The 66221-nt window shown below is 44.9% G+C and overlaps 1 protein-coding gene across 1 annotated transcript; it reads right to left on the bottom strand.

Annotated features, from left to right (window-relative positions):
• Positions 1-11167: 11167 nt before the first annotated feature.
• On the bottom strand, positions 11168-60164 carry VAPB (VAMP associated protein B and C). The gene is made up of 6 exons (XM_082857583.1): positions 59989-60164; positions 33729-33881; positions 20875-20978; positions 17238-17318; positions 15110-15286; positions 11168-12885 (listed from the first exon to the last, which is right to left on the bottom strand). Exons 1-6 carry the CDS (start codon positions 60044-60046, stop codon positions 12727-12729), a joined length of 732 nt encoding a protein of 243 aa, XP_082713709.1. The 5' UTR covers positions 60047-60164; the 3' UTR covers positions 11168-12726.
• Between the last annotated feature and the right edge of the window lie 6057 nt (positions 60165-66221).

Here is a 66221-nt window from a genome sequence, read left to right as displayed (position 1 = left end):
GTCACCCACAGCCCCCATCAGATGGATGTGCGCATGGAGTCCATTGCCTGCCAATACTCCTGAGGACTCACCTTCTCAGCTTCCAGGCCAGCCCTCCTGTGACCCCCGGATTCCCCGGGTCCCCCTTCTGCCACCTCCATCCTCCCTCAGCCCAGCCAGGTGGTCTCCCTGCTCTCTGGAACTCGGTCCCCCTCAGGCTCGTTGCCTCAGCTCCCCCCTCTCCCTGGAGTGCTCTGCCCACCAGGGCACCCTTTCTATTCCACCACAGCAATTTTCAGGGTCTCTAATACCCTATTTGCTCGTTTCCTTCTGCCTGGTCAGCCTCCCTCATCGACAGCACGAGCTCCTTGACAGCCAGCCCTTGTCTGCCTGGCTCCCCGCTGTGCCCCCACGTGTGGAACGGAGCCTGGCACAGAGTAAGGGGCTCAATAAACACTGATGACTTGAAGAAATGCTCTGAGACCTGGCTGGAAGTACTCTGAATTCAAGCATCAAGATGATAACCACATACTTTAAATAACAGCTTGGAATTTTTTTTTTTTTTTCTTTTTAATAAGATGGGCAGAGCACAAGTCTGTGATCCTGAGGACACCTGTTTTCTGCTAGCCAGGCTCTCTCTAGGAAGGACGTTAGGGACTGCTGTCCCGACAGAGGGGGAAACACGGCCTGACACGGGGTCCCCCAAGAGTCCAGGTTTCTCATACTTAACAGAGGTCAGGGAGACTGGGGCCCCTCAACCTCACAGACGCACCTAAGACTTTCCTTCTCGCTGCTTCAGTTTCCCCACCAGCAAGATGAGTTGAAACCTGGTAATTCCTGGAGCCACCCAGCCTCAACACCCAGAAAACCCATAGCTGGCAAGTGAATCCGGAGGAATCAATGATATATTCGAGGAGAAATGGCTTTAAACCAGGAAACTCTCAGTGAGGATGGGTCTTTTCTCAGTGATGTCATATTTACTTCCTAAGGGCTATTAATTAACAACTTATTACTCTTCCGCTTACATCTGGTGTTTTTTTAATCCTTCAGGAGAAAAAAAGTTAACACAAAACTTAGGTGGTTATTGCTTCTGTTAAAATCAGCCATGCCAGTTTAATAAGACCTACATATATTGACTTAGCACCTACCATGAGCCAAAGACTACACTGGGTGCCTTGGAAGGACGGTCTTCCAAACTTCTGGCTAAAGTGGTCAGGGAGAACACATGCTTTCCCCTCCAATTCCTTCTGAAGTCCCAATAAATTACAGGAAAAGAATTAAAAGGCGCAAAATCACACAGATAAACAACAAAAAAGGAAAAGACAAAACAGCCAACAAGAGATGTCAGCAAAATTCTGGAATCTGGAAACCTGATGGGCCACTTATCATGGACAGCAGGCTACGGAAAGCAAAAGAAAAGGGCTGGCAGGTTGATCAGAGGGGTAGAGCTCAGAAGCATGTCTACTCGTGCTCTGAGGCTTAGGAGTTGGTGGCCCAAGGCGCCTCAGAGGCGGGAGAGCAGTGGGGCTGAAAACAGGAGGACCATTTGCAAGTCTATAAAAGGAGTTTTGCCCCCAGATTCCCTCCCTAACCCCTCTAACAACCAGCAGTTTAAACAGGGGATCTTCGTACGTGGAGACCACCCAGGGCAAGGTCAGGTATGAAACCGAAAATAGAGGGAGTAAAGGCAACTCTACACATGAAGCGGTGAGGTCGCACAGTCTCTCCCTTCTTAAGAGATGACGGCCGGACTAATGCTGCCAGGAAGGAGGCTGTAAGATTCCTCTGTAGAGAGATGAGCCCAGGGTAAACCAACTACAGATACTGACGGCTGGACATTCCCCAAAAAGGTGTCTGTTAGGCCCCTACCCACTTAGCTTTCACACAAACCCACCATTCAACAAATCCCACCTTCACCCATGCAGCTTCCCATCAGCTTTTTAGTGCTTCACTAATAAACACCTAAGGATGGTCAAGGATAACCAGGCATTTGAGAAAACCTCCAAAATGACAGAGACACAAACCTAGTCCAAAGTGAGTCGTAAGCAGTAGATAATGCAGGAGATAGAACAACAGAAACTATACTTTCCTCGGTGAAAAGAATGTTAACCTTTTAAAGACCACAACCACTGTATAGTCCCTCATGTAGAACATCAAAATGAAAGCTTCTAGAACAACAACAAAAGAACGATAATATCCACGGTGAAAAGAAAATTATATATATCTAGCAAGTAAGACAATAGTAAGTGGAAAAGATAGAATTCTTGAAAATGATAAATACGTTAGCAGAAAAAAAAAATCAAAAGAAAGTTGGAAATCAGAGCTGAAGAATTTCCCCAGAAACAGAAAAAGGATCAGGAATTAAAATGGCCTTAGACTTCTTACGGGCAATACTGGAAACTGGCAATCAGTGAACAATGCTTCAAAATCCTCTGAATGATGGCCAGCCTTGATTTTTATAACCAGTACAGCTATCAACCAAGTGTGAGGGCAGAATGGAACACTTCCAGAAACGCAAAGTTCTCAGAAAAATGATCTCCCACATACTCCTCCGTCAGAAACCTGCTAAAGGATGTGCTCCACCAAAGGGAGGTAGTGAAAGAAGAGAAGGCTAGAGATGCAGAAAACAAGAAATCCAAAACCCAGAAGAGAACAAAGGGAGTTCCCAAGATGAAAGCCAGGGAGGAGCCCTCCTGGGCTGAGAACCGTGCAGCAAGCCTAGGAAGCCGTCAGTCCAGAGAGTAGCAAGAGAACGCAGAGCTCCAAGGGGGGACCTTTCTAAGACGAAAATCACAGACTACCCGATGTGCAAATGTACTCAAGAGACTCATACTTCTGTCAGAGTCTGGGGCTGAATTTATCATAGAAACTAAGCAAACAGAGCACTGAGATTTAGTTACTCCGAGGGGAAAAGGACTGTGGATAAAAGGGAAATATAATCATAGAACACACAAGGCAGAGCTGTGAACAATATTTCAAGTAGTCTTAATCATGCAAAAGCATGCCGACACAGCCAGAAATGACGACATAACACTCTGAGAGGGGCAGGGATGGAGAGAAAGGTTATTGGAGCTAAATCCTCATCCTCCTTAGGAGGAAATCAGTAGACAGTATCTACACATGAAAAACCAAGAAAAAGTAATACAGGCATATTATTCAGAAATATGGAGGTTGATACCCAGAAGAAATTAGTGCTAAAACGGCTGCCTCTAGGCAATGGAAGCTGGGAGTGATGGGGGTCTGCTGGGTTTCATTATGAGCCTATGAGAACTGTTTGGCTTTTTATACCATGTACACGAAATGCTTCGGTTAAAAAACAAAATTAAAAATACCACACGACCAAATCCAATGACAAAACCTAGAACGTCCCTTCAAATTGCTCTTAATCCAGTAAAGGGACAGAGAGTTGGGGGGACAGGGGTGGTGGGGTAGGGACGGTGCCGTAGAGCAGGCAGTGCCAGACGATGAGAGAAGATAACATCTTCACTCTGCAAAGTGGGCTTATCCTCCATGTCTGAGACTGAAGGGAATTACCCAAAGTATGACAGGGCCGCAGGGCCTGGATAGCTATTCTTTGATGGTTTCATCTTTACTAATGGAAGATACTTCTATGTTTTGGAATCACGTTTAGGACTGGCAATGTGACCACAAGGAGGGGCTTAAAATATAACGGTCGGTCTTGGTTTGTCTTTAAAAATAGAGTCCTGCCTTGCATACACATTTTCCTAACATTTTTGAAATAGCATAAAAGTACATTTTTGCAAAAGTCCATAACACTAATTTTGTATTTCTCCAAAGTTTTGCTGTTTCTCTGCTTCTTTGACGTGACCTTAGCAGTCAAACGTCGCTAAGAAACAGAAGTTCTACTTGAAAAAAAAAAGGAAGTCTAGACTCCGAGTACAATTTCCGAGGGTATTCTCAGTTTCTGACGGGGCATGTCACTCCCGTTACAGGACCCTGGCAGATTCTCAGGGAGGTTTGTCTTCTAATGCACTAACGAAAGCTAATGGCAAATTGGTGTGGTTATTTCCTCAGAACGGCACCTTTTGTTGTTTGAAAAGGCCTCTGTTTCACAGCTTGGATTTTAACCCTTTAAGGATTACCACCATTTTCAGTCCCTCTTACAGAAGCTCCCTGGACTGGGAGGCTGAAACATCCCACCCCATTCGCATCCTCTGTGGACTCCATAGTCAAAGGACCCCAGGAATGTGACAAAAGATGTTCGGAGTGGTGCAGTAGCGAGGCTGCTAGTGCAGGTCAACAGTCCAAGCTCAATTCGTTGGCCACAAAGGGCGATTTCCCCCCCCCTGCCCAATCCACTTCTGTACCCTTTGCTGCACGTGATTTTCCTATTAGTAAAATCATGTCTAGATTCCTATTTGCACATTCATAAGTGTGTGTCCTCAGAATCTTCATCTTTGCTCTCCGTCATCAGCCCTTTGTGTGGCCTTTTAATGTCCCTGCAGATCCTTTACCGTATGAAAAGCTGCTCAACCTCATGTAAAGGAACCCCAAATTAAAGCTGGGAAACCAAGTGCGCTTTTCAGATGAGCAAAGATCAAAAAGGTGGACGATGCAACATGCTGGTGAAGGAACAGGGAAGGAGGCAGTGCTGGGACCACGTGCTGCCACGTCCTCTGGAAGCCGATGTGGAGTCACATGACCAATTTTACATGCAGGCGCCCTTTCCTGTTTCTCTTCCAGGAACTGTCTCATTTACAGGGGAGTCTGCTGTGGCTGTGTTTGCAGCAGCGAGACCAGAAATGACTTAAGTGCACCTCACAGAGGGCTGGTTAAGGAAATGATGGGCACATCACCCAGAGGAGAACTACAGAACCATTCAGACGTGTTGAGGCCATGAAACGATCTCCAAGATGCATCACAAAGTCCACATGCAGCACTCAGGATGGGGCAGGGCGTGTGGGCTGCCGCTTGTGCGCAAGGACACACGAGGGCTCTGCGTACACCGGTGCACAGGGAGAGGCTCTCTGGAGAGAGTCCAACAAGAATGGGGCACAGGAGCCCCTGGAGAGGGGAGCGGGCCTGGGCCTGGGGGGGCACTGACTTGGAGCTGTCTATCCTTTGGTCTTGTATGAAGTCTTACTGTTGGCATGTGTAACTTTCCCAAAGAGGTTAAAATGTTTTCAGGAATGTTTTAAAAAGATAACATCAGAAGATGGAGCCTATCAGCCACCGCTTAAACACCATCACCACCCCACCTTGCAGGCTTGGAGGCAACTGGACACCAGTGAGCGATCAGTAAATCAATGACAAACGCCTCCCCCAGTAGGAAAACACGGGGATGCAGGTCTGGCCCCCATGCGAAGCTCTCTGGGCAAAAGGTTCCCCATCAGTAAAATGAGAAGGTTGACCTAAGTCATCCCGTAAGTCTGTTTTGGGGCACAAAATATCTGATTGTTCTCTTAAACCAATTTCATGTTCCTAAGAAGTGGTGAGAGAGGGCTGCACCGTCTTCTCTAAAGCACAGCTAAACTGCTCATAGGCCATCTGTTCAAAATAATCGTACACTGAAGCATCCTTTAAACACATTCAGAGCGCAGAATTTATTGAACATAATATGGAGATGGCTAGTACAGAAGTTCATGCCTCAGCAGGGCAGGTTTCATCAGGCTGACACGGAACATGTGAGAACATGCTGTGAACGGCTCTCTCGAGCTGGCCGCTGCAGAAACACACCTCCTTCCCTCCGGAGAACAGAAAATCAGCCATAAAACCGTGAATTCATTACACATCAGATAACCAACACGTACGATGGTAAAGAGTCCTTTCCTACACCAGCTTTTTAAAGGAATTCCATGTCAAAACAGGGCATACAACTTAAAATATATAAAAGAAACATTATGAAAACGAAAGCATTCTAAGACATCTCTTAAAATGCTCAATTCCCAAAACGTTAACACATACTGAAGGCAGAATAAAAATCCTGATCACAAACCACAGAGATCTCTTTCCAGGACAGGGAGTGACAGCGAGTGAGACACACAGCATGGAAAGAACAGCACGTGCGACTGAAACTACTTCTTTACTCAAAACTGTTGAGAGGAGGTGAAGGGAGCATTTAAATAAAAATAGATCGTTTTGAGTTTCCTAAAGAAGTTCCAAATGGCAGCAGTTTACAAACTGTCTTTAAAAAAAAATGAAACACTAGCAAGAGAAAGGAGAACCAAATGTATTTTGCGTTTGTCTAGGTAGGAGCGTGAGGCACCTTACGGAGGCTGCTTACGAATGAAAAACACAAAAACACACTCTTTCCCACTGAGTAATTTCCCAGCATCTCATTCGGGATCAGACACAGAGAAGGTAAATTGATCAACGTCTGCTGAATGAGGGAGTGGTGAAAAGCAAGAAGCAGTTCTTGTACATACACATGGTCTCAGTAGGACAGACAGTAAACTCTGACCTTTGAATCCAAAGAAAATTATCAAGGGGAAAAAAGTATTTTTAAATGAATGCTGCACTAGAGGTTAACAGCTGAATTTAAGTTACTTCTAAAATACAAAAGACAGGGCTTCCCTGGTGGCGCAGTGGTTGAGAGTCCGCCTGCCGATGCAGGGGACACGGGTTCGTGCCCAGGTCCGGCAGGATCCCACATGCTGTGGAGCGGCTGGGCCCGTGAGCCATGGCCGCTGAGCCTGTGCTCCGCAACAGGAGAGGCCGCAACAGTGAGAGGCCCGCGTACCGCAAAAAAAAAAAAAAAAAAAATTAAAAAATAAATAAAATACAAAAGACAGATGGGAATGCAGGCAGCCAGTTCATAAAAAGAACCAGACCTCTTCGTATTACATGGAAAACCGTCGAGCTGATGTGAGAAACATGCATGCTAATTCATCATCCTCAATCACAAAAAGCTACGCATTCTTGTTAGCACTAAGCCTTAATGAAATCAGGTTAAGGTGTCTGATTTGTCTCCCCTAGTTGGCAGTTGCTGAAGGAAACAAACAAAAAGTAACCTGTTCTGTTTCGGCCAGACTCGGTGCTGGCTATCAGTGAGACGAAACCCTCCGGGGCCGCAGCTGCACCTGCGGGAGCCGGGCGGAGCTCCTGCCGTTCAGGATGCAGAGGTGAGCAGGACGGGGGAGTGAGCATCAGCCCTGCACCCACCCACCCTGAGCCAGATGATTAAATACACATCAACCCTGCGGTATAAGAAAGTAACTGTAATACGGTATTGTCACAGGATCAATGTTTCCTGGTTTAAAAACAAACATTAGCATTTACTTAGCAGCAGAAAACTATTATCCCACAGTACTGTTTTATTCAACTGACATCTTTTAATCAAAGCAATCCATATTGTGGCAACATTCCAAGGTATCATAATTGCAAATATATATGGCATGTTAGATAACAGCTGTATCCTTGTTGCTAGTTCTTTTTTCCTTCCCTACTGATTGGATGCAGGCATTTTCTGATGATTATTTGCACTAAGAAGAAAACCTGAAGTAATTATACTGAGACAACTTCTCATCCACCTCTACTGGTTTCACTTTTAACTCTTACACACAACTGTTTGTGTGTGCTCACGTCTTCTAAATGTTTCAGAATACCTCTGTGATGACAATAAGAAGGACACCTCGCTTTTCAGTGGCGGGGCCGTAGCTAACAAGAGTGGGGTCTGTGTCGTCGGCACGGGGGTGTAGGGCCTTGTGTACCCCAACTCCCGGTCCTGGAGGCCAAGCCTTGCGTGCTGAGTACACGGCTGGTGAGATTCAGACGCAGGAGGAAAAGGGTCTGTGCATCTCGCTGGAGATCCACGTTCACAGCCTGTCCAGTCTGCCTGTCCGCCGATGTGCCTCGTCGGGGTCTGCTGTTGCCCCCTCCAGTGATTTCCCGGAGAAGCACAGCGCTAACTCGGGGGAGAGGTCTGAGACCAGCGGCTCGGCTGCTGTGAACCTCAGCAGGCCACTTCTGTGACACCAATTTTAATGAACTGCCTTCGCTTCCCATTTAATTCACAAGTTTCGTAAAGCCTCCCTGGAAAGCCTTCTCATTATCACCTCGCTGAGACAAGCTAGTAATTTTCTTTCTCAAGCCCCCAAATTCATTCCCCAGGAGCATCATGCAGAGATCTTCAGGCAGTGAGAAAATGGAAAACACATTTCTTCACTGCCTGAAGTGTGCTTAGTTTCAAAAAGCAAAATACAAAGCATCTGAAGGAGAGTCCTGATTCTGTCTACTTTATCTTTAAAATCACTGCAGAAGGGACGAAGGCAAACACCTGGAAGGTGGCCGAAGATCAGTGCTGCTGAGATCAGCCCCTGTGAATTCACCGAGGCCTTTCTCGCCGCTCCTCTGACTGGTTTTTGTGGTTGAAACAGCGTCCTGGCGATTTAGGCCCTCGCAGCAGGCTTGCCAGAGACTGACTTCATTCCAAATGAGAGGTACTAACAAGCCGCCCCGTTTAACCTCCCAGAGGCTTCATTTCCTCACGTGCAAAACTAGAGCCCTCACGCCCTCATCCCCATCACAGTCGTCGTGAGCATTAAGCCAGTGAGTGAACCTATCGGATGCTCTGCACGGGGTGGGAGGGCGTCCTAACAACAGCGACTTTCTCTAAGAGGTTACTGTCAAAGCAGCTCTGGCTGAGGAAGGCTTTTAAAAAGACTAATAAGTTTTCTCCAAACCCAATCGGGCCAGGAACCCTGAGGGACCCCGCTTCTCGTGGGGCACACGTGGTCCCAAGCCGCCCTTTCGGGTCTTATCGGATCTGCGTGCCCTGAGCTGGAGTCTTCCGTCTACCGTGCAGGGGACTTTCTAAATACAACCCCATTCCCGCTCATCTCTCGGCAGCAGCAACCTCGGCCCAAGCTTCACTGAGCCAGGCCTCCTCAGAGTGGGAACTCTGATAATTCCATGTATTATTTAAAGCTCCTCCTCCTCTAGCCCGACTGTCTCAACAGGAAGAGGCCGCTCCCGCCCCAGGGCCCCAGCGAGACGCGAGTCAGTGAACGGCCATCACCAGCAGGGGGAGCAGCGGCCTCTCCACCTGCCAAGGTCTCGGAGGTTAAACGTTGCTCAAGTGTTCAAGGTGACTTCCGAGCCCAAGTCCCACCTTGCTCGTTTTTCTTTTCTCTTTTTCTTTTAATCAAGAATTTCACAAACAACCCACAACCAGAAACTTGTAATTGGGCCAGTTCTTTGAAGAAGGAGCTGAAGATGACAAAAGGCATTCTATTTTGGTGTGGATTCTGAGTTTGCAAATATAAAGATTTTTGTGTGCAAAAAATATAGGCACCATTTGAAAAATGTTAAGCTACTTACATATGGTACATATGCTATATATATACACACACACACAGCTTGTTTTCAAATTAATTTGAACGGCTCTTTAGCTCTGGGCTATCACCTCATTCAGTTGTATCTGACTCAACACAGCCTGCAAGTCCAGTACTGGTATCTTCCAACAGCAATTCTGTTCCTGGGATTTCTTTGAAAGCTTTTAGGTTTTCACGGATCACTGGAGGTTCTTCATTTTTCCCCCTTCTGTGTTATGTAGGTATAAGCCGTCTCTCTAGGCATAAACTGTCCACTGGTAAAAATCAATTTTGATTTTATCAGTATTTATTAGCACTGGTGCCAGCAGTTTAGAAGACTAGAGAAGGAAAACATGCAAACTAGGAGGAGAAAAAAAATGAAAGCCGGGTCCTCATACCTACAAATAACATAGCCTGCTGGTCTTTCAGGTATTTTGTAAAGTGCCGAGGGAGCTTAAATTACCAATTTTTAAATTCAATCAATAAAAATTTACAGGACTCTGTTACTGCTTGCATCTCTCCCGTATCTGCGAGCCCGGTGGCGGGTATTTCTAAAACAAGGGCACCGCTCTCAGAGGTGCCGTGAGCCAGTAACCAGGGCAGCAGGCACCGGAGCAGCCTGACTGCGCCCGCCCAGGCTCCCTTCCCGGCCAGCACCCTAACCAGCTTCAGCCTGGGCTCGCTCTAAGCCAGTTTATTCCAGTGACTTGACTCTCACCCTCTCAGGACAGAACAGACCACGGGGCAGGACCGCACACCCAATCTACCTGCTTTACTCTCATTTTCCAGAAAAGACACCCAAAATGTGCATGCTTGGGACTTCCCTGGTGACGCAGTGATTAAGAATCCGCCTGCCAATGCAGGGGACACGGGTTCGAGCCCTGGTCCAGGAAGATCCCACATGCCACGGAGCAACTAAACCCCTGCGCCACAACTACTGAGCCCACGAGCCATTAACTACTGAAGCCTGCGTGCCTAGAGCCCATGCTCTGCAACTAGAGAAGCCACAGCAATGAGAAGCAGCACACACACCACAACGAAGAGTAGCCCCTGCTCTCCGCAACTAAAAAAAGCCCGCGCGCAGCAACGAAAACCCAAAACGTTCAAAAATAAATAAAATTAAAAAAAAAAAAAAGTGCGTGCTTCTCCAGGTTCGAGATCTTGAGTGTCTGTGGCTCTTAATATCGTCCCTGAACCAGAGCAGTGCCTGCTCCACACACGTTCTCCTCCCTGACACACACTTCACTGACCAGGGTCACTGGCATGGTGTCCGCTCTGCCCATCACCACCCTCCTCCTCTCCCTGGGGCGGGGGGGGTAGATATTCCCTTTTTCCACTCAGTCAAAAAGCTCAACAGTGCTCACCAAATCCTAGCCCCGAAAACAGAAAGAGGTTTCACAGGATGATTAGTTTTAAGAGACAACTTTGGATTTTAGATTTTGATTTTTAGCTACACACAAAATGCCACCATCCTCGGAGAAGCTGAATTCCTTCTAGATGCACACGAAACACTTAGTCACTTCCAAAGACCTAAGACACAAGTGTCCCAGGTACGCTTTTTGAGAACCTGGTCACTCGACCACAGGTGCCAGCAAACTCCAGCCTCACGGGCCAAATCCCAGCAGCTGTTCTTGTGAATAAAGTTTCAATGGCACACACGGCAACATCCTTTAAGAAAATGTCTACCAACTCCTGCTCTAGAGGAACGGGACTGTACTGCACCCCCAGGCACTATTTGAGGCACCCCCCCCCCATCACTCTCCTTTCAAGGTCATGAGGTGTTAGAAGCCACATGAAGAGCAATTCGTTGCAACTCCTACACTCAGATAGGTTTTACTCCACTTGGAGAAAACAGCAGGAAGCACATGCCTCCCAGCTCAGTCTTCTCACTCCTTTTCCTAAGTACCTGGGTCCACACGGAATAGAGACTGGAGAGTAAGTTATAACCGGGCAGCCGGCCTTCCATAGCTTGACGCCATGGGTGTGTGGTTGAGAACGAGGTCTAGTCAACGTTTACCGCGAGTTCTCAGGATGTACAGTAAACATGTTATATTTCTCATCGATAGGGTTCATTTTTAAATCAACCTTCCAATGACAAAATAATAATGATAAAAATAATGTCTCCCTCCCCCCGCCATTTAGCACAAGTGACAAAATGACAAAAGAACTCTTAATTTGGGGGCTTTATTTTAATTTTTTTTTTCTTTTAAAGATGCTACATAGTCGAACAGAATTGGATTGGTCTTTTATGGCATAAAATTAATTCACAAACTCTCGATCACTACTTGATGGATTATCTGACGTTTCTCTCCCACCCCCTCCCAACCCCACCAAGCCGGTTTCCTCTCTGCTCACCCCTCTGCTGCCTGACTCACATGCCCTGATCCCCAGCTAGGGCCACACGGGGAAGGTCAGGGCCACACTGGGGCACGTGTGCTGAAGCGTGAGTGGTGGCTGAGGAGTGGAGAAAGAAAGAACAGTACAGAGATCGGCTGCCTTTCCCCACAGAGAGCGTGACCTAGAGCTGACTGCCACTACTAAGCACTCCCCTCCCTACGAGAGTCGTTACTTATTTGCACAGAAAACCACTTCCCGGCAGCCGTTTTCCAGCGTTCCAATGAGCCGCACCTCCATCTGTGTGTACAGCCCAGAACCTCCAGCAGCAATGCCAGCTTCACCCAGCAGAGTTAGGTAGCACAGGTGATTTTAGGCCACAGAGTTAATTATAATCTTGTGACAAGAAAACATGAGATGAAATACATTAAATAAGTTAAATATGCATTAAACATCTCTGAATAACAATTCAATCTCATGACATGAACCAATGGTTATCTAGCTTGGTCCCTTTAAGAGAACAAAGCCTTCACTGACTTCTATTTCCAGAGTATTGGGTCACTCGGGCAACATACACCTCCCAGCGTAGCCGATGCCGCCACAGCGCCGTTCTTCTCGGCCTCAGACTCTGTCCATCAGTCCCAGGGAACTGATGGCCGGGGCAGACATGGAGGAGCAGCCCGGAGGGAGCGAGCAGTGCGGGGAGGACACCTTGGGGGGGATGCACTCTCCACCGCGCTGGGCTCCAGCTCCCCGAGGGCCAGCACCAACAGGCAAGGAAGAGTGTCGTGTTGGAAGAGAGGTGATTAGCAACATGGACCAAGGCTACAAGTGTTTAAAATGACATGTACAACATGCCAGTCTCGTTTAATCATGGTTTCCCTTGTCATTAATAAGGATCATTCTTTTCCCCCGATCATTTACTATACGTGTTAAACTTTCTAAAAGATTGTTATTTTATGTTCTATGTGTGTGTGTGCACGCGTGCGGCAGCACACACGCGCAGGGAGGGGTAATTTAAAGGCAAGACCTGTGAGATGTCATCATACATTAACTTCTTTTTACACGCGGTTATGATACACTTAAATCCCATGACATGGCGGAGCCATCAATCCAATTTACCATCCTTTGCCTGCTGCCTCTACAAGGCGATCTTCCCTATGATTACACCGACGATAAAGAACAAAACCACCAGCGCGAGTAGCCGGGTGCTGAGGCCCTCCTCCTTCCCAGCTGCAGCTAACACGGGAACGGGGCTGTTGCTCTGCGCTGCCTTCCTCATCCGAAGTCCGTCTTCTTCCTACGGGAGCAAACACACGTTTCAAAGACAGGCCAAGGCACCAGAGCAGCAGTCAACTGTACAGCTTGGGGGACGCGGCGGGGGGGCGGTGATGCCCAGACTCGATCACATGCTGAGGTCCAACCTCCTCGTTTTGCAAATGGAGAAACAAGCCTACACAGAAGAAGAGACTGGCTTGAGGCCACCACAAAAATACTGCCGGGAGCCCCTCTTTTCTCCCATCCATCCTACACAGTGCTGCTGGGTACCTTTTTATACCACACATCTAAGCAGGGGACTCCCTGGTTCCCCATGATTTGCAGAAAAAAACTCTTCAGAGAAAAGAATGACAAGAAACGACCAAGTGGGGGACCTGGAAGCTTTCAAAGGTAGAGCTCTGTATATAGTTGATATCTGATGAGTTACAGGTAGACTGCTGGATCAAAACTGTGATGTGTGTAATATTAAAATGAGCTTGATACATGCATCTCAAATATTTTCTACTTAATGCATGGAATTCCCACCAAGGAAATGACTCTCCTTCTCATGCACATGAAGATAACATGGCCATCCCCCCGCACACACAGACCTGTATGGACAGAACCTTTTGCTTTCTCCACGTCCCCAAACGGGGCGCACACCAAGGCTTTCCTACCCCGGCTAGTTACCCCTCGACTCATCCCTGACGCCCACACAGCAGCTGCACCTTCTCTTCTTCTGCTTCAGTCCATTCACATTCAGCAAGTACCTAGCAGGTCTTGAAGACAAGAGGCATCAACCCACCGAGCAGACTTTCCGTGACACTCATGGCCACCTCGGTGGCACCGCTCATCACACTCGGTATCAGTATTCGCGTCGGGGCCTCCCCGGCTACCCTGGTTAACAGGGAGCTTATCTTAAGGGCAGGGACTGCCCGTGTCTGTAACCACAGAGGGGGTACAAGGTAAGGCCTTAGGAAATGTGCTGGCCAAGTGACAGGATGAAACACCACAAAACAAGAAATCAGTGTTTGGCAAGATAAAGAATCTTCTAATGTCAAGATTCACCCGATAATATTTTAAAAGACACTCTGCTCACGGGGCATGGCCAATACGACTGCACAGTGATAAATGACTGGTGCTATTTGATTAACTTTAAAAAAAAATGGGCACAGCAATACAGCATTTATTTTATTGGGTTTATATAGAAGCTATTTCTACCTATTTATCACTTTAAATGGCACAGAAGTCTGTTTCTGAAGAGCAATACATTCAAGGAGAACCTCTAGGCGTATCTTAGATTTTTAGCCAAAAAGTAGCGTGTCAGCTTCATAATTTACTCCTTACTAAAGGAAGTCAAATCAAGATTACTGCCAAGAAAGAAGATGATGCCATTTCCCAAACTCTGTCAGCCCTCCTGTATCTACTACCTTGCTAGAATAAGAGAAGGGAAAGTCAACTGCCACGAATTTATGACGTGCACCTGGCGCTACGCAGTGAAAAAGCCTATCATGTGGTTGGGGGACATGATCACGATGCAGAGAACAGATCGGCCTCGAGATTTAAGCTGCAACGAAAGACCCTATGACCAGACGTTCAGAAATGCTCTCTTTAATACTGCGTATGAAACAGACATACTTTTAACACTGGAAGGGGCCTTAAAGGGGTTTTGCAAACAGAGGCCTGGGAGCCGCCGTGACTAAAAAAGATTCACAGCGAGCCCAAGTTTGGCTGGTCATTTCCACAACACCGCAGGCCTCCAAGACCAAGCGAAGTGCACCTGCTTCCCTCCAATGCCAACCGCCGGGTCAACGGCCACAAGCTGGAGACTCTGGTTCCCTGTAATTTCCACCCATGTACGGCGACAGCTTCCCACCTCCAGTCTCCTCACCGCGTTAACAGCAGGATGAGACCCTACTGCCTAGACCTATTTAGGATCCTCATGAAACAGAATTATGCTGTGTTAAAACAGAATACAGGTCAGTATTTACCCACTTAAAAAAGATTCTCATCCAGTGGGGATGGAGTGGGGTTTGAACATGTGAATTCAAGACAGCCATTGCTGTTTTATTTTTAGTCTCAGAACTGAATTTCAATTTACTCTAATGGATTGTTTGTTTGTTGCTTTTATACGAGGTGACAAGAGTTTATATTGTGCAAATATAAAACAACTCTACAAATGCAGGGGTCCATCAACTTCCCCACCCAAGATCACAGCGAAAAAGCCCCTGTTCCCTGCAGATGATCAGAAAATAAAACGCTGTTACCTTGAACTGCTTGTTCTCTTCCCGCAGCCTCTGAACTTCACTCTGCAGCCGCTTACATTCTTCCATCACCTTCTTAACTTCAGTGTCATCCAAAGAAGAACTCAGAGCTTTAGACACTGTTGGTGTTTCTGTCTTTGATGCAGTTGTGGATATAATTTTATTTATTTCTACATCATGCTGTTCAGAAATAAATGAAAGCCCGAGTGTCACCAACTATGTAATAATGGACTTTTTAATGCAAAGTAAAAAGTAGTTCTCAGCAAACACCACACGTGGTAGCGTTTCATCCACACTGTAAAATGTCACATTTACTTTTAATATGGATCACTTTATCTAGTATCTTAATAATCTAAAGCAACTGCGCTCCAGAAATTATGGATAAGGGCAAACAATGAAGTTCGGCTGAGACGAACACTTCAAAGAAAGAGAGGAGGGGCCGTGCATACTGCACTATCAAAGTCCTGCCATGCAGAAATTAGCACACTGTAACTGTGCAAGCTCAGGAATTACCATCCACAAATTACTGTCACCACGAAGGTCTGAACACCCCCAGGGCTGGCTGAGTGGGGGTCTCGGAAGAAGGCCAGAGGGGACGTAACACAGAGGGCGATTTATTTCATGAAGATGGAAGGAAGGTGCAGTAAACTCAGTGTCTACAATATTTCAGTCTGGGGAAGCACCACATTCCTCCATTTCCTCGGCCAAGACTGTGCTGTGACACACTCTGGAGACCGGTTGGGGATGAATCAGTAAGTGGGGGGAGGGCATGGAAGCACTCAGGTGTGTCGGGAAAATAAAATAACTGGGGATCGTTGCCCTGGGGGTTCCATGCAGCAAACTGAAAACTAGGAGCTCTACCCTTCGTCTCTCCCAAGTGAGAAGAGTGAGGCCCTGAAAGGCAAGGCCCCAGCTTACAGAGCTAATCACCTAGCACAGAGCTAGGGCCAGAACACAGATCTCACAGCGTCCATAACTGACCTTCCCAGGACTGTAATGGGAATGGGAAGGAAAAAAAGAAAAAAGGACCAGTGCCATTCAAACCAACAGGATAACGATAGTGGTCAATTATTGAGCAGAAAAAAAATGCTACGTGGTTTTGACACAAAGCATCAGCATTCCTGGAGACGGCTAAGGGTAATGTTGAGGAGGTGAGCATTTCTATCTCCCACCTCCAGCTGTTAACAGCCAGGGTGGTTGAATGTTCTACATGTGTTTTAAACTGTGTTTTTAATACAATTTATTATAAGTTTTTTGACTAGGTTGAAGGGAGGTCCACATTAGCATTACTGATACAATCTTCTCTCTCCAACTGTTCACAAGCCAGGGCCACGACAGGCTTATCCCTTGGGTTTCACACAGAGAAGAGAGAGCTGACAGCTTGGAGGAAGTCGCTCCTTGCCCTCACCCGCTCGGAAAGCAAAGGGGGCGATTCTCAACAGGGAATCATTCCGCCCCAGCAAGGGCACATTTGGCAATATCCGGAGACATTTTTGGTTGTCACAACTAGGGGGTGCTACTGGTATCTAGTGGGCAGAGGTCAAGGATACCGCTACACATCCTACAAGACACAGGACTGCCCCCACGGCAAAGAATTATCCAGCCCAAGTGTTAATAGTGCTGAGGTTGAGAAATCCTAATCTAAAAGCATATTTTGACTGAAGAGGTGGGTGGGGTTCAAGGGGTAGAGAGGTGGTGCTGAGGGAAAGTGTAGACGGGGAAGCCTACAGGCGGCACTCTGTAGAACAACAGAACCTCAGAGCTCACCACCACCTGTCCACCAAGCACCACGATAAGCGGCAAATTATTCCGTTTTGGTCTTACCCACCGTTAAATAGCAACCTATAACTTTGCCAAGTCACAGAAGCTCTTTAGAATTTATGACATTTCAACAGCCAACAGGTTGCACTTTTCAAAGGGAAAAAATGTTTCAATTAGCTGTCTTTCTGCAAGTCTCTCAAAGGCAGATTTCATGAAGGCCCACTTACTTGTTAACTTCAGCTTATTTTTTTCTTCATACATCAGAAGAAGGAAAATAATTTGCCAACTTAAATCTTGGTTTTGCAGGAGACGGTATGCAAATAAGCATCAGCTTGCAACATCAATTACTGTTAACTAGAAACATACTTACTGGTTTATCATTTTCTGCTGGCAATTCAAACACACATCTAAGTTTTGAATCCATAAGGTCTTCTGGTTTTGCCTCCTTCCACTAAAACAATTTAAATTTAATAATCAGGATATTATAAAGCTGCTGGAAGAATAATTTTCTTCCTATAACTGACAATTTCAGAAAAATACTCTTAATGAGAAAGCCCTGATGTATATCAAATAAAGAACTTAAGTCTGCTGAGATTTCAATACTTTTAACATGACAAGATTAAACGCACTAGCTCTCCTGAATATATACTCTTCTTCACAGACCCCAGTCTTGCTGCCGGACCCCTCAGAGCCCACCAGTGCTCCTCCTGTCGCCAGTCTGCGGGAAGCACACGGGAGAGAGAAGACCACTGCTGACCCAAGAGGAATCTTCTAAACTGCAACTGGATGGCCTAAGGACATCTGGGCTCTCCTTAAGAAAACACAACTTACTTCACAGGGCACGTCCTTCTTAAGAGACAGTAAGCATGTGCTATCTGGGAGTGGTTTTAGAACCCTGCCAACTACCAACAGGGCACAAGAACTGGCAGGCCACTCCCTGTGATTGCCACTGTCTGGGCTGACCCCCACTGCCTCAGTGTGCTGGCAGTAACATCTTCCTGACTAAATCCATGTCCTGGGAGGATGCACTTCTGGCTTACTCCTCCTCCTTTTGGCAGTGGAGGACAGGAATCCCAGGTGTTCTGATCATTACAGACCAGCATAGCAGGAAGGCTGCAATACAGAAAAAGGAACGAACTCCCCCACCCTCACCCCAGAACCATGCAGGAGGCAGCGAGAGCAACACAGTACCAAGAGCCAAAAATGGGAAATAATCTTTGTGTTGAACAATAGGGAACCACCAAATAAACCATGGCAGGTACAGTCAGTGGAATAGCATGCCATTCAAGGGATACTGAGGAGTGTTTAATTGCATGGGGAAAATCCGCAGGATGTTAAGTGAAGAAACTACAAGCAATATTTTAAGTCTGTTCCTCTGCACGCGCGCGCGCACACACACACAGAGTGTACGTGTGCCTGCGTGCATGTGTCAAAAGAACATCGGGCAAGGATCATCTCTGGGTGCCAAAAATCACCGAGTGAAAGACTGCTCGCCGGCAAGCAGGATGTTCATGTGGTCTCCAAGTATCTGATTACTCTGAGTATCACAGATTACCTATTAACCACAAGGGGAAAATGTGCTTTGACACTGGGGAGAGTTGGCATTCACCATCTTAACCAAGTAATCAAACTTAGTGTCACCAAAAGTGACAACACGGCATTAAACGCCTTCTGATATGATGCATCATACATGACACCACCTAGGGAATATTCTTGCCAAAATAAAAAAAAAAGAAAACAAAAACATTTAACCTGAATTTAATCATGAGGAAATAATTGGACAAATCCAGAATGTGGGACATTCTGCAAGTCAACTGGCCTGGACTGTAAAAAGGGTGAGGGTGCTCCAGGAGAAGAAAAACTAAAGGCCATTTCTGGAACAACTGGAAAATGGTGACCATGGGCATGGGTTTCTCTATCAAACATTACTGAATTAATGTTAAGCTTCTTAGCTGTGACAATGGAACTGTGGCTATGTAAGAGGCTGTCCTTGTCTGAAGCAGTTATAGGTGGTGAAGGGTCATGAAGTCTGTGTCTTACAGCCAAGTAGTTCAGCAAAAAAGGAAGTTTATGACAGCAACGAAGCAAACGTGGCAAAATGTTAAACGGTGCATCTTAGTAAAGGTTAGATGAGTAGGCACTACTATTTTTTCAACTTTCTGTATATCACAATATAGAGAAAAATATTTTAAAGTAAAGAAGCAGCACAAGGCTCTCATTAACAGTGGTTGGGTTTAGTATAAACAAATTACAGGTCACTCAGATTTATCTTTGCTCATTTGTATATTTCCAAAATTTCCAACAATGTACATTTCATATAAAAAAGTTTTAACTGTTATAAAAGTTATCATGGAAGCAAAATTCACCTTTATTGTATATAGAGTGCCTGGCCTATAACAGTGCTCAGATAAAACAGCTGCCAGATGCCAGACACTACGCCAAGTTCTACATACACAGCACATTTAATCCCACCACAGCCACGTGAACTAGGTGTTCATCCCCATTTTACACGTGACCAAACCCTCAAGAGAGTTAATGAACATCGCCCAAGGCCACAATGTTAGTAAGAGGCAGAACTCAGCTTCACACCCAAGGCACCCAAGCCCATGCTCTTCTCACCAAGCCATGCAGCAGAAGCCAAACAGAATATATGCCTGGATATTCCACATTCTGCATTTGCCATACATTTCCTTGGTCACACAAAGTAACATGAAGTGACACATCATGTTCCAGGAAATAAAAGTAGCGAATGTCTCAACAGTCATTCCTCTTCGAAGGAATCTTAAAGGAAGCCTACTCTCCCTGATCTCTCTGAAACCCCCAAATATCTAGCTTACCCTTCATTTCCTACCCAGAAGTTAAACATGCGTGAAGATGGTCGGTTATGCTTTTCCGAGATGAAAAGCAGCAGCTGTGTGGTGGCACGGGGACACGAAGGTAGGCTGTGCATGAAAACAGCACCTAGTATACAACTGTGAAAGAGAAGCAGCGGTACAGTGTGCATCCCAGCTAACTCAAATTTGCAGCCATTCCTCGGATGACTTCAGTCTCTTAGTTTCAGCTGGCGAACTGCAAAGCGGTGAAAACGTTGCGGCAGTCCTGCCCTTCTTTCCCAAACTGTGAGGGCTACACAGTCTGTCCTCACTGGTGCTGTGGATTTTTTTAAGGTTTATCCGTATATTGTGATACACACTCACAGCACCAGGATGCCTGCTGATTTATTCAAGTGAAACCTTGGGGAAGAACTACCATTATGATCTTCTTCTAGAAAAATCAATACGAGGGATTGACTGCAGGGCCCCGCCCCCACGGCTACCAAAATCTCAAGTCCCTCACATAAAATGCTAGGACCGCTGGCCCGTATCCACAGATGCAGAACCCACAGAAATGAAGGGCCAACTGTAATATATCAATTATTTATTTTATGAAAATGAAGTCATCTTATTTTTACCAAAATTAAGAGACAGAGTTAAACATGTATTTAAGCAGGGGAAAAAAAAAAATGAAGGAAACTTGGGGAAAAAAACAACAACAACAAAAAACCCAGAATCATGCTTACCAGAACCAAGCACGAAAAAAAAAATGCCTAAAGGGTTGAAGGATATTTAGTATTCAACTCTCTCCCATCCCTCTGGGTTCTGGAAGATGGGGAAGATGTGGTAGGAAGGTTCTCTATAGTGAAAACTGTCCTTTTCTGTGGGGGGAATGGGAGGCGGGTGAAGGGAGAGAATCCTCAGACCATTCAAGACACAATCCACCAGAATAAGGAACTGCTGAAGGCAACCAGATATAAAAGTCAGAAAAGAAGAGTGTTTTAAAAAGTTACATGAAATGTTAAAATCAAAGTTTTAGAAAAACCATAAAGGCAGTCAAAGCACAAACCTCCCTGAAGGCACCATTCCCCTTTAAAATCAATTTTGACACATTTTGAAATGCATGCACCCACAATTCTGCACCTAATCATTTCTTTTAATTACTGAAAAAAATAAGAAGCATTCAGTACTTACTACTGCTTCCATATCAGAAGTGTCAGTTGGAGCAAACATAGACTGAACCATAAACTTGTGTTTACTTTTCTCATTGGGATCATAATCGAAAGGCTGTAACATCACTGAGAAAGAAAATATTTCATTAGGAGGGTCAGAGCTCGGTTACCAGCAGCCATTTGTTACGTTAATTACTTGTAGTTTGGTTGTAAAGCAGTTTACCAGGACTCTCTGTCTGAGCCTTCAGAAGCCCCAGGCCTTCAGGATGACCAGGTCTCAAACCTGAGGTCCAGGAAACTGAAGGGACTTCCCCAAGGTCCACCTGCAGGTAGTGGCAGAGCCAGGACTGGGGCTCAGGACCCAGGTCTCCTGATTCCCAGCCCACTGATCTGCCGCTAGGGCACACCTGACCAAACATCTGCTACGGGCCTTACATCCAGGTCAACCAGGTAGAAACACCTGTGCCTGTTTTGCTCAAGAAGACACGTGCAAATGATCTCTTCAGGAACTAAAACAGAGTAATCCAAGACATCTGAGGAACTGTTTTAGCTTCTCTCTGTCCTATTTCCCACGTCAAGGTCATCAAAGTAATGCTTCAAATGCAATTTTGCCAAGAATGTTAGAGAATTTTCAGAACCAGCACCCTCAGGGCATGGAGAAGACACCACCAGCTTACACCCTTTTTCTCCCTAAGCACCTAGGGGAGTCTCACATAAGGGCTCCCCTGACTGAGCACAGCCACTGCGCTGAGCGAGGTGTCTCCCGTTCTGACCGGCTGCCCTAGGACCTACCACCCTACCCCATTAAATGACAGCTGCTTTCAAATACAGGTTTTGCTACAAGCCTTTGACTAAACCACACATCTCACTAAGTTCCCTGAAAACTAACTTTTCCATACCCAGGAAAAGCCCGCTGTAGCCCTGACCTTGATAAGAGCTCCCCGGGACTGAGCGTCTCCCTTGGGCCAGAAGCTCAGCTCTGCACTTCAGCTTTATCATTACCTCAAAGGCAGGTAATGTTGTGGAAGTTATTTTGATGGCTGTTTTCAGATGAAAAAACTGAAGCGCAGAAAGGTTGGCTAACCTGCCCAAGGTCACACCGCGGAGGAGTGGACACTCCAACGCAGGTGGTCTGACTGGAAAGCCAATGCTCGTGGCCACCATGAGGGGCTGGCTCTCTGTCCTCTGACAGTGCAGGTCCTGTCCTTCTCCGCCAGCACCTCTGCTGCTGGGCACTCGTCAGTGTTCTCTTGCCCTTGAACACCACTTAGAACTTCCCAGGTGCTTAAAGCCTCACAATCAACCACCCCTGCAGCAGATGCAGGGCACCTACCCTAAGCCCTAGCTTATAAAGGAATCGTGAAGGGACTCAACAAAGTGAAGGGACTCGACAAAGTGAAGGGACCTGCTCAAGGTCACTGTGCTGGGAAGCAGCAAAACTTCGACCAGGAGCCACGTGCAGTCAGCACCCCTTCAGCCACAATGGACACTCCAATTAGCGACGGGGTCACATCCTGCACGCACCGCAGACCCACCATCACGTATCTTACAGAACCACCCATGATGAGGAAGAGAAATACAAACACCCCCCTCCGTCTTATCTGTAACGAGCCCAATGCCCAGGAGATGAGAGCAATCAGAAGACACGGTTAATTTTCAGAGAAGTTGGCTCTTTAGCTCCAGTGACACTGGATCACACACAGAGAATGGATGGGTCCAGAGACCCTAAGACAACCCCACATAAAGAGCCCCAGGAAGACCTGCTGTTCCCTTTCCACTCTTCTCCCCCTTCCTCCAGGAGGTGTAAGCCAGAAAGAAGGGCTTGGGTTGCAGGCATGTTCTAAAGCAAACTGACCCTTCCTTTTTCTCTCTACCTCGCCCCACACTCCCATCCCCAATGCTTTCGCAATGTCCCAAAAAAGGAAAATAACTTTTACTAGGGCCTAGTACAGACTAGGCACCAAAGAAGGAATATTTTCCTTAGTTCTCCCATCAGTCCTCACAACAATCATAAAGATGGCCATGTCTTTATGTTCTAGATGAGAAGCCATGTCTTTATGTTCTAGATGAGAAGACAGGGCTTGGAAAGGCTAAGTGGCCTCCCTCGGGTCCCATGGACAGCGTATTAACTGATGGAACCAGAGCTCCACATTGGCTTTGTGTCCACAGTCCAACTTCCACACCACAGGTTCTCGAAGTGTTACTCCCAGACCCCGAGACCCACCCCTCAGGCGGTCCATAAAATCAAAACTGCTCATAATACCAAGACGTTACATGTTACATGCTTTTTCCACTGCACTGACATTCGAAGTGATGATCGGCACAAAAGCAACGGTGGGTGAAACTGCTAGTGCCTGAGTGCAGACTTTACTAAATTCCAACCCCTGACAATGCATCTTAGCACTCTGTACAATGAAATGACAAGTACACATCAAGCATTTCTGCTGCCTTGGGAAAAGCACCTGTGCAACTGTTTGGGTTGTGAGCTCAACTGGACGCTTTCTCATGGAACCATTTACTTGAAAGAACAACCGACAGAAAAACTATGGTTATTCACACCTGGGTATACAGCAGATATTTTCCTGAAAAATGAATGAAGTGAGCCTGTCACTTTAAGGAAAACAACTTATAGTTGTTGCCGGTGACAAAAACCAGGCATTCAAACAAAAGTCAGAATATTGGAAAACCTCTTTCTGCCACCAAGAGCTTCACAGTTTCCTGAAGATTTAAGGACTTTTCCAATGAGATCAGTGGGAATAGTAACGAATGTACTTTTCTGATACTGTATAATGAGATGTCAACAGCTGGAAGATCTGTATAACTCAGCTAGCATAATATTACCAAAGCCATCAAGTGTAAGAGAAACCAATGCATTTTAGTGAAACAAAGTTCAAACGGTTCACTGACAGGGTGTCAGATTCTACACTGTATTAAACTTTAAGAAAGTGTCACTTGTCAAGTTTTGGTATAGTGTCAAAGAATAATGTCTATAATTATCTGAAAAGGCTATTAAAAATACCCTTTCCTTTTCCAATACATATCTGTGGTAAAGGTGGTTTTACTTCATATATATTCACCAAAACAACACATTGTAACAGACTGAAATGCAAAAGCAATTGAGAGAATCTAGCCTGTCTTCTATTTAGCCAGAAATCAAGGAGATTTGCAAAACATATTGAATAAAGCCATAATTTTTTTGAAAAGTTATTTTCCACTAAAAATGTTACTGTTTGCATATAACTGTATTTATTAAAGTTGTTATTAAAGAATACTTTTTAAATTTCTCAGTTTAATTTGCAATACGATAAATATTGATACAACCCACAAATCAAAAAAAGCTCTTTTGGTCTTTGATTTCTAAGAGTGTAAACGGGCCCCGAGACCAAAAGGCCTGACCACCGTTATTCTACATCAAGCTGCCTCGCAGGCCCCTCCAGGAGGAAGATGCTCGTGTTAATAATTCAAGTGAAGGCACTGGTGGCTCTGTGTAGTCCCCTTCTTGGGAGAAGGTGCAGTGTGAAACAGAAAGCAACCTCACACAAACCAAGTCTCGAGTCTCGTATGTACCCAGGCCTCGGGTGGAGACAGAAGCACACGTGCACGCGCACGTGTCCCTTACAGGGAGGGCACTGGGGTTCCCTGCGCTCTGCTAACCAAACCACCCTGCAACCTCTTGCTCCACCTCTGGAGAAGGGCGCTGTCTGAGACCCCCTGCCACCCTCGGACCTTGAAGGTGGCATCAGTCCAACTCCAGGCCTAGAGCAGGCTGCCTGCCAAGTCGCCGCAGTGCAGAGCTAGAAGACCCTCAAGAGGATGTAACTGACATTTAGGCCTCGAGGCTCAACAAGAATGTAAGCACATAAAGAAGTGGGTACCGGTGGTAACAAATCACCTTACAGGAGCACTGGAGACAGCAGAGGCGGCAGGTCAAATACCCCTTCTGCAAAGGCTGGGACTCATGAAACAGAAACGCAGACGCCCGATGCACTGGTGAGACTGGCAAGGTGAAAACTTTAAGCTGAGTGAAAATGGTGGCCGCTGGTGAACTTCTGCAGCAACTCTCCTTCCACCTAGAGCAGTAGGTGGAAAAGAAGGCGTTTGCCTTCATGGGCCTTCATGGTCATAAAACACTGGATCAATAAGATCAGACTTTCTTCAGAAGAAATGCAGAATATATGCCGCTTAACACATACACACACACACACACACACACACACACACACACACACACACACACACACACACACACACACACACCTCAGAGAAATGACTTGATTAAATGCAGCATAAAAGCTTCTTATGAGAACCTGAGCAGGTCACAGATCATTTTCATCTGCATCATAATAATGGCAACAGAGCACATGAATAAAAGTCTAACAAGCACCTCGACACACGCTTTATTATTTTTTTAATCTCAGAATTTTATCTTTAAAATGTCCCTCTCCTTGTTCACATGACCACAATCTCAGCTCAGCTCCTTTCTTGTGGGCTCCCCAATCAGCGTGCGAGAGGGAGGATGTCAAGTGGCACCCAGGCTTTGTGAAATTTCATAAACCCTCGCTGGGCCTCAGCATCTGCACCCTGCTGAATTAACACAGCCCCCAACTCATGTCCAAAAGTTTGTATTTCTCAGCTACGATCATCTCATGTTGAATTCAATTTGTTATACTCTATTAGCTGGAACTTTACGAGAACATGACAGAATAAATGTTGTTAAACGTTTGTTCTTTCAGCTGCATACATGCAAATTGTGACAGAAATTATGTACTTTTTTCCATGACAGGCTATAAAAGAGCTTCCCATTAACTTATTTCACTTGAATACCAGAGACACTGATGATAAAATCCTCTTAAATGAACCATCTATCCTACTTTTAAAATGTATTGCTGATACTACACTAAAAAGAAGCCTGTTACCAGGAGACGGCCGGGAGACCAGGTCACCACTCACCAGCATTAACGCTTTGTCATACAATGTCTGCTATACTGCAGAATGCGAAAGCGTGATCCTGTTAGGAAAGGGCCTTCATGGTCATAAAACACTGGATCAATAAGATCAGACTTTCTTCAGAAGAAATGCAGAATATATGCCGCTTAACACACACACACACACACACACACACACACACACACACACACACACACCCTCAGAGAGATGACTTGATTAAATGCAGCATAAAAGCTTCTTATGAGAACCTGAGCAGGTCACAGATCATTTTCATCTGCATCATAATAATGGCAACAGAGCACATGAATAAAAGTCTAACAAGCACCTCGACACACGCTTTATTATTTTTTTAATCTCAGCATTTTATCTTTAAAATGTCCCTCTCCTTGTTCACATGACCACAGTCTCAGCTCAGCCCACCCCCAACACCTGAGCCTCTCCAGCTGGATCTCCCCGCCTCCTCCCGGCCTCTCCCTCAGACAAGCTGCCCTGCAGAGCCCTACAACGCTACAAATTTAGTCCCCCCTAAACACCCTACCCACCATCACGACAGTCCTCGGACCAAAAACCTGCTACAAAAAAGCCTATTTCCCAAGTAAAAAACAATCAATTCAAGTCCACAGCCTGGTTCTCTCAGTTTACTGATATGATCCAACAGCAGGCTTCCCTGCTGGTCCAACAGGTGTGCACATGGTGCTGGCCACACCCCCGCACACAGGTATTCTCCTGTCGTTACCCACGTCTCCTCTTATCATGTTGGGCCTAGGAGGCTGCCACATCCCTCTCGGTCCCCCTGCCCTACTCACATCTCAGTATGTCACACCTCCCCGGGCTTCATCTGACTCTGAACCTGCCACTAGTCTGACTCTGTCATGAGGGGGTCTCCAGCTTCAGCGTGCATCAGACCCACCTGGAGTGCTTGTCAAAACACAGGTGGCAGGGTCCCACCTCCAGTTTCTGATTCAACAGGTGGGGCTGAGAACACGTATTTCTAACCTGTTCCCAGCTGCTGCCGCCGGTCCAGGCACCCTACCTGGAGAACACGTGCTGCACGACACCTCCTCACGCCGCAGCTCCTACTAGAATGCTATTTCACACTCTCATCTTACTGGGGATCTTATTCTATCAGCGGACACTACTGATACAGAGTTCTCCCCACATGTTCGCCTTTTCTACCCAATTAAGCTGAGACCAGGACTTCATGCTTTGCTACCTCACATTCTGGGAACTAATCTGCAGCTTTCCACCGGTTGAGGAGTATGCCCCCTCTTCCCTTCCAACATTCAAAGCCCTCTGGAATCATGCTCCCCCCAGAAATCTCCCTGGGCAGCACAGAGAGAGGAAACGCTCTTTAATCCTCAACCCACTGTCTTCTCTTCTGCCCCACTTCCCAGAGCCACTCACTCTTCATCTCGTGGTTTAAGACAGTGGTTTCCAATCCTCTCATCACCACTGTGCTCTCGCATTCTCTGGCTTTGCTTTCATGCCTCTGTCAAAAGAGGCATGAAACTGCATTTACAATGTCATAATGAAGTCACTGCTCCACTTTTTTGAAACTAATCAGAGACACACCAGCACTCTGTCATCAGCTTATGATAACCAGTATTCCACAATGAGGGGACAGAGTTCTAGCCTAAAGCAAAGCGGACATTTTAGTGAGACTGGGTGCCCTTATCGTGAGTAAATTTATTACTTCCTTCAGGATGCTCAAAATGTTGGAAACATGGCTACTTTCCTGGACCTCTGTCTATTCAGGGACCCATGGATGGAACTAAGAGTCTAGAGAGTAAATAATTAATTTTATCTATTTATAAATTGGTTGACACTGAATTGTCTTTGTGCTCTCTACAGGAGTTTCCAGTTCAGTACAGCCCATCTTAGATAACAAACCCCTCAGAGTCTTATTGATTTATCTGTGCAGAGTTTACAGTGCAAATGTACCCCAGTATCACTGGAAAATGAGGTGTGCAATATACAATCACTGGCCAAAGAACATGGCTGACTCACTCTTTTTTATAAATATCTTTTAAAATGCACATCTTTTTTCAAAGCTCCAACACACTTTCCTATCTCCACTAACACTTCATACTGGAATACCACACAGCCTTTCCTGAGTACTCTCGTGTTCTGATTATCAACATCCATTACATGCCACCTTAATATGACCCACAAGCAAGGTCTCTCGGGACTGACCCACTGCACAGGGAGAACGGTGTGCCCTGAGGTTCGGGCAATCCCAGATCCCTGCTGTTACCTTCCCGTACTTGTTCTCTGCGGTGTTCCTGTCCAGGCCTTCACTGTGGCCACCGCTCGCAGCCCTTGCCCTTCACTCTGGCCTGTGATGGGCTGGACATCAGAACAAGGTTAACAGAGAGTCTAAGGTAAGAGTATAAACAGGAGAGTCAAGACTAGGGAGCCTAAGTGTAGAATGTGCAAAAGGTGCTGTAACCAGTGAAAGGAACATTACTTTCGGCTGCTCCTCGGCCACGCTGTAGTGAGCTGTACTGAATGTACTTCAGCTAAGTGAGGTGTACTGAATGTACTTGGATAAAGTCCTCTTGATCATGATCTTTGAAAAATGTAAAAACTAAGGAAATTGTGTTACACTCATAAAAAGTGAAACCTAGGATTCTCCTTAAGAAACTTCAATATTACAGTAACCTTTTTTTAATAAATTTATTTACTTATTTAGTTTTGGCTGTGTTGGGTCTTCGTTGCTGCACGCGGGCCCCCTCAAGTTGTGGCGAGCGGGGGGTACCCCCATTGTGGGGCGTGGGCCTCCCACTGCAGTGGCCTCCCCTGCCGCGGAGCATGGGCTCCAGGTGCGCGGGCCTCAGTAGTTACGGCGCACGGGCTTCAGTAGCTGTGGTGCACGGGCCCAGCGGCTCCGCGGCATGTGGGATCCCCCCCGGACCAGGGCTCGAAACCGGGTCCCCCGCACTGGCAGGCAGGCTCCCAACCACTGGGCCACCAAGGGAAGTCCCTACAGTAAACTTTAAAAAAATCTTTAAAAGCACGATTAAGCTTAATTACTGTTGGTACTTTCCCCCTTTTTTTAAAAACCAGAATCTCATCTGGTGAAAAAGATTAAAGACATCTTTTAAGTATGAATGTGAGTTGTTCTTATCTGAGAGTCATAAAGCTGGTTCGTGAAAACCACTTAGGAAAAGGTTCTGTTTATCAGAGACTTCCAAAGCAGACGATCAATCGAAGAAGAATGTGGCTGTTAAGATGCCCAAACCTCCAAATTTAGCTCCCACTATCAGCACTTGACGGATGAATCCCTGACTTCTTTCTCTAAGGGCAGGGCACTTATACTCCGGACGCTAATCACCTAAAAGCTGCAACCCAAGGTTGGCTGGTCCGGGGCAAGCAAGCAGCTCCTTTAAACTGAGTCAGCAAAATCTTAAAAGGATTAATTATCAATTGCAGTACTACCCAATTACGTTACCTGACCAATGTTTCCATCCAAGAAGAGCTGCTGATATGCATTCTCTGTCGTCGGGATTTTACTGGAAGAACTTTACGCTTTAAATGTGACTGAAATAAGTGCTGAAAAGGGCTATATGTCAGGAATAAACACTGCTCCTTAATTCTCTGGATTTTAATTTAAAACACAGATTCAGACACTAGAAGATTTGTGTTGGTTTGTCTTTAATTCATTTTCAATTCCCAGGGTACACTTAGTAAAGTGTATCTGTACCTAAATATTGGTATCTTTAATGACTCTTTCCAATGCCCCCCCCACCAAACAGATATTTTGCATTTCTAATTTCCTTGGTACAAAGGCAACCAATATGCATAATTGAACTGCAAATGGAAGCGTGCTTGCTACTTTAGTGAAATTAGAATTCAGTGAAGGCTATAAAAATATTAAACTTAATATCATATTACAGGAAGCGTAAGTATTTTTGATGGGCCCATAATTTTACCACTTCACCTGCTGTATCCGCTGGCAAACATGGTTTGGAATATTAATGGAAAACCCCCTCATTATTAAACTGCAGTATTAAAACAAAAAAATCCACAACACTAACAGCTTACCACAGACATTTTCAGAAATTATCTACCTTAAAAATATTTTCCCACCAGACAGTTCAGAAAACAGATTTAATTTTGTAAAGCTAGAACAAATGGAGAGACCCCCCACTGCTTCAAACAATTCATTAATTCAAAAAGTTCTATTTTCCTTGCATTTAAAATCTCTAGAGGAGAAAATCCAATCTCCTCTCCTCCAATCTCCATTTAAGTGTGCCTATTTTGCTGAGGTCCAGATTTGAATAATTCAAAACCGTCTCTAGCAGATGGTGCGTATCATGGGGCAAGGGGCCAAAACCATGGCATTCTGGGCCAATTAATGCAAACACAAAGCACCCAGCACCCTCCCACCTACTGCCTGCCTCATCCAACAGGCACAGATCCCAGAAGGGGCTGTCAGAAGGAGATGCAAGGAGCACCTATCTAAAGGACAAAGAAAAGGAGTCAGAGACCCGAGTGACCGGATCCCCAAACACTCCTTTGCAAAGTCCACATGTTTTCACCTACCGACACAAGAAGTTTAGGTTATACCTGTTTCCAACTGTAACTTTACCACCTGAGTTTATACAAGAGTTGTTGTGTTTTTTTTAAGGGCCCAATGAGTGATGTGCCGTCTTCTGAAGAAGAGACATGACAGGTCAGCGTCTGGACTTTCGATGCATAATGTAAGGTCCTGCGAATATCAGATTAAGCTGACAGCTGAGAAGAGTTTCACAGGGTGTGTCTGAAAGACATCTGACAGCTGGAAAGTCTCAATCCCCCATCAAAACCCTGATCTGTGTGCCCTCAGACCTCAGTCTGTGTTGCCAGCTCCATGGGTGGATACCATCCCCCTCCCCCTCTTTCCCTTCCTCCTTGCCCCCCTCTCTCAAAGAATGATTTATAACCTTTCCTGTCAGCTAGCACATCCCAAGGGTTTTCAGAGATGGGAAAAAAATAATGTACTAGTCATGTCCTTTTCAGGTACGCTGTGACATTCTGTGTGGTAGGCAGGGCAATGCCGGTAGTATTTTCAGTTGATTTGATGACCTCCTTTTCATAGATTGTATTTGAAAATTTACTAGTGACTTTTCACTATAAAACAAATGCATATTATAGAAAGAAGAAAAACAAAAATTTCTTCTTAAATTAGAAAAATTTCATACATTAGTAAAATGTATAGGATTGATTTATTTCTAAAAAGGCAATTCAAATATGTACGATCCACCTTCAACAGAAACTAGCCGGTTTTTGTCAAAGCGAGTGGAAGAAAAATGCAATCCCACTGTCGCACCGCGCTTCCCGTTGAAACCCTTCAGCACTGGCGAACACTGCGAGGCGGGCACCACCCTCTCCACCTCACAAATGAGAAAACTGGAACCTCGGGTGGTTAAGAGTAGTGGCACAGGTCAGCCGACAGGCTAAACAGCAGGCTTGGGCTTCCCGGTTCAGGTTCCCGAAGCCCAGCTCTAACGCCCTCTGAGTAGAGCGGGTGCAGCCCAGCTCAGCCGCGCGCTCGTGCGGTGCGCGCGGGAAGGGAAGGCCGGCCTCCGAGCCCTCTGCGCTGCCCAGCCGCCGGGCGCCTCCTTCTCCTGAGGACAGTCTCTCTCACCCGCAGGAACCCGGGAACCCCACGTCCTCACCCAGATGCCATCACGTGGCTGCATTTTAACAAGACCCTTGGAAAAGTGCAGTGCTTCTACCCCAAGACATGAACGTCTAATAAATGGTACAGCGGCCCCTCAGCACGGAAAACTACAGCAAGTGGAGGCTGGTCTCCTCTGCCGACTGATGAGGCTGTCCCGAAAATGCAACACAATCTGGCTTTACCCAGGTGCACCCCAAGCACTGAGACCGATACACACCAAATAAAAACAAAGGAGGCCTTTCTCACGTGTAAACATAATCTTGTCTCATTAGGAGGAAGGTCTGCAGACACATGGACATTTTGTTAGTCAGTGGCTTTTTTCCCCAAGTACATGACACTTTGAGAGCCAAGGTATTTTGCTTTACATTCATTTGTAAGTGGGGCCATCCCCTAACACTGCTGAGGCAGTTCAGTGTCACCAAAGAGCCACTAGATCAGGACAGACACCTGGCTTCAAATACTAGCTCGGCCACTAATCACCCATGTGCCTGTAGGTATTCACGCCCACTCTCTGAACCTTACCTTCTTATCTGCAAAAGGAAGGCCACAACCACAAAATCTTGGTCTTCCTTAAGGAGGCAGACATAAATCAAAACAAATGCCCAGGGTTCGTTATTATTTTAAAAAACATTCCTCTGATGGGGGAGGGGTGAATCTTTCTGAAAGAGATACACATATACTCACACACGTTTATACTTCATATTGGAAAGCACACCTACACTGTACAACTGCCTGTTGAGACTATTCAGAAAACGATGTTGCTGCCCCATGTCTACCGTGAAAACATCTAAGTCTCATCTACTGACCACCTTACTCAAATTTGACATGGGCAAGGAAATCAAGAGGTAAAGAAGAAGTCAATTTAAAAAAGGGAATTAAAGATACCAGCTGCCCTTGATTTCAATGGAAAAACTGAAACCCTCTGGATCCAAGGAACACCGAAATGCCAACACCCTGGGCCCCTTCCTTTACCAGCATGCTGCAGTTCAGAGCGTCTGGGCATCAGAGCCAAACAGGATGGTCCACACCTTCGCTCTGTCACTGGCCCCCTTCTTAGTACAATGGGGGTAACAGTGCATTCTGCACAGGGCAGATAACAGAAATTACATGATGACATGTATGCAGGTCCAGCACAGAGGAGACCCTCAGTAAATGCTGGCTGCCACCCTCCTGATTTCTCCTGGATAATAACCCGATGCGAGAGTCCAAATCAGGTCTTGCAGCCTCAGGGACAAACACACAAGGGGACAGCTGGTGTGAGCGCACCATAATGAGAGAGACCAATGGATGTAGGGAACGAGAGTTTGCAGAAATGATCAGATAATGAAACACCTTATATCTTTCCCAAGAGGTGAGTCATTTTCTTTTAGGTGTCAAATGAATAGCCCAATGTATCACAATCAAAATCTGTCATGAAAAAAGCCAGCCAGGTACCCATTTCAAATGAGTAGTAGTTTCTAATGATGCCGAACCTTCTGTGACAGTCTCCTGATACTTAAAGGATTAACACACACTCCCCCACAGCTCCTCCACAAATACAAAAAGCACTGTTGGATCCAGAAGTTCTAATGAGCTAAAAGTTTATTCCATTTCTAAAAATACATTTAAACTCAAACCCATCACTTACATCTCCTTAATTCTGAAATCCAATTCTCAATTTGGGTACTCTACCAGCATCTTTTCAAAATTTGGACTTTGGAAAATATATGCCCTCTCAGACAGGAGGGGAAAAAACCCATCAGACATGCACAGAACTTGCCCCCTTGAGTATATTCCAATTTCCTCAGCCTTCATCTCCCTTACCCTTTCACGATCAGTAAAGTGCAGTTACCAATCACTGGAAATGACATGAGCTTAATGTCAGAAATCATTTAGCTTAAATAAGAAAATAACTCCATTTAGCTTCCTCCCACAAAGTAAAATTAAGTTTGTTTAGCCCTCTTTTATTTACTGCCAAAGGGCAGATTTAATTTCAAGGGAGCGAAAACCAAACTCATTCTGAAGCAGAGTCTGAAGTTACCACTTTAATTTTGCTCTAACTATTGAGGCACGAAGGCTGTAAGCATTAAACTAAAGAGACTTTAATTATGGAAGAACAACAGGTGAGTGGGACCCACAGAGCTTTCTAATCAGAGGGTGGGGACTTGTGGGGGAGAAAACGACCATATTATTTTGCTATACTGCACATACAAGCTTTAAGAGATCCCACTACTTCTAGGGGGCCTTTTTAGCCCACCCTGTTGGCCTTCATTCTCAGAACTTACCAGATACATTAATAGAGGCCCCTGCATCAATGATCCCACTGTTGGGCCTCACGCAGTACCTACGTGGTGCTGTGGTCTTCACTTTAAAACACACATTTCGGTCTGTCGGGTTGCCAAGCTTTAGGTTGGTGGTGACAACGTCGGTGAAGGGACCTGTGGAATGAGACAGAGATTGATTGGGGATCTCAGGAGGATCGTTTAGAAGAAAGACTGATTTATGGTCTGGGGTCAGGAGGGATGTGCAGATATGGTTAACCCAAAACCATCTCATTATGATGGATGAGAGACCAGCTGAGGCTGACGCACTAACAGAAACAGCTGACATTCACCAGGTTCTCACCACGCCACCAGGCACCTGGCCTAGTGAGTGTCCTAGCGTACAGTGTCTCCGTGACACCTCACAAATCCATGGTTACTGCCGGAGGAGAAAACGGAGGCTCGGGAGGACGCACTGCCTGTCTGAAGTTTTCATGCTAGTTAGCGGTAGTCAGGATCTGGAACCAGGCAGCCTGAATCCAAGGCCAGTTCTTAACCTATGCTGAACACTGATTTCCGCAATAACAAGATGAAATCGAACAGGGAGAATGTAAAGGACTGGACCTGGGTCCAAAATGATTATCAAAGGCAGAGTGTGCCAATAGTAGTAGAGAGGCAAGAATGACGCTGAGGTGTTAATGGTCTATACACACAAACTGCCCCCACAGCAACACAGTGTCTCTGCAGAAAAGGTAACATCATCTCAGGCTGTGGCAAGTTCAGAGTCCTGCTGGGCAGCCCACCCCTGAAACATCACGTTCAGTTTTAACTCCCCAGGGTACTGGGAAGATTGAAACAAAGTGCCCTGAGGGTATTTTTTATCATTATTATTTATTCATTTTCCACTTTATTAGATTTTTTAATTAAAAAAGTAAAACATGCTTCTTAAAACAAGCCAAATAATAAAGGATGTATAAAGAGGAAGTTAATCAGCTTTCCCTTGTCCCCTGAGGTAACTAATATTCACAATATGGGAGATGTTTCCACATCACGTATGCTTACACAAGCAGTACACACATACATGAGTGAGGAGGGGGGATTAACAAAAATGGGATCATACCATTTACATTACTCTGAGACTTCTCCAACACCTGACCACTAGGGTTTATCAAGAAATCGGGTGGGGGGGGGGTGAACTACAAGGTCTCTTAGGACCTCTTCAACCTCTTTTCAAATTCACATCTTTTCACTATGTAAATCAATGATGTTTTTGTGTTTCCTCCAGGCAAGCTCTTTACCCCATCTTTACATTCACAGGAAGTAAGAGATGGGGTGGGGAGGTATGTGTGCTCCTGTGTTCACAAACTAAGAAACACATGAAGTTGGTTCATCTGCTCCCTACGGAGATCCACAACCAAGACGTTTAAATCTGCACCTTGAAAATTTTTCAATGAGACTCTGAGCTCCTGAGGACAAGAATGATACCAGTTTCTGTATCTCCAGCACTGTGCCTGGCATGTGGTAAAGGGGTGTGTGTGGAGAGAGGGGGCAGGGAGAGAGAGAGACAGAGACAGAGACTGACTGAGAGTCACTCACCAAGGAGGAAAAGTACCTCGTGGATTACCACTAGCAAAATTAAAATCTCAGGCTGCGTTCTCGCCTCTGGAGGTGCTCTGGGCATGAAAAATCAATCTGATATGGGCTTAACAAATATAAATTAAGAAATCAATAATGGTGAAAAGAAAGAAAGGAAAAGGGACTCAATTCCAATAAAATAAACTACAGCCAGTTCCGCTAGAAAGCTTATTTTGAAAACGTGAATCTGTTTCAATGTGATTGATGTGCATATTATGGGGACAATCTGAGCATAAAATGGATTTCACATTTGCTTATGTGTGATTTTGTCTGCAAGAAACGCTAAGTCATCACAGAAAACTGCACCCAGCTGCACCGAGTGGCACAGAAATACACAAAATACACAACTACACACACCTCAATCACCCACCAGCACCTCCGTTCACCGTGTGGGACAGGGGCCACACCCATCCTCACCTGGTGTCACCTTCCCTGTGATTTCGGGTAACCCTCCTTCCTCCACTTCAGTACCTCACAAACTGCAACTCTCTTCCAACGCCCACTTCCACAGGCAAACTTCTGGTCTTTTTCAAGGTAAAATGCCATATTTATTATAGTATGTATATATTTCCGAGCCATTTAATGTGCGCAAAACTGTGCTTCTGCTTGTATCAGGTTCCTGTCTTTGTGTGTGTGTGACCAGCAAAGGTTTTGAGTGCTGTGCACCTAACCTCGTTTCCTCCTCCTAAGTCCTATGGTTTTTACTGTGCTATTTTGTATAGGATGGCGATTTTTAGGAACACATGTGCCACGTTGTAGCAGGACTGATTATACTACTAGATTATCTATTGTTTTGTAGTTACTTATACTAAAAGCTATTCCCATTCTTTGAGCAATGACACCTTCAGGAACGAAATGCCTAGGGAATTCCCCAGTGGTCCAGCGGTTAGGACTCCACACTTTCACTGCCAAGGGCAAGGGTTCAATCCCAGGTCAGGGAACTAAGACCCCACAAGCCACGTGGCAGAGCGCCTCCCCCCGCCAAAAAAAAGAATGAAATGCCTAGACAGAATTTCTCCATTTGCTTACCTTTCCAATAAGCCCTGCCCTTGGCCCCGTGGCAGTCAAGCTGGACGCCACAAGAGGGAGGCACTTTGTAGGTCCGGCTGTGGCCAGGCATGGGGAAAGGCAAGGCCTCTGCTATCTCATCCCGCCTACTGACTCCATCACACATAACCCTCTCTTGACATGCTAAGTCATCTCCTTACTGAGAACTAAAAGCTGACACAGGAGGGTGGGTACCCTGCGGCCCAACAGGATTTTCAGCCACGGTGAGGGCCAGCCAGATGCTGACCACGCGCCATCCTCGTATCAAATTTTTGGCCTCTCGGGAGAAAAAGGACACGTGGTGCTGAGGCAGTCTTTTCGGGATTATGGAGGCAGCAGCTCTCCACGACTCTACCCTTTTCCACTCTCCAACACATGCAGTCTGGCTCAGAATGAAGATGGAGAAAGTCTGATCTCCCGTTAAGTCTCTTTGCTTGAAGTGGATATCACTTCAGCAATGGTAAAAGAAAAAAAGAACAACTAAACACAACTCAAGTTTTCTGGAGTCAAAGAAAGCAATTAAACAAACACACAAACACAAGCTCAGACAGACCTACACGGGCACAATCACGATGTACATATATTCCTTGGCCCTCATGTAAAAGGTGCCAATCACAAGGACTTACATGCCAATCATATAAGCAGAGCTCCAGCTCGAATGACCCCACAATGCTGGGGGGGAAAGGAGAAGAAAACAGACAAAAACTGTGAGACACCTGAAAAGGGGTGCGCTTTCAAATATAAGGCCTACGGGGGAAAACAGTACTCTCACCGACAACCTGAAGGTGCTTCATAAACTAACAGGCCTTAAAGCTTTCCAGATAGAAGTTTAAAGTTATTTGTTTCAACAAAATTCTGCCTCAAGAACATGGAAACATCTTCAGATCAGAATGCCAAGAATTCATAAGGCCCCACAAACACATCCAAAAACATAGAGGATTTTCTAAGGGGGTTTGAAGTTTACTAAGCAGAAAATAGGGATGCTGGCAAGATTCCACAGTGATGAAATTAAGAGCACTTACTTGTTTCCAGCTCAGTTTCTCCTGTCTCTTCCTCCTCACCCTGCCTCATCAGAGGGGGGAGTTTAAGTGTCTTTATCCTTTACAATGACCTTTTCTTCTAGGTATTCCGCAAAAATAAAGCAAATTTAACTGTAAACACTAATCTGCTTTTGGAAATTCCACCAGTTAACCCATTACATAGCAATCTAAATAATATTTCAGCCTATAAGATTCACCTAAAAAGTAATCTAAATTATTGAAAGACAAACGATATTTGTGTAATAAGCAGAATAAAATAAATATCCCAGATTTCTCCCTCAACACTCAATCCTGAGCCATTAAGTGTTAGAGATTTCTTGGGCTTACCTAGGTTTTATTTTTAAAAATCTGGAATAAACTATACTAAAAATATATGCAAGTGAACAACATCATTGATAAAATAGCAAAGTCTCATGTGTAAAAATCATGACATTTTGTAAAAAGAGGCCAACCCTTCTCTCCTCTCCCTGGGCAATTGACTCTAAGAATTTTATTGAAAACAAATTCTATTCGATTTGTGTAATTATAGGAAATAAATCATGTTACTGTTCTCCTTTTCCCCTCTATTAATGAATCAGAATACACAAAACCCTCAATAAAAATGATGTAATAAGGGCTTATGAGAATCATTCATATTTTTACTAGTCATTTTCATTTCATAGAACTGCCATTTCCATTAAAGCATTATGTAAAAAATGGGATTTTCCTATACCAACATGCATATTTATCACCAATGAACAGAGTCAATTTACAAATGAAATCTTCAAAAATTAGACTTTTTTATTTTAAAAGATGAAAAAAATGATTTGGTATCTCTAGCACTGCAGCACCTCCTTTTAAGCATTTTTCTTTCTAATCTTCCTTATTTCAGATAGTTATACAGATATTTAAGAATTAACATCTAACGTGAAAAAGGAGGTCCAAAAACATGAAGCAACATGAATCTGGGAGAAATTAGGAATATTCCTTAAAGTTTTAATTTTTCTCCTTTTTAACAATTTGAATAATGTTCTTCATGCCCTATATTATGCATATTCATCTGTGAAAATTCTTGTGAGTCTGATAGATGCTCATGAATAGCATTAACTAACGCGAATATGAATTCCATGACATGCTCTAAAACATACTAAGATAAAACTAAGCACAGTATAAACTATTTCTTCCACCCAGGTTTGGCTTATTGTCATTTTAAAGTGTGTATTTTAAAACAGTAAGATCTAGAATTGGCCTTAGAAAGTAAATAATACAATTTCAGCAGAAATATGCATAGCATTAAAAGTAAAAGCAGGAACAGTTAATTTTTCAGTCTTACTTACAAAAATGGAGTCTCAGCATTATAAAGCGCTGGTTTTAAAGGTCAAGGAAAGAAGGTCATAATCCAGCAAACGAGATTCTCAACAGTAAGACATCAGGTTTCAGGTATTGACAATTGCATCAAAACTGGCTACATAAACTTATCAATCAAGAAACACAAGAGCATTCTGTGGAAAAAGTATTCCATTAAATTTTTTCTTTTTTTTTGCGGTACGCGGGCCTCTCACTGCTGTGGCCTCTCCCGTTGCGGAGCCCGGGCTCCGGACGCGCAGGCTCAGCGGCCATGGCTCACGGGCCCAGCCACTCCGCGGCACGTGGGATCTTCCCGGACCGGATATGAACCCGCGTCCCCTGCATCGGCAGGCGGACTCTCAACCACTGCGCCACCAGGGAAGCCCTCCATTAAATTTTTAAACATTTTAGCAATCTATGCACGGTTTAAGAGTACTTCCTTCCTGTAATCGTTCATTCCAAGATCCATGGAAGAAAAGACTATAACAAAACTCTTCCTTTCAGAAAATGCAAATAACCATTTTCACAAAAGAATAACTTAAGCATTCAGGTCCCAATGACTGTAAAAGGTGACAGTGAAACTCCAAGTGAACTCAAAACTCAATCTTGACCTTACTTATCTGTGTAACCTTAAGCATATCGTATCACCCCATATGTAAAGAGCAGGACAGAAAATAAGGGGTAATATTTTTCCTTAGCAATTCAACTAGAAAACAAAGATAGATATGTACACACACACACACGAAACTATAAAACTCCTAGATGATAACATAAGAAAATCTAGATAACCTTGGGTTTGGCGATGACTTTTCAGATACAACACAGAAGGCACAAACCATGAAAGAAATAATTGATAAGCTAGACTTCATTAAAATTAAAAATGTTTGTTCTGCAATGGATACTGTTAAGGAGAATGCGAAGACAAGCAAGCCACAGACTGGGAGAAAATATGTGCAAAATATTTAAAGTATTTAATAAAGAACTGTCACCCAAAATATATAAAGAACTCTTAAAACTCAACAATAAGAAAATGAACAACTGAACTTAAAAAAAATGGGCAAAAGATCTGAACAGACACCTCAGTAAAGAAGATACACAGGTGGAAAAAATATACAAGTGAAAAGATGTTCAACATATGTCATTAGGAAATTGCAAATTAAAACAACAAATGAGATACCAATACACACTTATTAGAATGGCCAAAATTTAAAACACTGACAGCATAAAAGGCTGGCAAGGATGTGGAGCAACAGTTCTCATTCCTCGCTGCTGCGAATTCAGAATGGTATGGAACTTTGGCAGATAGTGTGGCTGTTTCTTAAAAAACCCAACATACTCTCTTGCCACACAATCCAGCAATCACACTCCCTGGTATCTACCCAAAGGAGCTGGAAACTCACGTCCACACAAAAATGTGCACACAGATGTTTACAGCAACTTTACTCATACTGCCAAAACTTGAAAGCAACCAAGATGTCCTTCAGTAGGTAAATAAACGGTGGTATATATAGACAATGGAATATCATTCCATACTAAGATGAGCCATCACACCATGAAAATTCAGACACAGACGAATCTTAAATGCATATTACTAAGTTAAAGAAGCCAATCTGAAAAGTCTATAACCTGTATAATTCCAACTATATAACATTAAGGAAAAGGCAAAACTATGAAGATAGTGGTTGCCAGGGGTTAAGATGGAAGGGAGGGACACAGAGACTGAGTACAGAGGGTTATTAGGACAGTGAAACTATTCTGTATGATACTATATTGGTGGATACATGTTATTATACATTTATCAAAACTCACAGGATGTACTACACCAAGACCGAACCCGGACTCTGGGTGACAATGACGTGTCAATGCAGCTTTATCAATTGTAACGCACGTACTACTCTAGTGCTGGACGTTGACGGTGGAGGAGACTGTGCATGTGTGCAGCCGGGGCAACTCTGTACTTTCTGCTCAATTTTGCTGTGAACCTAAAACTGCTCTAAAAAAAATAAAGCTTTTTCTTTTCCCCCCAAAAAAGAAGGAAAAAAAAAGTATTTGGTCTTCATATTAATCCACTTTTGGTGGCACCCCCGCAGTTTCAGATAGTAAATATGACTGATTTTAATATACTGTGTATGTATAATTGAATAAATAAATAAAGATGCTTTGTTTTGCTTTTCTTCCATTTTCTGGAGTTCATGAAATTCTGGTGTTGCAAATACATATCCTTCCCTTGTAATATGTGTCCTGAGGTAGCCACAATACTTTGAAACTCAAACTATGTGTTACCAAGTAAGTTATATGCCAATTTGATATATAATTTATCAGCTCTCAGCTTTCCAGATATAAATTTAAAGTTATTAGCTCCATAAGTTTATTTCCACTGTGCATAAAAAGAGCTATATTATTTTATAATCTTTTATAAACACAATTTAGGTACAATATCTCTTGTTTCTTCAACACTTCCAAAAACAAGTTACCATATGTCATTTCAACTCTGAAAAGATTACCTTCTGGAAAGGTAATAATCTGTCTCCAGAAGCCTAGGACTGATGATGGATTTTGTTAAGACAATGAAATTATGCTTGAGGTTTCAATACAATAGACCCTGATACACAGAGTCTATTGTAAAAGTATATTAAGATGGGGGAAATGGACACTGTCAAGTAAAAATCTGTTGGATATCTTATAGACGTCTTTAAAATTTATCCTTTGACAGTGGATTTTCATTAAAGGTATCCTACTGCTTCCTACTTTCCCTAACCATCTGCAATGCACCAATCCTCACGTTATTTTTCTTGTTTATGTAAGGCTTCCACTTTCAGAATGTAAACTCCAAAAACACAGAGACTTTTCTGTCCCTCTTGTGTTCACCGCTGATCATCAGTTTCCAGAACACTTCGGACATAGCGCAGATGCGCAATAAATATGCTGAACAAATGAGTAAAACGGCCGTGCCACACTTCTGTCTACTTTAAACAATGCTTCCAGTCTTCCTGCACCCTCCCTCCTGGATGCACCACCAGGCTCGGGGCGAACCAACACTGAGCTGGCTGCTGACTGCTCCCTCCGCAGCACTATCCCCCTTTTCATCTTCTACCTAAGACTTACCACTGACTGATAGTTCATGTGTTCCTTTCTTGCCTGTTTCCCACCTAGAATGAATCTCCACATGATTCAGCACGGGAAGGTCTGAGTCTAGAAGAGCGCAACACACTGTTCCACTAAAGGGCTCAGTAAGTGTGTGCAGCACAAATGAACACCAGACTTCCTCAGAGGCGATTCAACTCTGATTCTGACACGTTTCCTATAAACGAATGCCTAGTCCATAACTTTGATCTGAAATCATGATATATTTTTGTTCATACACAGGTTGAAGGTACTAAAAATGTTCACTTGTGTCAATGATGCCTTCGTCATTATTATTCTATGATAATTTTGTTTAAAGTTGCCCCTTCAAAAAAAACGAAAAACAGATTTCATAGTAACAGCTATTCAAAGACGGTAAGCTCTTAAATAACCATGAGTTCAAGAGTAAGGACACTGGGAGATAATTTTTTAAAATCTATTTTCTTGATTTAATTATTAGCTCACACGTTAATTCAAAGCTTCAGAAACAAAAATAAAGCTTTGCAACCAATGTGCCTTTAATGGCAGACAGTGGATTCCAATATTTCAGCAGAAAGCCTAATTATGTACCTCTTCTTTTGAAAGAACCACACATAAAGAACCCTACACATACACATAACTTTCCCAAAGAAATCTTAGAATGCAAAGTGTTCTAAATTAATAAAGTAACCTACCTCATATCCTCGGAGAAGGCCAGCTACTGAGAAACATCACACCCATCATTATAGCAAGAGAAATCAAAAACCAAGAATACTCCCTAATGATGCCATCAAAGGCACACTAGACGCCATCTTGACTGAGATAGGCTATACCAACCTTTAAGGCTGCTTATTCAACTCACTAGTTTCCTAGCTCCTTTGGAGCAAAAAGAAGTAAAACTCAGTCTCCCATCAACTCCATGGGTGGGAAAAACTAGACCACAAGGCACCCTACTGTAGTGTAAGAATCCAATGGATAAAGTACTATGGAAGTGTAAGATCAAACTCAGGAAAGCTACCTGCAAAAGACATAAAGCTGGACAGCAAGGAACACCTTAGGAAACTGAAGGATATTTGGAGCTTATGTTAACAGATAAGCAATTACTATTAGAATATATAAAGAACTCTTATTAAGAACAAATGTGTTGGGACTTCCCTGGTGGCACAGTGGTTAAGAATCTGCCTACCAATGCAGGGAACACGAGTATGATCCCTGGTCTGGGAAGATCCCACATACCACGGAGCAACTAAGCCCATGTGCCACAACTAATGAGCCTGTGCTCTAGAGCCCGTGTGCCACAACTACTGAAGCCCGTGGGCCTAGAGCCTATGCACCTCACCAAAGAGTAGCCCCCGCTCGTCGCAACTAGAGAAAGCCTGCACACAGCAACAAAGACCCAACGCAGACCGAAAAAAAAAAAAAAAAAAATTCTTATGAAGGAATACTATACAGCAATTAAAAAGAATGAGCTACATCTGTATTTCAACAATAGCTGGGTCTCAAAAAACATGTTACGTGATACAGACACCACAATAGCACATTAGGTAATACAGAAAAAAAATGGAAATAGTTCACACTAAATTCCTCTGGGAAGTGAAGAAGAGATCTGGAGCATGAATGGGCAGATGTGGAGGACAAACATGTCTTCAAATTCTTGGTGAAGGTTTATTTATTAAAGAAAAACTTTACAACAAGTCAAATTATTAACATTTAGTTATTCTGTATCTGGGTGTTTATTAAATTATATGTATTTTTGTGTATTTACATTTTTTTCCACAGGAAAAAAGCAATAGTTTAAGATCCAGACAGTGTTCTGAGAGCATTTTCTTCTTGTCCAGAATGCTTTGTATACATAAAAATACTAGAATCCTGAATTGTGGAGCTGTTGAAAACCAATGTACACACATCAATAGCCATTCCTGTGTAATTTTTATAAAAATCAAGGTTATTATTTAAAACACGTTTAGAGTAGAAGTGGTCTCACTAATTCAAGACAAAGACCCAAACTCAAAATTTTGACAAAATCTATTGTAAAAACTTTGAAGACTAGAAGCCTTTACCCATCTAGAGATAAATTCTTTTTTTTTTCCCCCGAAATTTATTTATTTTATTTATTTATTTTTGGCTGTGTTGGGTCTTCGTTGCTGCGCGTGGGCTTTCTCTAGTTGCGGTGAGCGGGGCTACTCTTCATTGCAGTGCGCGGGCTTCTCATTGCAGTGGCTTCTCTCACTGCAGAGCACGGGCTCTTGGCGCGTGGGCTTCAGTAGTTGCGGCACGCAGGCTCAGTAGTTGTGACTCACGGGCTCTAGAGCACAGGCTCAGTAGTTGTGGCGCACGGGCTTAGTTGCTCCATGGCATGTGGGATCTTCCCGGACCAGGGCTCGAACCTGTGTCCCCTGCATTGGCAGGCGGATTCTCAACCACTGTGCCACCAGGGAAGCCCTAGAAATAAATTCCATGACTACTTTCGTTAATGCAACATTTCTTTTCTAAATAGAAAAATGGCTAAAAGTATTATATAAGAGCTGAAGTTTCGTACATTCTACCTATACCCAGCACTAGAACAGATTATTTTAAGGTAATGGCACACCTATCTAGTGTGAATTTTATATCAGTTCTAAAAGTATCTTAGACTCAGTTTTTTTTCAATGTATAATCTTTGACCCATTGACTAACAAACATCTAGTAATTTTTCTTTATTTAGGAGACCAAATTTGTGATTAGGGTGATCATGAAATTAAACAAAAAGATAAGCAATATTCTACTCCAATTAAAATTCTACCTGTAAAGGAGAGTGGCAAAACATGACATTTTTTTTCACACAAAGCAGGAAGAATCAAGACAGATATTATGCTCAAAGGAGTTATATGCATGATTAGAGAGCAAGGGGTCCCAATTTCTCATGGTCATGGTTGTGGCTGGAACTTGACTGAGTTATAAATTAACAGGTCAAGTCAAGTGCCTAGAGTCAGTAACAGCAGAAGTAAAAACTTCCCCAAAATGTTCAACCTTCAGTGGAGATGACAACATATGAAAAACCTCCACACCAAAATCAACACGTCCCAATTCACAGCAAACACAGAGGAGTGAAGCAAAAACACACTTAGCATTCTGCACCTCTATGGTCCAAGTCGAATTTTCAATTTGTGAACAATGAGAAATAGCAGAATGTGGTTTATCAGTTAGTATGTAATCTGCTCTGGTTTCCTTTTCAATAGAGAACCTAAGTGGCTATACAAGTGAAAAGAGATTATCAACCAGGTCAGCAGCTTCTTAAACAAATTCAACAAGAGGCCAGGGAAAAAGGCTGTGAGACTTGGGTGAAAAATATTTTCCATTTTCCCCTTTCTTGACTTTGGAAATCATACTCATTCTTCAAAGTTTTGCTCAAATGTCCTCTCTTTTGGAAAGGCTTACGTCATCTCTCAGTTGGAAAAAATTATTCCTCCCTATACTGTGTTCTAGCGATAAACTGAGAATTGCCAAATTTATATCCACAGCCTGACCCTCTCCCCTGATGTCCACTTACAGCTGTACTAAGCATCTCAAGTTTATCATGGCCAAAGAGCAGAGTCCCGTTCCCCTCCCCCAAACCCAGTGTTTCCCATCTCAGGAAAAGAAACCACCATTCACCAAAACGCTTGAGCCAAAAGCAGTTACCTTAGTTTCCTCTCTTCCTCTCCTGCTCCACATTTGACCTTTCAGCCAGCTCTACCTTCAAAAGAGATTTGGAATCTGAGCACTTCTCATCCCATTCTCTCCACTGCCACCGCCCTGGTCCAAGCCACAGTCTCTTGGCCTGGGTTACGGATAACTGTATGGATTACGGATGGATGGATGGATTACGGATGGATGGATGGATTATGGACAACTGTGTGCATGATGGATGGGTAGATGGATGATGGATAACTGTGTGGATGGCGGATGGGTGGGCGAGCTACGGATAACTGCAGCCTCATGGCTTCCACACATCTCCCACAGCCTACCTTCCCCACGCCGACCACGGTCTTTTAAAAAGACTCCTGGTCAGAATCCTCCATGCCTTCCCACATCACAACAAAATCCAAAGTCCTTCCCGTTGCCTGTCTACCAAGAGCTCCTCCTTCCTCCCTGAGCCCATCTCCTACTGCACCACTCCATCGTTCAACTGCAGGCAAAGTGACTGTGCTGCTCCTTGAACACACCAAGCCCATCACCATCCGAGGGCCGTGCACTTGCCGTCCCCTCTCTCTCTAATGCTCTTCCCCCAGCTTGCACGCTCATTTTACACAGGTCTCAGTTCAAACATCACCTTCTCGGAAACTCAGCCTTCCCCAGTTACCCTCTTTAAAACAGAACCCACTCCCAACCAAACCCCTTTATCCTGCGTCCACCCCCACTCCCCATTCAGCACCTACCATTATCTGATACCATATTATACGTATTTCCCATCCTTTTATATACTGCCCATCTTCCCCACTAGAAGGTTTTGTCAGTTTTTTCATCTCGGTGTCTCAAGTACCCGGGACAGTATTTAGCACACTGCAGGCATCCAGTAAGTAACTGACGACTGCACAGTCCAGGTACTGCGCTAGGCTCTCAAGCTAGAGCGATGACACTGCTGCCCCTGCCCAGAACCCTGAAAAGACCCATCCAGAGCTAATGAATAAGAATCTCCAGGGTTGAGGCTCCGGAATGATGTATCTTGAAAAAACATTATCAAACAACAGTAACATTAGTTAACACTGAACAGGTCTATTCTAAGCACTTTACATGTGCTAGTTCACTAATCCTCTCCTAACATACCACAAAGTGAAGAATCTGAGGCACCGAAGTTAAATACTTTATCCCAGGTCATATAACTTTTAGGTGGTAGATCCAGGATTCACATCCAAGCATTTTAGCCCCAGAGTTCACACTCTTAACTGCTGGGTTGTACACTACCTCTCACTGCACTGAATACCATGTGAAAGATAATATATAAAGTTTTGTGTAAACACAGGAGGGCGGGGAGTTGAACACTGAGGGGAAGTCCCAGAGTTTGAAAAGATAAAGGAACGTACATTCTCAGTTGGAGGAAAAGCCCTGGGGTAAGCACGGTGTGGTGTGATCAAAGTGCAAGAGGCCTTTGTAAGGGAGACCATATGGCTGCAGAAGAAGGGGTTTGAGGGAAGGGAATGAACTGAGAACCGGGAGGGGTGGCGGGAAATCATGTCTGCTTATGCTTTTTAAAGGCTTATAGTTTAAGTAAAGCCGTAAACCTACACAAGTCTGGCAATGAGCTCTGTGGAAGGAAATGAAAGGAAGAATATTAAAAATGACGCTAGGAAGGCAGGTACGACGAAGGAAAATGGGTTTCCTTCTCCTCATGGGCTCTGAGAAGTATTCACCGCCACTGCCAGCATTCAGGAGAAACCAGATACAAGAGGAGATGTACTCACACATCTGTGTGTGAGTGTTTGAATATTTTAGTTGTTTAAAATAGAGAATAAAAGCTGAGACTGTTTTAAAAATAAAGAAGTGTGACCCGGTTTTGAAAGGCTGTGATGCTGGCCTAAGAATTTTGAACACTAACCTGTAGGACTGAGGGAGCCAACGAGCGTCGTTTTAAAATAAAGAAATGACATGATCAATTTCAATTTTTAGAAAATAACTCTGAAAAGTGTATCCAGGATAGCTTGAAGGGTGAGGGAAGTAAGGAGTAAATCAGAAACAGGGAGTTGGGACATGGGGCAATAATACTGAAGAGAGAGGGCCTACACTCAGGATATGGCAGTGGGCAGAAACAGTAGCAGAGGGGTGCAGGAGACGCTGCTCGTGAAAATGGACTGACTAGACGTGAGCAGCGTGGGATAAGGGGCAGGGAAAGACGAGGTTAGGATCTCTGGCGTACCCCTCTGGGAGCAAGGGCCAGTCCCAAGATACGGCTGACACGTTAAACAGGGAACGAGAGCGTAAACCACGAATGCAGCGCGGAATATGGCAAGTCCTGAGGTGTTTTCATGACCACCAGAGAGGCAGGAATGACCGGTAGGCAGATAGCCTAGAGATCAAAAGATCTGCTTGGAGATTTCCAAGTTTTCTGTGTAGAAGTGAGAGCCGAAGGGACTATTAATGGGACAACCCAGAGAATGCTTAAATGGAGAAGACTGAGGACAGAAGTTTGGGGAATGTCAACATCCAGTAAAAGAGATGATAAACGGCTGGGCAGTTCACCAGAAAAGTCAAAGACAAAAGTCACAAAGAGAAACCTGGTGACTGAGAAGGGCTTCAGTGGAGGGGTCAGGAATGAGAATTGAAAGGAGAGTGAAGACGTAAACCAGTCACTGAGATTCACTGCTTCCAAAAATGTACCTGTGATGTAAGACCGAGCATTTGCTTAAGTGGGGGAAGATCTGGAGGAATGTGATTTCCTTTTAGGAAGGGGAAGCTTAAGCATGTTTGCAGGCACTGGGAAAGCATCAAGGAGAACAGGAAGCTGAGACACCAGAAACAGAGAGGCTGACTAGTGGAGCGAGATACCACAAGCGACGGAAGAGGAACGGGGTGAAGCACACCAGGTGAAGGGGTGGTGCGGGCGGTGCTGAGGCCCTGCACCAGGACGGGAGGCGGCGAAACCGAAGCGTGCAGAGGAGAGAAAAGTGACCAATGCTTGGTAGAATATCTTTACTTTCTGAGTGAAAGGCACTATGTCCACATCGATCAGCTGCACACAGCAGGCCTTGTTGATGGGCTTCATCATTCCTTTGCACATTAAGTTTTCTTTTCTTTTTCCCTTCTCACCTTTCTCAACCTGGACGTGAACTCCCTGAGAAGGTGCCTCGTGCCATGCATTATGCTAAGCACTGGGATCAGGGGTAGAAGACATGGTCCAAAAAAAGGCAAAGGTCTTGCTGATTAACAGGGGAGGAAGGCAAGTAACCAAACACAACTCACCATGATACATGCAGGGGCACAGGGGACAGGCACAATGTGAGTGGAGTGTCAGGAAAATGACCTCAAAGTGCAGGAGGGAGCAGTGGGACAGGAGGAGGAATGAACTCATCTTGAGTGATGGAAACAACATATGCAAAAGCTCTACAACCAGGGAGAACCAAAGGCCAGAGCACAAGCATGAGGAAAGGTGATGCTGGAGAGATCAGGGGCACAAATGATTTTCCAGGTCCTGTTAAAGAATTTAAAAGTTTTTCTTTTGGCAATGGGTAGACATTTAAAGATTTTAAGAAAGCAAGAGAACTAATAAGAACCTGCTGTATAAAAAATAAACAAAATAAAATTCAAAACTTCAAAAAAAAAAAGCAAGAGATAAGCTGAGATTTGCACATTTGAAAGTGCCACCAGTATGGAGAGAAGAAAGACTCAAGGCAGGAAAACCAGGAGAGAAACTATTACAGCCATCCGGGAGGACGATGAGGCAGCCACAGAGGGGACAAGGAAGAAGGGACAGAGCTGAGCCATGGGCTTTCTGAGTTTGAGTCGCTCCACTGTGTGGATGTGGGTACCACTCAAGGAGGTATGTGCAGGAAGAGGAGATTTGGAGAAAAAAGGAAAAGGGAGTGGGGAAAAATACATCTTGGGGCATGCTGCATTTGAAGTATCTGCAGTCCCACATATGGGCTAGGGGCAGGCCTAGGGTCATTCATAAACGCTGTTAGAAGCCAAGGGTACTGGCAGAAGAGCTCCCCGACAGGGAAAAAGGAAGACGGGTGGGGACACTGAGAGACAACGAGAAGAGGAGCAAGAAGGCAGGGGGGAACCTGTATCCCTCAGCCTCACCCACAGGACTCCATAAGGAGTGGGTAAAAATGGCCAGATGGGTGGGAGAAAGCCAAAAGAGGGTGATTAAGAAGGAGAAGGGGGCTTCCCTGGTGGCGCAGTGGTTGAGAGTCCGCCTGCCGATGCAGGGGACACGGGTTCGTGCCCCGGTCCGGGAAGATCCCACATGCCGCGGAGTGGCTGGGCCCGTGAGCCACGGCCGCTGAGCCTGCGCGTCCGGAGCCTGTGCTCCGCAACGGGCGAGGCCACAACAGTGAGAGGCCTGCGCACCGCAAAAAAAAAAAAAAGAAGGTGAAGGGAAGAGTGTCAAGTAGCACAATGGCAACAGGTGTCAAATGCTACAGAGGGTACACAGGTGATAAAGAATAAAAATACAACAACAGATGCAGTAATGAAGCAATAAGGTTCCCAGGCAATGACTTTAGGAGTGCATGGGTGGTGAGAGAATGGTGATTAAGACTATTTGCAGAGGCTTGCTAGGATAAGCTACCTCCAGAAGGGAACAGCTAGGGAGAGCAAACGAGACTGAGAAAGCAGTTATTCTTTTTTAAAGGTAGACGGGACAGCACTCACACATTTACTGAAGAGGACTCACTGCCAAAGCACTGTGCTCAAAGTCAGGCATGTAGAGAAAACAAAGAAACAACCTTACTAGGAAGGGCAAAGGCAACGAAGGCATCCATTTAAAAATTTTTTGAAAGAATAAAATAAAGAGACCCAAATAAACTGACCAAGTTTTCTCTGGACTTCACCAGATGACCTCTCATGTTTCTTCCCCCTCCGCCACTCTCTGAACCAGAGGTCAACTAGGCACCCACAGTAAACTGTGGTCCTCCTGTCCCCAAATTACATGAGAAGTTTTGAATGAGGAGTGTATCTGCAGATTCTCCAAGGAGTGATTCATGGCTTTTCTTCATCCAATTAGTAAAGCAGTGTCTGACTTCGAAAAGGTCAAAAAGCACGGATTTAGATTTTCAGAGCAGTCCATCAGGACACACTTATATGCCAACAAATCAATTCAACCAACAGAATGAGAATCCAAATAAGTCTCCACAAGGACAAACCTTTGGTTTTTCAGCAAATCCCTCTTTTTATTCTTGTGTATATGCTTCTATTTCAAATGGTCAAACCACACACTGAAAAGATGACCAAGTCCAACTTCTTTGGGGTTACTAGCAGAAGAAAAGAATATATTCTATCAGTTACCACTGGGGAAAACAAAAGAAACAAAACCTATAGGAGCTTGCATTCTATAGCATGGAAGACAAAGCAATCAGTAAATAAAGCACAGGGATAGGATAACATAAACAAAACATGCAGGGCTTCCCTGGTGGCGCAGTGGTTGAGAGTCCGCCTGCCGATGCAGGGGACGCGGGTTTGTGCCCCGGTCCGGGAAGATCCCACATGCCGCGGAGCGGCTGAGCCCGTGAGCCATGGCCGCTGAGCCTGCGCATCCGGAGCCTGTGCTCCGCGACGGGAGAGGCCACAACAGTGAGAGGCCCGCGTACCGCAAAAAAAAAAAAAAAAAAAAAAGATAAAAAAACAAAACATGCAGTGGTACACAATTTGTACAGTTTGAGGTGCTGCAGAAAACACTGGAACTGGATAAGAATATCCAAGAATACTCAAGAAAGGTTACTAGGATATAGTGAGCTTTGCAACAGGAACAAGAAGGCTCATTAATTAAAAATCTGAGAGCCCACTAGTGCAAAGCAATGGTAGGTTCTAAGAGAAACACAAACTCCACTTTCTGCCCTCATGGGCTTTCCATCTTTCTTCTTCAGCGAAAATAAATTTTAATCACATGTTTTCAAGACTAGAGCTGGAAGGAACACAAAGTGGCATTGAGTTCAAGCTTCCTCATCCAACAGAAGAGGAAATCAAAGCTGGGTGGGGAGGTGAGCTGAGTGTCTAAGTGACAGCAAGAGTAAGAACAGAAGCCTCCCTTTGTAATACAAAGCACACGAGCTCTAGAGGCTTGAAAGCCCGAGGTGCAAATTATGCATTCCACCAAGTGCTGGGCCCAGTTTCTCTGATTTTTAAAACAGAGATGATGATACTACTGGCTGTTTACCTAGATATGAACTGCTTGTGATGTGGCTTGGAACACTTAGTTCCTTGGGTTCTCTAAAGGCTGGAGGGTGCTCCGAGAATGGAGAGAAAGAGAAAACTGACCTAGGTACCATTCCTTTCCTTCCCTTTTTTCTACTATACTGTAAATGTTGCTGAGTGATGTGATTAAAAGGCAAAATAGGACCCAATCGACCTGCACTGTTTGTGATGACAGACACTGAGGTAATAAAGGCCCTGGAGTGGGGAGTGGGTGGCAGAAGGAAAGATGTGGTGATTACATTAGCACATAATTTTCAACATTCATACATGAATGACACAATCAGAAGTGATCAAGTTAGAACAAAAGTTCTTAGGGGAAAACAGAATTAGTACAAAGATTTTTTTAATCAGTCGCTTTAGCGTTCCAGAACAACTCTGCCCTGCGTGGAAGCAGTGACAAAGAAGCCATTACTAGATCACAATGACAATTAAGCACCTTTCCTTCCTTTTTATATCTCGTTTCTCTTTCACTCCTTCTTCTCAATTCCCACTGTCCTATTTCCAGTCCTCCTTTCATCTTCCTAACAACATAATAAATAAGAAAATCCCGGGCCTTCCTAGTGAGCCGCACTCCCACTAACTTTTTAAGGGGAGCAATACAGCCAATGTAATGATAAACAACATGGGCTTTGCGGTCAGACAGATCTTGGTTCAAATCCCAGTTCTACCTCTAATTCAGGTCATGAACCTGAGGATGATAACCATCTACTTCCTAGACCTGTTTTAAGAATAAATGAGCACTTACAGAAAAATACCTAGCACAAGTCACAGATCTCAAATCCCACCTTTCCTGTAAGGTTCAAACCCCAAAGCAGAATTCACAGTTTTTTCTAAGCTCCCAGTGAGGGACAGCCCGTAAGTGTCCCATTTCCACATTCTCCTCCATCCTCCCACCACCTGGAGGCTGGAAACTCTAAGGGCCGGGACTCCTCTCCAGTCCCCACTCCGGTGCCTGGCCCACAGGAAGCTTTCAGGATGCGGTGACCAAACCAACCCTGAGTCACAGTTATGCTATACTCCGTCAGACAAGAGGGGGGTCATCTGTTCATGAAGTAAACCTCAAAGGATGAGCTGTGGAAAAGGAAGAAACCCCAAATGCTCTCAATCGGACAATCATCTATTACGCACACAATCATCATACCCATGCATGTCTCCAAAGCCTCTCCAATCTGATTCATATGCATGGATGTCATCATTTGGGGGAATGATGACTTCCCAAAGTATACCTCCTACAGAATAAAACAGCACTTTCTGATATTCACCTTGAGTTTTTCTCTTTCAACATTTGAGAAATCTCTAGTTATATGTTAATTCACACTTATTTGTTTCTCTGCCTTTGTAGCCCCACCTGTAAGGTTTAAGGTAGCACCTATGAAGGTCACTTATTTCAGACCTTCGTATCTTAATAAGCACCCTTTTGAACTCTAAATTCCCACTTTACAAATGTGCAAACCTGTGAAAATCTCTACCTATAAGTTTCACCCTACCTTCCAAAGACTCCAGAGCAGATGTGCAAATTACTCGAAAGTTAAATGTGTTCTAAATATACAGAATCATGACACACCAATGATACCTGTTATAAAAACTGAATATTCACAAGGTAAATCAAAGAATGCTTTGGAGTCACCAGCATGAACTTTTTAAAAAGTATGCTGAGAAATCCCTCCTAAAAATTCCACAAATAATAATTCTTAATTAATTAATGTTCTTAAGAAATTATCCTGACAGCTCCTAACACTTCCTTAATGGTTAAAAATTCTCTGCCTCCCTCCCTCCAAAATGAAACCCTTTATGAGTTCATTCTAGAGTCGAAGTGAAAGAAAAGGGCTTTGACGCCAGACAAACCTGTGTTGACTCCTTGCACCACTGTGTGCCACAGTGGCCTCCTCCAGGAGCAGGCTCCCTAACCACCGAGTAACTCCATCACAGGACTGTGCTGCAGATTAAATAGTAAGATGAAGAACATGAAGCGTCTACCACAGTCCCTCGACTTTGTGGTCTACCTTCTGGAAATTAAGCATTTATCTTCTAGAAACGTTCATTCTTCCCTCACCTTTTCTTTCCTCTCATGTTGCAAAATGAATGTCAGCTCCACTACGGCCACTGCTTTTAACTCCAGACCCACCCTACTGCGGGGTCTACTAAGTGGTGGACCTCTACCACTTAGCCCCTTACAAATATGCCCTCTGCTCCCAGCTCCCTTGGTGCGGGGTTCTGTTCCTCTCCAGTCTTTGAGCACCCTCCAGCCTTTAAAGACAGCCCAAGGAACTTAGAGTCATAAAGGTTACAAGCCACATCGCAAGCAATTCAAATCTAGGTAAACGGTCCAGGGGGCCATAACATTGTCTTCAAGTACAAGCCAAAAGACAAAAGTCTCAATCTCTTTCTCCCCGCAAATATTTATTTCCCTAACACCCCTCCCAAATAGGCTAAGGTTGTAAGACCCTACTGAAATGCCAACTGGATACTAACTCAAACACATCATGGGTACCTGTGAGAATGTGTGCACACCAGCAACACTTTAGGTGCCCACATGGGCGTGCACACACAAACACAGCCAAAAGCCTGATAGAAGACACTACTTGACACAGATGAAAAGAAAGAAGATGAAAAGAAAAGAAGACACAGATGAAAAGAAAAGAAGACACAGATGAAAAGAAGATGATGAAAAGAAGATGAAAAGAAAAGAAGACACAGATGAAAAGAAAAGAAGACAATACTTGACACAGATGAAAAGAAATAGTAACCTGCTAGTCAAAACTGATAATAACCCCTCTGAAAGGATGAAGGAAAACTCTAGGAAGGTATTTCTGCACCTTTACAGTTTTGTGCCATTAATGCTAAATTATTAAATGAAAGCACTTCAAGATTTTTCCCTTGGGACTATGGCATTTTCTCAACGATTTTTTTTTCCCATGCACGGGGGAAAATCCAAAAGCACATTAAGGCATTGTTTCTAGACATCAACAGCTTTTGTTAAAACAGCATATTTAACATTTTGAAAAACAGATATTCTAGAGATACTATTTTGCCACACTGGCATTTTTAAAAATAGTCTTAAAATGATTGTCAAGTTCAGTAATTTTGTTCCCATAATGAAGCTCTTTAAACAACTGTTGTTTTTGTAAAGCTAGCAGCCTAGGTCTGTCAGGTAAAAACTTCAAAGAATGTGCACATCCACCGAACAAGGGCCAAAGCAATCCTGGATATGCTACGCTGATGACAGCCTAGAGAGGGGGGCCTAGAATGATAGAAAAGGAGGAGGCAAGCCTGGAAGCCATAATGCAACTTTGTTTTTAACACAATCCCCAGTGCAAAATAACTGCTCAGAAGGCTTTTATTTTATTTTATTAAAGACACTCAATGGCAACCCTGTCTTGACTAATGGAACTCAGCACTCTTTGTGTTGGTCTTTCTTGTCATCTTGCTGAAAGCTATGCTCATTTGTTCCAAACCATGGTCATCCTTCAGACGGCAAATTTTTCAAATACAAGTGGGAGATATATGAAGCAATCTTGGAGATAATTCCTTATGTAAAAATTCAAGTTTCAGGTTCTAAAAATCAAGCCTAAGGGTAGTATATGAGTATAACCAATGTAGTTTACTCCCTTGATTCCTCCCCTCATTTTCAGCAACTTAGTGGTAATATTACAGGGTCAAAGTTCTCAGTATTTTGCCTTCAGCACTGGAAGGAAAGATGCTATATAATTTTAATAAATAAAAGACAGTGTTAATAATGTTTAAGAGTTCACCTCTTTAATAAGCATCAATTCAGACTAATTATTTTAATAAATCCACACTTGGATGCAAAGCTACCAGGTTTATCATGAAGAAAACTGTGTTCATGTTACAACCACACACAAGGAACTATCACCATGTAAGCACATAGCCGAGAACTATCCATTTCTTCCTTAAGGAGTTAATTGTGAAGAAGAGAAGTAAATAAGTGGGTAAAAGTAAGTTAACTTCTACTTCACAAATAACACAATCTATGAAGATTTAAGTTTGACTAAAGGTTGGTAAGTTTAGTGCCACTTGCTTCTTATAAGCAAGCTGGTTAATAATTAAATAAATGAAGATGATCTATTCAGGATGGATTTAAACCACTACCATAAAGAATCTTAAGCACACTGCTGACATTTGTTGTGCTGTAAAACACAGTCCGCTCTATGTGATCATGAAATGTTAAGGAAATCAGTGCTATGCTAAAACTAGAGAATTAATGCTGTAATTAGCATCTGAAAGATAATTACTGCATTGAACAGACTATATCTACAAGGTGTTATATTTTTTAGCTTCCTAAATACTAAACTACACGTTAACTTAAGAGGGTGAACTAATGATTCTAAGCACGCTTTCCTTATACAAAAGAGACTGTCCCTAACCTATCTACCCAAGTTCCTATTTCCACCCCAAAGTGGTAATCAACCACACCAATCCAGTGGTGCTACCCCACCTGTGACCCACACTGACCAACAGCAGGACTACCTGAGACTTCTAGAAGGCCACTGGTTTAGTCACACAATAAAGCAAAAGTAATGGGTCCACAGCAGGTTTAAATCTTAACTAATCAGCTCATGAGGACGGTTAACTGACCATTCTCAGGTGACAGTATCACGAGATGCGGGAGAATGTTAGAATGTGAAGAAGGATTAAGAGTCCTGGGCAATGACCAAGAAAATACAAGACATACTACTCACCATGGATGGAATCAATGGAAGGGGGAGGGGAGGAGAAAAAAAAAGAGATACAAAATGCCCTGAAAGTGATTCATTGAAAAAGTTCTCATTGAGCTGGGCAACAAGTGGGACCTCAGAGTGAAAAAGAAAATGATCTGGCCTCGGAAGAGGCAAGAGCAACAGAAACAGCAACGATGCAAAGCACACACCTCACAGGCTTTAGAAGCGCTTAACTCGTTCAGAAAGGTGTCCCCAATCCAAACAGATCCTACTGTGTCACCAAGGCAAATGTCACAGCGTCATGCTTCTTTCAGGAGGCCAGGAATCCTTCTCCTTTTGACACTTAACACAGTGCAGCGGGGCACTTTCTATAAGACTGAATGAGGGCTTCCCTGGTGGCGCAGTGGTTGAGAGTCTGCCTGCGGATGCAGGGGACGTGGGTTCGTGCCCCGGTCCGGGAGGATCCCACATGCCGCGGAGCGGCTGGGCCCGTGAGCCATGGCCGCTGAGCCTGCGTGTCCGGAGCCTGTGCTCCACAACGGGAGAGGCCACAACAGTGAGAGGCCCGCGTACCGAAAAAAAAAAAAAAAAGTAAGACTGAACGAGGTCCTGTAACTCTGTGTCCTCTTTTCTTCTGCAACATGCTTAACATCAAAAGAATCACACAAAATGCCCAAGACGAAAATATATCCAACATATACAACCCCATATCATTTTAGGCTGCACTTAAAAGATGACTAATTTTTTTCCTCTGGATGGCAAGCATTTTAATTATTATCTTCTTAAGCAAAGTTAGCTTACGAGTTTGATTCATCTAAGTGAACCGTATGAAGTCAGCATCATCACCCCAAGCCATCTGGAAGACACCAGTGAAATGTGCCAGTTCGCATCCTGAAACGAATGCTGTCTATATAGCAAAACAGGGTACTGAGCCTCTATTCTGATTTCACAATCTTAGTCCTCAGTTTAACACTAACCAACAAACAAATCATAAGGTGGTTTACATATGCCTGCAGATGCCTCTTCTGAAGCCACAAGCCAACAGCCTTCAACAATCTGACACCGTAACTTTCCTGGATCGCTTCCCTAGCAAAAATATCCAGTGACTTTGGCCATCATTACTTTGGTCAACCCTGGGCCAGAGACAGATCACTCTTCTTTGCCATACCTTTCAGGTAGAGAAGTTGAAATGATGAAACCAGTAGAGTAAATACAACCAATCTCTGCATAATACTGCACATTTACAAAGCAGCTGAACAGCCATAATACCAACAAAACCTTCTACACGAGGCAAGGGAGATATGAGCGCCATTCCCATGGAGTAAAGAGTAATCCCAGGCTTTGGGGAGCAAAGTGGCCAGCCCAAGGTCAAACATCACTAAGTAAAAGAACTGGGACAAAAACTTTAATTTTCTCCAATTAGTGCCTCTTTCTATGACATCACATTAGAGGAGTGTATGTACTAGGGGTGGGGTTAAGGTTGCAGGGGATCAATCAAGGAAGAACTAGCCGAGGAGACACAACACAATATGAACTTGGACACTGGCTGTGCCTGTGCACGGAGGCCTTAGACGAACTGGCTCCTGTCTACTAGACAGCCTCATCTCCTCCTTTGCCTCGTGACCCCAACAAATGCTCTGTCACTGTCATTCCGAAATACTACTGGCATCCCAAAGGAGCCCAATCATCTCAGTCTTCGTGCCTCTGTACATGCAATTTCCTCCACCTGACAGGCTCCCCAACCATTTCTTCTTTTCACCTGCTTCCATTCGACCTTTAAACTCTGCTCAAATGACACCTCCTTCCGGAGCTGACCTCCTCAGTGCTCTCAAGGGTACTCTGGAATACCTTGTATCACTGCACTGCTCTGGCTGATTCTGTCATCTGCTCTCTTCCCTACACCTAAGTTCTGGGGTGGGGGGTTGAGGGACAGCAGGGGCCTACATGTGATGTGCCTCATCTTCTCCTGGTACCTGACACATGGAGCAGGCACTGAAATGTCTGTGGACTAAATGAATGAACGCGCCAATTCCCAGGAGTAGCTAAGCCAGGCTTCCAGGGTAGAGAACTTCAGACAACTCAAGTGGAAACCATCACCCTCCATGTTCAATTGAGTTGCCTGGATTCCTTTCTCAGGCAGGTGATGAGAACATCACATAAGCTACAGCACGGTTGTGGAATTATAATCCACGTTAGGTTTTTGGGGTGTTTGTTTGTTTTAACTGGAAAGCCTTCAGTTGTTTGTACATTTGGAGTCACTTCCAAATGTGACAATCTGGAGACTGTTCACCTGGGAGGCTAAGTGACAGCCACAGCACTGGAGTATTTGCCAGGGGTCGGATAGCATAACCGTTGAAGTGTGAACTCTGAAATCTGGGTTCAAGTGTGCCATTTGCCAACTGAGTAACTTTGGGTCAGTTACCGGACACTACCTCCTGCCGGTACATTTAAAGTGGGGCGCCTTGTGGCCAGCAGGCATTCCAATGCCACAAACATCTAACAAGCAGCTGCCCTAGGCCAAGTGCTGGCGACACAGCGGTGACCTGGCCGTCCAATGCAAGCATACTCTCATCATGCCAGCCTGTCTTATTTCCTTCACAGCACTTACCACTACCTGAAACACTCTCATGTGCTGGCTTGTCGCCCCTCCCTACAAGGTAAGCTTCATGAGAGCAGGGGTCCTGTCTGTCTTGTCCATTCATCTCTCTCAAGGGCCAAGCAACGTCTGCTACACAGTTACTCAGTCCCTTTGGAAAGAAGGAATGACCAAGTCAGAAGAAATCCCCCGACTCTAATATTTTGCTGGAAAAGGTAGGGGGAAAAGATTAAAAATAAAGATACACATTTCAAGGGGCTCTGGCTCGCCACAAACACATGTGGCCCCCTGGGCTTCCTCGGGCTCCAGTCCCAGGCGCCTCCGGGGACAAAAAAGATCTCGCCATCCTGACAGCCCCGCACGGCTGCAGAGACATGAGCAACGGGCACGAGAAAAGGCAGGAGAAGGAAAGCTGGGCCACGCACCCCGTGGGAACTTCTGCGGACGTCCCTTTCGTTCATTTGCTCAACAGGTACTTATTAGGCTCCTAAGGCATGCGGGGCATAAAGCAGAGACGTGACAAAGTCCTGTCCTCATGGAGCTTCCCTCCTAACATACAGACATGGTACACAAGTGCGTAAAGTGGTCCTTTCAGGGAGTGGTAAATGCCGAGCTGCCACGAGCAGTTCGCGACAGGGGACGGCCGCAGGGGTCCACGGCGGGGTGGCCGGCCAGCGAGAGGCGACCTCTGACCCAGGACCTGAGCCTTCTCGGCACAGGCGGCCGCCGGGGCCCCCACTCAGTGAGGAGGCCGCATTCGGGACAGGAACGGCCACAGCGGCAACGAGGCGACTGTCCTGAGGGCGAGGCGCGGGAGGCTGCGGAGGAGCAGGCCCTGGACTCCCGCGCCGGACGCCCGGCCCTCGGGGCCCGGGAAGCGCGGGCGGGCGGGCGGGCGCCGCGGCCGGGGGGCCGACGTCACCACCGCGCCGCCGGGCCCTCCGGAGCGCGGGCCGAAGCGGGGGCGCGGGGCGGCGGGCCTCCGGGCTTACCTCGGAATTTGAGCTCGTGTTGCGGCTCGAGGCTCAGGACCTGCTCCACCTTCGCCATGTTCCTCGGCGGCGGAACACCTCGGGCGGGGAGACCCCTGAGAGGTCACCTGGGCCGGGAGGCGTGAATGCTGCGCCCCCTTTAAATTTGGAATGGGGGTGGCCAGCCGGGGCGCGGGCGGGGGTCGCCTAAGGGGTGCGCGCCGGGGGGCGGCCTACGCGGTGCAGGCGCAGGGGCGGAGGGCGAGGGCGAGGCCGCGGTGCCCAGCGAGCGCACGGCACGCACGCACGCACGCACGCAGAGACGCACGCACGCACGCAGCAAGCCGGCCGCCACGGCCCGGCGCGCGCTCGGGCGGTGGAGAGCTGAGCGCGCCGAGCCCCTATCGGGCAGTGCGCAGGCGCGGCGCTTGCCGCGGGGGCGGGGCTGCCGGACGGCAGGGGGTGGGGCGTTGCGCAGGCCCGGGGGAGGGGCGGGTGGGGGCCGCCCAGAATTGAGGACCGTCCCCCTGAAGATTATTTTTTCAGGGCCCGTGGGGACCAGGCTTTGTGTTAAGTGCTTTACTCAATAATAATAATTAATAAGAATGAACTTCCACTTGCCCCTGCTAATGTGGTGCCAGGCACTTAGAGATTTTGAATAATGAAAGTACTATTTATTCTTATTATAAACATGATGTTTATGGGTGAATGATGTGTGCTAGGCACGATGACGTATGGTAAACAATAAATATAAATTTAGTAAGCTACCAATTATTGCTTGCTTATTTTGTGCCACTCTGCTGAACGCTTTGGATAACAACAGCATCAATTATAATAAAGAAAAGCTACTCTACATTAAATGTTTACTATGTCAACAAGCACGGTGCTGAATCCTGTGCTACTAAATGCAACAAATATTTAGAAATACAATGATCAGAAATACTGACCTGGTTCCCACCCTCTCACTAGAGCCCATAGGAGAGGCAGCCTTTGAATAAATAACTGCACAAAAAAAGTACATGATTAAAAATTACTGAGACCCCTGGACTTCCCTGGTGGTACAGTGGTTAAGAATTCGCCTACCGGGCTTCCCTGGTGGCGCAGTGGTTGAGAATCTGCCTGCCAATTCAGGGGACACGGGTTCCAGCCCTGGTCTAGGAAGATCCCACATGCCACAGAGCAACTAGGCCAGTGAGCCACAACTACTGAGCCTGCGTGTCTGGAGCCTGTGCTCCGCAACAAGAGAGGCTGCAATAGTGAGAGGCCCGCGCACCGCGATGAAGAGTGGCCCCCGCTTGCCACAACTAGAGAAAGACCTCGTACAGAAACGAAGACCCAACACAGCCATAAATACATACATAAATAAATAAATAAATAAATAATAAAAATAAAGGAATTCCCTTTAAAAAAAAAAAACTCTAAGTCCAATGGTGTCATGCCCCTGCTTAAACCCCCAATGTCACTCATCTCACTTAGAATAAATTCCAAAGCCTTCCATGGCCTTGAGGCTCTGTGAGACCTGGTTTCTGCCAGTTTCTCTGACCTCATCCCCCCGCCCCACCTCTAAAAAAGAGAAAAAAAAAAAAAGAATTCACCTACCAATGCAGGGTACACGGGTTGGAGACCTGGGCCGGGAAGATCCCACATGCCACAGAGCAACTAAGCCGGTGAGCCACAGCTACTGAGCCAGTGCTCTAGAGCCCACGAGCCACAACCACTGAAGCCCACGAGCCAGAACTACTGACCCTGTGTGCCTAGAGACCATGCTCTGCAACAAGAGAAGCCACTGCAATGAGAAGCCCACGCACTGCAATGAAGAGTAGCCCCTGCTCGCCGCAAGCAACAAAGACCTGACAGAGCCAAAAGTAATAAATAATTAATTAAAAAAAAAAGTTACTGAGACCCCACATCTGCTTGGCCTCAAAAGTGAACACTTCACCTCATTATTGACATTTAAATTTTACTTCGTTATGTAATGTTTACTACATAAAATATGTATTAATATTCTCCTTTTCACATATAGATGAAACACAGCAAATAGCTAACACGGACCCTACATGGCAGGCATATGGGGATTCTTTGTACTATTTTTCCCACTTTTCAGTATGCTTGGAATTCTTCATAAGAAAAAGGGTTTTTTAAAGAAAATCTTTGTCTTTTAACTACAGCATTTGGTCGATTTATACTTATTATATTTATGATACATATGGATTTATTTCTACAGTCTTATTTTGCACCTTCTATTTGTCATGACTGTTTTTTCTTTCCTTTTTGCGTCTTTAGGGCTGATTTTTTTTTCCTCATTCCACTTTTCTTCCTCTTATATACTCTATTTATGTTGTTTTAGTGATCACTCTTTACTTTGCTCCCTGAAAATAAAAGCACTTAGGCATACTTTAATCACCCATCCCATAAATTATATGCCTTAATTATAGTATATTTTAATCTTTTCCTTTTTCACCAGTGAGTCATTACTAAATTGTTTATATAGTCAATGTTGGTTTAGACTCAACCACACAGTTACCAGTTTCTTTACTCATCTTTTCTTCTTGCATCTCAGAACTTACAAGCAGGATCACTTTCCTCGTGCCTGAAATAGAGCCTCTAAACTCTATTTCAGTGAGTTGGTTGGAGCAAATGCTATCGGTTTTTGTTCATCTGAAAATATTACTTTATTTTTCCCTTGTTCTTGCAAGATATTTTGGCTGGTTTACTAGAGGGATAATTGTTCTCTCTCAGGGCTGTGAGGATGCCGCCACTGACTTCCAGCTTTCGTTGTTACTGCTGAGGTTTCAGATGACAATCTCCTTATTATTCCTTCAAAAATAATCCATTTTGGGCTTCCCTGGTGGCTCAGTGGTTAAGAATCCACCTGCCAATGCAGGGGACACAGGTTCAAGCCCCGGTCTGGGAAGGTTCCACGTGCCGCCGAGCAACTAAGCCCATGCGCCACAACTACTGAGCCTGCGCTCTAGAGCCCATGAGCCACAACTACTGAAGCCTGAGCACCTAGAGAGCCCATGCTCCGCAACAAGAGAAGCCATGACAATGAGAAGCCTGTGTACCGCAACTAAGAGTAGCCCTCACTTGCCACAACTAGAGAAAGCCCGCGTACAGCAACGAAGACCCAATGCAGCCAATAAATAAATTAATTAAATAAATAAATTTTTTAAAATATAAAAAATAAAAAGTTTTTTCCTGTTGTTCTGGGGTTCTGCAGTTTTATCACGATGTATCTTTTAATTTATTGTCTTAGCCCATTCAGACTGCTTTAACAAAATACCATATAGACTGGATGGCTTAAATAACAACATTTATTTCTCACAGTTCTGGAGCCTGGGAAATTCAAGATCAAATCACCAGCAAATTCTGTGCCAGGTAAGAGCCCACTTTCGGTTCATAGTCAGCTATTTTCTTGCTCTCTGGGGTCTCTTTTATAAGGGCACAAATCCTATTCATGAGGTCTCCCCGCTCATGACCTTATCACCCCAAAGACCACAGGTCCTTAATACCATCATTCAGGAATTGGGTTTCAGCATATGAATTTTGGGGAGGATACAAATGTTCGGTCTATAGCATTTATCCTGCTTGAATTCCCGAGGGTTTCTGAATTTGTTGACTTGTATCTTTCATGGTTCTGGAAAATTCTCAAACAACATTTTTTTTAATTTTTTAAATTGTTGTAAATACACATAGCATATAATTTACTATCTTAGTCATTTTAACTGTACAGTTCAATGATATTGAATACATTCGCATTATTGTGCAACCATGACCGCCATCCATCTCCAGAACTCTTTTCATCTTGCAACTAGAACTCCATACCCAGAAAACAATAAGTCCCTATTCCCCCTCCCCACAGCCCCTGGTAATCACCATTCTACTTTCAGGCTCTATGAATGTGACTACTCTAAGTAAGTGGAATTGTACACTATTTGTCCTTCTGTGTCTGGCTTATTTCACTTAGCATAATGTCTTCAAGATTCACCCATGTTGGAGCATGTGTGACAATGTCTCTTTTAAATGTTACTTTAGTCCATCCTCTCACTCTTTTCTCCCAGAAGTCTGACTAGTAGTTTATTCAACCAGTATTCTTCAAACTGCAGGTTGTTTCCCAAAGGCGACATAAAATCACCGTTCTCCGTGTCTCTTTGCCTCTCTGTCATAGCTTCATCTCTCATCTCTGTGTCCCGTATTGTGGATATTTCTTCAGATGTCTCTTCCAGTCAGTAATTTTCCCTTAGACTGCCGATAAACCTATTCCAGGAGTTTCTCATTTCAGTTTTTTTTTTTAAGCCTCTAAGTTCTATTTTGTGCCTTTATACAACTAAGGATCACATTGGCAGATCTCTAACATTGGTTCCAGGCCCCCCTCCACACAGGGAATGGTGCCGTATTGGGATTTTAGTGTTGGTCTCCACTGTTGTCACTTTAGGCAGTGGCAGTGGCCAGGTCAGCTTGATGAGGGGAAGTCCATGTTCTTGGGCCCATGCAGAGCTTCCACACCTGCTGCCATGAACACTTTTAAGTAAACTCAGTGTACAAGCAATGGCAGGGCTGGCCCAGAATTTGTCACCCTGTCCAGTGGATTATTACTGAGTCACTGATGCCCTTGGGTGGGCATTCACATGGGACACTGGAAATATCTTCACACTGAGCTCATCCTGGGAGGCATCCACATCACCCCTCCCCACACCTCCTTCTCACGAAATCCGGTTCTGCTGTATCTGTTCCTGGCCACCCACTCCCCAGGGGTCAGTGTACATCTGTGCTTCTGGTCATCTCTCAGCCAGACAAAGTAAACATCTAAATGTACTGCCTGAGATTCTGGAAAATCTATGGATTCCATTTATGTTGTAATTCTGCAACCTGACCAATTAAATCTGGGCTATGATTTTCAGCAAGGTCGAAAACCTATAGCTGCAAGAAATAAAGGATTATTTTAGGGTTCTGTAGAATCTCTCTGGCTTTCCAACCGTGACTTAAGCTGAGAGGTTAAAGAGCTTATCATTTACTTTCCATGACAGTTCCAGGAGGGAGTTCCCTGGCCACAGTGGTTAGGACTCCTCACTCTCACTGCCAAGGGCCCAGGTTCAATCCCTGGCCAGAGAACTAAGATCCCACAAGTCATGTGGCCAAAAAAAAAAAAAGAAAAGCTCCAGGAACTCAAATGCAGCCACCCACACACACACACACACAGTCCTGTGGTCATCACTGCCATGTCAGGGGTAGCAGCCACTCGGCTCTCCCGGGCCCTTGCTGCTGTGGGCACCACATCACAGTCAGATGCAGATGTGAAGGCAAGTAGTAGTGATGCCACTGCATATTACTTGTAGATTACTTGTAACCCACACTGGATGCTAAACTGACTCTCTGGGATAACAATAACTGATTTGTAGTTTGGGCAGATTTCTGTGATGCAAACACTCCCACCATGACCGATTTTAAGCCACCTGTGGAACATCGCGGAACACAGAGTTAAAAGAGATGCACCATTGGCTTCTGCAAGCTGGTCCGAGCCTAGCACACCCTTGCCTCTGTTCCACGCCCCATGGGCACCACAGTCAAGCATGAGGATGTGGCTAAGTCAGCCCCAGAATCCCCTCTTCGAGGGTCTGTTTCCTGGGACCACTCTTGGTACAAAGTACTCTATCAGTCAAGGTCCAGCCAGGAAAGAAGAAACTACACCAGTTATTTTGACAAAGATAATTTAGTTTGAGGAAATGGTTAATCAGGTAAGGGGGAACTGTAAAGCCAGAAGAGGAAGACGCCGAGGTATCGCGAGGGTAGTGGGGCTGGGGGCAGGGGAACATAGGCAAGATGTCGGGTCATTAGACCCCGGGAGCTCAGAGGAGAGGCTTGTGCAAGTGGGAGCAGACTGGCCAGTGCCGGGGCCTCTGAGGGGATGCAGTGAGGATGCTTCTGGGATCACCCTCCAGAAAGGAGCAGGCTGCTGCCTGGTGGAGGGTGGCTGCTGAGGTGACAGTGACAGGAGCACGCAGCAGACAGGAGGAGCAAGACCCCTTCTCAGCCCTCCTGCCTTTGGGTCTTCCTCAAGCGCCTGTACTGAGGGAACCTGACAGGAAAGCAGCTGCCTGAGGAGAAATGAGTGGACAGGGCTCCAGCTCCAGCACCTCAGAGCAGAGAGCAGAGGGCTGGTTTAGAGCCGAGGGGAAATGGCTTCCTAATCCCCACACCCTCTTTGATTTCTTTAAACACTGAAGACTGTTTACAACTTTCTCAGTAGCTGAAGT

Source organism: Leucopleurus acutus (genome assembly GCF_964270905.1).
Source record: "Leucopleurus acutus genome assembly, chromosome: 16".
In the NCBI taxonomy this organism is placed as follows: Eukaryota; Metazoa; Chordata; class Mammalia; order Artiodactyla; family Delphinidae; genus Leucopleurus; species Leucopleurus acutus.
The sequence above is the reverse complement of the archived record's forward strand: the minus strand, read 5'-3'. Positions and strand labels throughout refer to the sequence as shown.

Bases quoted from the DNA above. Each gene is read 5' to 3' on its own strand.
- VAPB (XM_082857583.1), bottom strand. From the start codon at position 60,046: ATGGCGAAGGTGGAGCAGGTCCTGAGCCTCGAGCCGCAACACGAGCTC. The intron at 33,882-59,988 runs GTAAGCCCGGAG...CTCATTCCACAG, and splicing joins ACACGAGCTCAAATTCCGAG to GTCCCTTCACCGACGTTGTC. The intron at 17,319-20,874 runs GTAAGTACTGAA...AAATTGTTTTAG, and splicing joins CTTCTGATATGGAAGCAGTA to TGGAAGGAGGCAAAACCAGA.